Source organism: Salmo salar, chromosome ssa10 (genome assembly GCF_905237065.1).
Source record: "Salmo salar chromosome ssa10, Ssal_v3.1, whole genome shotgun sequence".
NCBI classification, from domain to species: Eukaryota; Metazoa; Chordata; class Actinopteri; order Salmoniformes; family Salmonidae; genus Salmo; species Salmo salar.
In genome coordinates, this window is record NC_059451.1 from 71,416,961 (window position 1) to 71,477,908 (window position 60,948).

The 60,948-nt window shown below is 42.5% G+C and overlaps 2 protein-coding genes across 4 annotated transcripts in view; both read right to left on the minus strand.

The window, feature by feature from the left end:
• Positions 1–471, minus strand: part of chrm4b (cholinergic receptor, muscarinic 4b) — a 2,010-nt gene extending 1,539 nt beyond the window's left edge. The window contains exon 1 of the mRNA XM_014123929.2: positions 1–471. This exon is cut by the window's left edge and continues 1,539 nt beyond it. Within this exon, the coding sequence (XP_013979404.2) occupies positions 1–462 (462 nt within the window). The 5' untranslated portion in view covers positions 463–471.
• Positions 472–4,764: 4,293 nt separating this feature from the next.
• ambra1b (autophagy/beclin-1 regulator 1b) lies at positions 4,765–55,726 on the minus strand. 3 transcript variants are annotated; one of them, XM_014123984.2, is made up of 18 exons: positions 55,438–55,726; positions 52,600–52,846; positions 52,153–52,211; positions 51,850–52,033; positions 51,315–51,487; positions 42,854–42,920; positions 41,029–42,701; positions 38,936–39,022; positions 37,226–37,411; positions 31,948–32,129; positions 31,488–31,598; positions 31,045–31,233; positions 30,482–30,636; positions 29,809–29,942; positions 23,656–23,763; positions 23,222–23,415; positions 19,639–19,770; positions 4,765–9,279 (listed from the first exon to the last, which is right to left on the minus strand). In XM_014123984.2, the coding sequence occupies exons 2-18, from the start codon at positions 52,732–52,734 to the stop codon at positions 8,669–8,671; spliced, it is 4,380 nt and encodes a 1,459-aa protein (XP_013979459.1). In that variant the 5' UTR covers positions 52,735–52,846; positions 55,438–55,726; the 3' UTR covers positions 4,765–8,668. The 3 variants fall into 3 exon arrangements, with proteins under 3 accessions (XP_013979459.1, XP_013979458.1, XP_045544016.1); XM_014123983.2 differs by having other exon boundaries at positions 29,803–29,942; XM_045688060.1 differs by lacking the exon at positions 38,936–39,022 and having other exon boundaries at positions 29,803–29,942.
• Between the last annotated feature and the right edge of the window lie 5,222 nt (positions 55,727–60,948).

A 60,948-nucleotide genomic window follows, 5' to 3' on the forward strand; every position in this document is an offset into this window, starting at 1 on the left:
TGCTGCGATCATCAGCCCAGCCAGTCTGGTGGTCCGCCTGGCCGGGTAGGTCAATGGTCGGGTCACGCAGAAGTAGCGGTCGAAGCAGATGATCAGGATGTTCATAACCGAAGCGTTGCTGACCACGTAGTCCAAGGCCAACCACAGGTCACAGATGACCGCACCCAGGGGCCAGTAGCCCTTGACGATATAGAGGGTGTAGAGGTTCATGGAGAGCAGACCGATGATGAGGTCAGCACACGCCAGGCTGAACAGGAAGTAGTTGTTGACTGTCTGGAGGTGGCGGTTGACTTTGATTGACAGCATCACCAGGACGTTGCCCAGGACGGTGATGAAGCTGAGCGAGCCGGTCACTATGACGATGAGGATCAGTTCAGCAGTGGTGTAAAGGCAGCCCGGTCTCCCATAATCTCCATAGGAGTGGTTGCCGTAAGGATGGACCCAGCTGATGTTGTATTCCATATCAGATGAAGGCACTTGATGAAAACAAACAAATAAGCAAAAAATGGAATACCTAAGGTTGCATTTGAAGTTTTTTGATCAAATATCTTATCTGAAAAATAAATGGTTACAATGTCCTCTATTCAATTTTAATAGCCCATCCAGAATTTTCCCAAAGCAACACCTTTGTGCTTGTAATTCCTAGATTAATAATAATGAATAGATTATCCTTGAAAGGAAGGGAATTGCATTGTAATATACACTGCTCTATATTTTTATTCTATGGTGTATGGTGAGATATAAATATATAACTTATGCCTATCAAAAGCTAATGTGGAGAAATGTTTTATGCATTGCTAAAGGGGAATTCTAATGTAACTTTCCAAGTTGGATTAGGTGAAGTATGCTTGCCGAATGAAAAATAAACCTGTGCACTAGAAGTTGTCATACCGTTTGTATTCATGAGGGTTACATATTTTACAGGAATTAACTGATAAACTTACCCCTCAAATTAGAAGAAAGCCTCTCGAAATCTTCAGTGTTATTTCTGCCATCCATATTCCTTGATTAAAGCAAATGTCCAGTCGTAACAAAAATCACACAAACTTAAATTACAAATTGGGCTGCCTGTAGTCCCATCGTCACAGTCTGCAAGCATCTTCATAACCAATCCACAAGTGATTTACACACAGCAATAGCATCTTCACGAACCCTATGGCCCTATGGCTGATGTTCTCAATTAGGTCCACTCAAGTCTCCTTGCAGTAAAAAACTGGCAACACCTAGTAACGTCACAGATGTCTTTATGTTTTCATGCAATAAGGATGGGCCTCCCCTCGAAGCCGGATTCATCTCTAGGTGTCTTCCTTTCAGGGAGTGTTTCCTGGTCACTGTTCATCTCTGCTTCCGTTTGCTCTTTGCTCTAGGCCAGGTCACTGTACAAGCACTTTTTGTGACAACTGCTGATTTAAAGGGCTTTACATTTAATTGATTGAATAACACTACAGTATAGAGACTGTACAAATGTTTTCTGTTTCTTCAAGTGCAGCCTGTTTTATGAATTTCAGCACAACCTTCAATGGATAGCTACACAATATAGTCACTGAAAATGACCTCAATGGGTATGACATCATGGACGTATTTACTAATCAACACAATGGTCCAAACCAAGTACCAGATCCCTGAATAACCCACGCCTTAGCGAAGTTTCCCATTTTCATTTGCCTTTTTTCATTGTCAACATTACATAGGATCTTTGGTGTTCCCGTATGTGATATAGCACTTATTGGATTTGTACTGTAATCTCAATACATGTTACAAGAACAGAACATCTTCATCACATCAGAACTCTAAAACATTTGAGACAATTGATAAGAGGTTAGGGGGAGAAACCGCAGTCAAGAGTATATCCCAAGTCAAGTCATACAGGTACAGTAGAGACTGCACCTTACCTGGTATCATTTTATTCACCATTACTGACCTGAGGACTGTTAGAGAAACAGTATAGAGAAAACCTAGAGTCCTTTCACTGGTCAGTGGTCATGAAAGAAAGAAGATAAGGAATGTATGTTAAGTATTGTGACAGCAACTGTATGCCATCAACCCTCCACATTAGCCTCCTGAACAATTGAATACTGTAGTCAACATACTGTAGTCATGTGTGATGTTTCGACCAAGCTTAGTTTGTTTCTAGTTTTAATATACAGCATAGGTCTTCTGTGAAAGAAGTTGAACAAGTAGCTGATTGAAGAAGCACAAGTGGACATTTTTGACATCTAACAAAAATGTATATCAAATCTATATTAAATCAACCATCCAAACATAGGAAGATAAGCATAAGTAGGGTGTCCAATCAATGTCGCTATCATAATCTGTTCAAAATTTATAGTGTTTTTTCCTTGTATGATAGCCAAGATTAGGGTGACTAAAACAATGGATGCCGGAGAAAAAAAGTAGTTAAAAAAAATCTGGAAAACAGCATTGCTGTCAGTTAGGCTGAATGCCGTGCGACAATTACCGCAAACCGACAGGCTCATGGTTAATCTTATCATCTTTCTTCTCGAATCCGGAGGACATAAAACAATATAGAGGTAAGATTAATCGATTTTAAGACATGTAGTATTTTCATATTAACACGAAATTCCAGTTTTTTTTCTCAGATTTCTCAGAAAAACAACCGTATCTCTGTGAAATGTCAACGAAGCACTGTACCGCAAACTTTTCATTTTCAGTTTGTGTCATGTTAATTTTGCGACCCGCGGAAACAACTGCAGAAGACCACAACACTTCAAAAGTCGCTGCCAGAAGCGGCACCGCTGTTAGTGCTCGGTATTTATTATAGGAGGCATTCATTTACAATATTTGACTTATTTGATATGTTAATATATGAGAAAGACCCCACGGACCCCACTAAACATGCTTGGGACAATGCTGTTATCACTGTCAAGCAAAATATATTGTATCTGTGGGAAAAACTGGGTTTGTTTCTGTATGTTTCACACAAACTGCTTATCAGAGACGACTCCACACGTGCCTTAACACAGACTATGGAGAGTAAAAAATGATAATATTCATAATATACACTGAACCAATATATAAACACAATATGTAAATTGTTGGTCCCATGTTTCATGAGCTGAAATAAAAGATCCCAGAAATTTTCCATACTCAACAAAATGTTGTGCACAAATTTGTTTACATCCCCATTAGTGAGAATTTCTCCTTTGCCAAGATAATCCATCCACCTGACAGGTGCGCCATATCAAGAAGCTGATTAAAAAGCATGATCAGTACACAGGTGCACCTTGTGCTGGGGACACTAAAAGGCCACTCTAAAATGTGCAGTTGTGTCACACAACGCCACAGATGTCAAGTTTTGAGGGAGCGTGTAATTGGCATGCTGACTGCAGGAATGGCCACCAGAGCTGTTGTCAGATAATTGAATGTTAATTTCTCTACCATAAGCTGCCTCCAATGTCATTTTAGAGAATTTGGCAGTACATCCAACCAGACCACGTATATGGTGTTGTGTCGGTTTGCTGATGCTAATGTTGTGAACAGAGTGCCCCTTTGGTGGCGGTGGGGTTATGGTAAAGGCAGCAATATGCTACAGACAACAAACACAGTGGCATTTTATTTATGGCAATTTGAAAGCACAGAGATACCGTTACAAGATCCCAAGGCCCATTGTCATACCATTCATCCGCCACCATCACATCATGCTTCAGCATAATCAAAATCAAATGTATTTATATATCTTCTTACATCAGCTGATATATCACAGTGCTGTAAAGAAACCCAGCCTAAAATGCATAGTCCCATGTTGCAATGACCTGTACACAATTCCTGGAAGCTGAAAATGTCAGGTTTTCCATGCTCAGCATACTCACCAGACATGTCACCCATTGAGCATGTTTGGGATGCTCTGGATCAACGTGTACAACAGTGTGTTCCAGTTCCTGCCAATATCCAGCAACTTCGCACAGCTTCTGGGACAACATTCCACAGGCCACAATCAACAGCCTAATCAACTGTATGCGAAGGAGATGTCGCGCTGCATGAGGTAAATTGTGGTCACACCAGATACTGACAGGTTTTTCTGATCCACACCCCTACCTTTAAGGTACAGTATTGGTGACCAACAGACACATATCTGTATTCTCATTCATGTGAAATGGGCCTAATGAATTTTTCAATTGACTCATTTCCTTATGTGAACTGTAACTCAGTAAAATCTTTGAAATTGTTCAGTATAAATACAAACAAGTACAGAGGGACCATTGCAGACTGCGTTCTTCCTTTTAGTTGGAAGGAATGCAATCTGTCACTTTAAAAAGGCATAAACTCCCTCAAGAGCCAATGTGGTGTTCCACAGGGATCGATTATTTGACCTCCACTTCTAGTTTAAATGAATGCTCTGCCAAACACAAGTGGTACAGAAGGACTATTGCACTTGTTAAGCTTAATCAGCAGTATTTCCCCACTAATAAACATGCATCTCTGCAGTCTGGACTATGAAAACTTGATTTGTTTGAAGAAACACTAGCAGCTAAATGCAGTGCCATATATCAAACGAGTTTATACTAATGCTATGTTAGATGCACATTAATTGCACATAATTCAAACCTCATTGCCACATAAGCGATGTAGAATTATCGATTCACTTTAAGAATAGGATTTGTTCACTGTGGGTAAAGCATACAATGAACCTATAGATGACATTTGGTTACTTTAGGTATTCAATACCGCAGGTCATAGCTATAGAACTTACCTGTAGTTTTTCCATTAAAGAAATAATACGATTTCCATCTCTTCACAGAACTGTTACATTTGTCAACAAATCTCTTTAATTACATCACAGAAAAGTCAAAGCCAATGAAGTGAACAAACTTGATAGTTTGATATAGTTGTTTTGTAATAATAGGCGAGACAGTTTACCTTCGTATACCATTGATTTGCATTGTTAAATGTGTAGTTGTGGACCTACAGTATGTGTATCATTCAGGGTGAGGGACATATGGGAAAAGTGATGCGGTACAGCGCTCTTTCACACAAAACAGACACATGAACAGCCAACGTTTTTTTTTTTTTTTTTAAATCTGCCCTAATCAAGTAAAGCCAGGAGGAGCATTCAGATAGTTCAACAGTTATTTTTCACCTGCCAGGCAATTTGACTTTCTTCTAATCAGTAAGACAGTTTTCATACATGCAACAAACAGCTTGCTTAGAGCCGCACACAGGACTCGCTGCGCAGCAACAACAAAAAAACCAGGGCACCCTCTCCATTCATTAGGTCCTGTACTCTCAATATGGCATTTTCAGCTAATTTTCATTAACCCCTTCTCCCCTCCAAGAAACCCAAATCCCACCAACTTAAACTATCAATATAAGAACCCTACAAAGCGATACAAAATGTGAATAGCTAAGCATTATGGGTAATTTTAAAAATAAAAGTTAAATGGTGCAAGGGCAATTCTTTCTCTCACCTTTAAGCACCCGACGCGGTCAAGGGGCTTTAGTGAAATGATATGCTAAAGGACACTGCCTGTCACAATAGGCCAGATGTACCTCTGACGACATTACAGTACAAAACCATTAAAAATGAATGGTGATCAAGAATTCAAGTTCAAAATAAAAAATGACTGGTTCAGCAGGGGGACAGGTTGAGATTACAATCGAAAGCTCTCGACCCTGACGTACCAAACCACACCATTAGGGCAGAGTAACTAAGAGAGATTCTACATATACCAGCCTTCTGGCCCACACATACATACAGACAGACACACAGAACAGCTCTTCTTCAATGCTTCTTAAGCGCTGGGTGTGTTGGTGCTGGGTTTGACCTAGAAGACGCTCAGTGAAGACACTCCTCTATGACAGACAGCTATGGATAAGCCAATCCAGCTAGCCCCCTGGTCTCTCCTCTTCAGAGTCTTTGTGGGAAGGGGAGGGTCACTGTGCGTAATTCAAGTCAACAGTCAGGTTTGTTCTACTGAATCCTAAATGGTAACTACTCGTCTCTCACGGGGTCCCTGGAGCAACAGTGGCAAGTGCAGGCGACAGGGGGCTCTAGGCCTGGTCTGGTTCTGGGGGAAGGTCTCCATCACACTTTTAGGCCGGAGGGGTGGGGGTTTGTGGAGTGTGTGACCAGGGACCAGATAGTAAACAAGTCCTGACCCGAACCTCACCATACACACCTCGACACCAAACACAGTCACTCTAGTGCAACAGGAGAGAAATGACGGTGCTGCCTTTCAGCATGACAAGCCAGGCAAGATGGCTAGCTAATGCTTCCCCAAACAGATTTGAGTTTGTTTGTCCTTCAATGCCGATTTGTCTGTATTTTGCTAGACTTTTGTACTGATGGCGTTCCCTTTTTTTGGTCGGAAACAATGCAGCATTATTGAAAACATGCAGTAGAATAGTACAGTATCAATAGTCAGAAATGATCGATTAGACATTAACATTACATCCACCCTTTTGTATACGTCCACCATATCCTGCTTGAACTTGAAGCAATAGGGGACTCTTATCTTTGAATCAGATGCTCTGTACACTTGGGGCCTGATAGGTAATATGGACAACAATCCTTTTGAGGGGACCTCTCTGACATAGTCAATCTACACTGAACAAAAATATAAACGCAACATGTAAAGTGTTGGTCCCATGTTTCATGAGGTGAACTAAATCCCAGAAATGTTCCATATGCACAAATATCATATTGCTCTCAAATTTTGTACATCCCTGTAAGTGACCATTTCTCCTTTGTCAAGATAATCTATCCACCTGACAGATGTGGCATATCAAGAAGCTGATTAAACAGCATGATCATTACACAGGTGCACCTTGAGCTTGGGACAATAAAAGTCCACTAAAATGTGCAGTTGTCACACATGTCTCAAGTTGAGGGAGTTTGCAATTGGCACGCTGACTACAGGAATGTCAACCAAAGCTGTTACCAGAGAATTTAATGTTAATTTCTCTACCATAAGCTGCCGCCAATGTCGTTTTAGAGAATTTCGCAGAACGTCCAACCGGCCTTGCAACCACGCCAGCTCAGGACCTCCACATTCAGCTTTTTCCCCTGTGGGATCGTCTCAGGGGGTGGGGTACTGAGGAGTATCTCTCTCTGTAATAAAGCCCTTTTGTGGGGAAAAACTGCTAAGTGGGTGGGCCTATGCCCTCCCAGGCCCACCCATGGCTGCGCCCCTGCACAGTCATGTGAAATCCATAGATTTGGGCCCAATTTATTTCAATTGACTGATTTCCTTATATGAACTGTAACTCAGTAAAATATGACATTTTTGTATGTTTCATTTATATTTTTGTTCAGTATATAATAAAAAAAATAACTGAAGATTCTCTTGAAAGGCATGGCTTTAGTTATGCCACACGCATCTTATGATTCATACAACAATAGGATTATTTTCCCGCTATGCATTATCATCAAATTACAAATACACGCCCTACAACTTGGCAGCAAAAAGAAAAAAAGCTTCCAAATATAGCAAACGCACGCTATTTCACATCAAATCACATGGCACCAGAACGCTGCACACACTGGAGAAACTGTCTGTTTCTTGTTGTTGTTTACAATTACCCTTACATGGCACTTTGAATGGACTAACCTTGTCTATCGGTCACGCCTATGCAAAGAGAAAGAACTGAAAAAAATCTCAGCATCGGTACCCCGGTGCTGGCACAATTCAAGTAAAAGCCTTTCTGACATGGAATGATCATACAACTAAGGTCCATTTTAAGTGCAGTGTAATTGCACACCAATGCAGGGGGATCACAATGCCACTGGTGGGTGCAGCATGGGGAGGGGGGGGGAGCTTATGTCCCTTATGTTCAGGTCTGGGTCCCCTGCAGAGTCTGAGCACCCATTCTTTGTTAGATAAGGCTTTGAGGAGAAGCGCACCAGCAAGACAGGGCCATACTGTTCCTTTATGCCGGGCGTACACTACATGACTTTCAAAATCCAAAACGTCGCTGAGCCGCTCACATTAAACAACCGTCTTACCTGTTGTTTGTCTTGCCAACGTAGTGGTGCGCACACTAAACCATGTGGTACAAGACAAGATTCTTCACTTAGTCGTGAGGATTCGTGGTACCACGCTGTCTGGCGAAAACAATGTGATGTGATTAGATTGTTAACGTTGCTAGAACGAGCTGTGGCTCAAAGCATCCTCAAAGTTTATAGTCAGACATTCAAGCTTGCCATAGAGTTGAAATATCTAGCCAATACATTTTGCTTGTGAACTTCAGAGCGGTAACCAATTGACACTATGGCTTTTAAGGCAAGTACAAACGCATACCAGCTAGCTAGTAGTAGTCGTCGCTCCTGTTCGAGAGTCTACACATTATGGTTGATGTGATACATCATCTCACTGGCTTCTACTCTGGCGAGCTCACATTGCCTATTGCCGATCACCGTTCTCAAAACATCTCACACTACAAGAGCATTACACATTGTGCCAATAGAATCAAACATGTTTGAAAATATTGGGACGTCTTGGACGGTTCGAGTATGCAACAACATGGTGATTTTGTCTCCGATCTCAAAAACTTGTCTGCGACAGCTAAATCGAGGGCCAAAAATCGTGTAGTGTACACTCGGCTTTAGGGTTCGTGATACACCATCTGTCGACCCAAAGCAGTCACCCACTATCTCCTCTGAGGGATTCTCTCCCTCTCCTGGGCAATAAGGGCCAAGTCACACAGAACTCTACCTGCTGTAAGGGTCACCTGGGTAACTATCTCTGTTGTTACTGCCGTTGTTGTTGTTGTTATTGTTGCCATTTCTGCCGGTGCCAGAGGGGTAAGAGCCGCGAGAGGAAGAAGAGGAGGAGAAGAGCAAGGAGGAAGAGGGGCCTGGCTCAGAATCGTCCATTCGGCCGGCTCCTTCAAACATGTCGTCGATGTCCATGGTCACTGAGAGACTGGCCCCCTCACCCTCTGAGGCTAGGCCAGGGGGTTGTGGTTGAGAGATGGAGGGCATACCCCACACCTGGCCTGGGCGAGGCTCTGAGGGAGCAGAGGGGTGCTCCAGGCTGAGACACAGGGAGTTGAGGGGGCAGGTGGAAGGGGAGGCTGTAGAGGGGCCAGGGTCGGCCAGAATAGGGTCACTGCTGCTAGGCCGCTTGGCTGCAGCACCCGCCCCAGTCTGGGAGCCGCGGTGGATGCGGTGGCTGACGATAATGTTGTTGCCAAACCCACCCATGGAGGCCATGGTGGTGCTCTGCTCCCGCTGAACCACCGCCGTCATGCCGCCCTCTGCGATGAGCCGGCGGATCCGTGCCAGGGCGTCCTCTCCCGGGGCGTACTCTGGGGCCTCACCTGGGACAGAGGGAGGGAGGGAACGAGAGAAGATTGAGCGCTGATAATTCATGCTTTCAAGCTGCAGATTGTGTGGCATGTCACCAAAAAAACGATACAATGACAACTTAATTAGCCCCGGGAAGGAAGTTAATATGTCAGTCTGCTGTTATTCCTTGAAACCCCAGTGTTCAGTTCAGCTGGTTGGTAGAAGAGGGCGGTTATGAGGAAATGATGGAAACCATCGAGGGCCATAGGAAATGACTCCAAGAGGGGAGAAATTCAATTATGCCTGCCGAAATTACATTTTGTCCAAGTTCCTAAACCCCTTTGACTCATTGTTGGACTGTCTGTCAAAGTGCGTACCTCTCTCACTCAGGGAGAGCGAGATAGAGCTACGATTGTGAGATATGGCATATACATTTTGTATGATAAATTTGGGTCACCGGTTCACAATTTTACCTTTTCAGAGATCTCTGCCAAGCAAGGAGGAAAGGAGCCAACCAAATCCCGCCTCCCACTTTCAACGCAATTTGACTCATTCTACCTTGTGTGATCAGATCATTATGGAAAAATAGATCTACTAAAATGAGGGAAAGAGTGAGTCATAGGATGACACACATGGGCTAAAAGGCTCATTTATTTAACAAATGTTTCATCAGAATGTAACTTTCTTACAGTAGCCAGCGAACATATCCTACATTTCTGTTGCACATATTGCAGACACCTGTACCAAGGCTATCGATTTATTCGCACTTTCCAATTTTTTTATTGGGGTAGATCAAATATGATATTACATTTATTATTTGCCTACATTTGCCCAAAAATTTTTTATATATATAAATAGGTAGACTAATTGACAACAATTTCACAAAATGATGCAGGGGATTTCGTTTGGAAGCCAGGGCCAAATTGCCTTCTCTCGAGTGAGCAAGACAATGTCTAATTTTATCAAATTAAAATGTATTTTATATGTTTGCATCCAATATTCTTGCATCAAATACCCTACTCTGTGAAAGTTTGATCGATCACACACAACTGTTCAAAAGTTTGGGGTCACTTAGAAATGTCTTTGTTTTTGAAAGAAAAGCAAATTTTTTGTCCATTAAAATAACATCAAATTGATCAGAAATACAGTGTAGACATTGTTAATGTTGTAAATGACTATTGTAGCTGGAAACGGCAGATTGTTTATGGAATATCTACATAGGCGTACAGAGGCCCATTATCAGCAACCATCACTCCGGTGTTCCAATGGCACATTGTGTTAGATAATCCAAGTTTATAATTTTAAAAAGATAATGGCTCATTAGAAAACCCTTTTGCAATTATGTTAGCACAGCTGAAAACTGTTGTCCTGATAAAAGAAGCAATAAAACTGGCCTGTAGACTAGTTGAGTATCTGGAGCGTCAGCATTTGTGGGTTCGATTACAGGCTCAAAATGGCAAACAAGCACTTTCTTCTGAAACTCGTTAGCCTATTCTCGTTCTGTGAAATGAAGGCTATTCCATGCGAGAAATTGCCAAGAAACTGAAGATCTCGTACAACGCTGTGTACTACTCCCTTCACAGAACATAGCAAACTGGCTCTAACCAGAATAGAAAATGGAGTGGGAGGCCCCGGTGCACAACCTAGCAAGAAGACAAGTATATTAGTATGTCTAGTTTGAGAAACAGACGGGCTCACAAGTCCTCAACTGGCAGCTTCATTAAATAGTACCTGCAAAACACCAGTCTCAACGTCAACAGTGAAGAGCCGACTCCAGGATGCTGGCCTTCTAGGCAGAGTTGCAAAGAAAATGCCATATCTCAGACTGGCCAACTCTGCCTAAAAGGCCAGCATCCCAGAGTCCCCTCTTCACACACCATATATTTTTTTTTATACATTTCCTTTATTACCCTCCAACCCACCACTCCTCCCCCAGTTGGAGAAAACTAGTGAACACCACCACTTTAGGCCTGTAATTCCAGTTTATACATACTATGGACAAAGTCCATTTTAAAATAGTTATATTTTGTTTATTTTTACTCCTGTCCTTCCCCTACCCTCAACCTCGCCCATCTATTTCTGATGTCCATATCTTTCAAACTGTGCTCTTCCACAAAAGTTGTTAATCTATATACACTACCGGTCAAAACAACTGATTGGCTCAAACACATTGAGGAAAGAAATTCCACCAATTAACTTAACAAGGCACACCTGTTAATTGAAATGCATTCCAGGTGCCTATCTCATGAAGCTGGTTGAGAGAATGCCAAGTGTATACAAAGCTGTCATCAAGGCAAAGGGTGGCTATTTGAAGAATCTCAAATATAAAATATATTTAGATTTCTTTAACACTTTTTTGGTTACTACATGATTCCATATGTGTTATTTCATAGTTTTGATGTCTCACTATTATTCTACAATGTAGAAAATAGTAAAAAATAAAATAAAAACCCTTGAATGAGTAGGTGTTCGAAAACTTTTGACCGGTAGTGTACGTTTTACAATCATAGTATGTTTTACATTAGTTCTCTTGTTAATAGTGGTTATTAGTCCCAACCGTCAACTCCATTCAACCCCTCCCGTCTATTGTTAATAGTAGTTATTAGTCCCAACCGTCAGCTCCATTCAACCCCTCCCGTCTATTGTTAATAGTAGTTATTAGTCCCAACCTTTAGCTCCATTCAACCCCTCCCGTCTATTGTTAATAGTAGTTATTAGTCCCAACCGTCAGCTCCATTCAACCCCTCCCGTCTATTGTTAATAGTAGTTATTAGTCCCAACCTTCAGCTCCATTCAACCCCTCCCGTCTATTGTTAATAGTAGTTATTAGTCCCAACCTTCAGCTCCATTCAACCCCTCCCGTCTATTGTTAATAGTAGTTATTAGTCCCAACCTTCAGCTCCATTCAACCCCTCCCGTCTATTGTTAATAGTAGTTATTAGTCCCAACCTTCAGCTCCATTCAACCCCTCCCGTCTATCTCTTAACACCATCCATATTGGATTTCTATTTGCCATATATTTTTCAACTGTGCTGTGATGTTTCACAAAAAACGTTTCTATTTTCATTGTTTCTACAGATGGAAATTGAAAATATATTTTTTTGCTATAAGTATATTATTCATCGATTGACTACTGACTTTTCAGATCGCCCAAAAGTGCTATCTGCAGGGTTAGCTCCAGGTAAACAACTCAGCCATTCCTGGACCTGTGACCAAAAACAAGCGACATATTGGAAAGTACCAAAACAAAAGAACTAATGATTCTGCCTCTTCGCAGCAAAATCGGCAGAGCTGGGAAGGTTGTATTCACCATATAAATAACATTCTATTGGTTGCAAGAATTTTGTATAATAATTTAAAATGTAAAAATTCTAAGTTTTGAATCTGGTGTTGTTTTGCATATCAGTCCATAACCATGCACCATGGAATCAGTATGTCAAAAACCTCTTCCCAACTATTTTGCAATCTATATGGCACGGCTGTCATTTTTTTGGTCCTTAATGAACCCGGTATACTTTTTATTATTTATCACAATTTTCTTTAACCAATTATAGTCTTTAATGCAGGACCGACAAACATGTTCCATACTTTCCCCGTTCCACTTTTGTGGTAATGCTGCAGTTAGTTGGTTGTAATTTTGGGTAGAGCAGACATTTCCATGTTTTTGTTAGCTGCATGTGTGACATAACTCCACCAGTCCTATTTATGATATAATTTACAAAAATACCCTTTTTTTGTATTATTAATTTTTTTATTTTATTTTTTATTATCAATTAGTATATTTGAGTTAAACCACAATATTTTTTGTATTGTTTGTTCTGTCTTTTCTGGTGGACTAAATTAAAATTGTAACCTATGGCTGTTTTAAAAAGTGATATTTTGGAGATGATTTTCTTTTCAAATAACTTAAAGTGAGAGGTTGTAATCTGAATAAAGGGAAAAGGGCCTTTCTTGAACATGGGGTTAGACATTCTTACTAATTTTCTAGAGAACCAGTTCAGATTTAAGTATACATTTTGTATGACTGAAGCCTTTTGTGAAAGGTCTAATGCTTTCACAGTTAAACATTTCTTGGTAAACTACACAGTAATGTAAAAGTTGTATTTTTAGTGATCCAATACGTAATATAGTAAGTACACTTTCATAATTTGGTTGTAATCCAGAGAGTTTAGAACAATTATTTTGATCCTCTATGAGGCTGTGGAGGGATCCAAGTTGTGGATTTAAAAGAAAACATGAATCCACATACAATGACACCTTTGTTTTTAAGCCCCGTCTGTCTAATCCCTTGATATGGTTGGATCTGATTTTAATAGCTAACATTTCAATGACCATAATAAATAGATAGATATGCCGATAGTGGACAACCTTGTTTTACTCCGACAGTTTAATACTTTGAGAAGTAGCCATTAATTACACCTAGGGTTACTATACATGATTTTAACCCATTTCATAAGATATTCTCCAAAATTGAAATGTTACAGGTATTCATTCAATACACACATCTATCTGTATACACACATATACAGTTGAAGTCGGAAGTTTACATACACTTAGGTTGGAGTCATTAAAACTAGTTTTTCAACCACTCCACAAATGTCTTGTTAACAAATTATAGTTTTGGCAAGTCGGTAAGGAGAACTACCAAGTGCATGACACAATTTTTCCAACAATTGTTCACAGACAGATTATTTCACTTATAATTCACTGTATCAACTCCAGTGGGTCAGAAGTTTGCATACACTAAGTTGACTGTGCCTTTAAACATCTCAGAAAATATCAGAAAATTGTGTCATGGCTTTAGAAGCTTCTGATAGGCTAATTGGCATCATTTGAGTCAATTGGAGGTGAACCTGTGGATGTATTTCAAGGCCTACCTTGACATAAGAACGCTTTATTGAGCTTCCGCCATGTATATCTCACTAGGTCAGGATATTAAACCTCCTCCATGTATATCATCTCACTGGGTCAGGATATTAAACCTCCATGTATATCTCACTAGGTCAGGATATTAAACCTCCATGTATATCTCACTAGGTCAGGATATTAAACCTCCATGTATATCTCACTAGGTCAGGATATTAAACCTCCATGTATATCTCACTAGGTCAGGATATTTAAGCCTACATATATCCACTAGGTCCAATATATCCATGACATACATGATTTCCTTAACCTCTAGGGGGTGTGGGACGCTACCGTCCCACCTGGCCAACATCCGGTGAAATTGCAGAGCGCCAAATTCAAATTAAATTACTATAAATATTTAACTTTCATGAAATCACAAGTGTAATACATCAAAATAAAGCTTAAGTTGTTAATCCAGCCGCCGTGTCAGATTTCAAAAAGGCTTTACGGCGAAAGCAAACAATGCTATTATCTGAGGAGAGTGCTCAGCACACAAAACATTACATACCAGCCAAGCAGATTAGTCACGAAAGTCAGAAATAGCAATAAAATGAATCACTTAGTTGTCATTCTCCCTCATTTTTCAGAATAAAAGCCTGAAACAATGTCTAAAGACTGTTCACAACTAGTTGAAGCCATAGGGAATGGAATCTGGGTCCTATCCCTTTAAATGGTGGATAGGCTTTCATTGGAAAAACAGCCATTTCAAAATAATGGCACTTCCTGAATGGATTTTCCTCAGGTTTTCGCCTGCCATTTTAGTTCTGTTATACTCACAGACATTATTTTAACAGTTTTAGAAACTTTGGAGTGTTTTCTATCCAAATCTATTATATGCATATCCTAGCTTCTGGGCCTGAGTAGCAGGAAGTTTACTTTGGGCACGCTTTTCATCCGGAGATGAAAATAGTGCCCCCTACCCTAGTGAGGTTAAGAGCATGCGGGTGATAGTTTGTAGTGCGATTTCTTTTACGGTCCATTGAGGTATTTAAAAACAGTATTATAATAAAAGTCTTGTATTGCTTGCAGGGTTGATCATTTATTATATATATTTTCAAAGAAGCGTGGATCATCAGTATTTGGTCCGTAAAGGTTAATGAGCCATCTCTGTTTATGGTCCAATAAAATATTTAAAATCATCCATCTACAGTGGCTTGCAAAAGTATTCACCCACCTTTGCATTATTCCCATTTTGTTGCCTTACAACCTGCAATTAAAATTGATTTATTTTTTTTTGGGGGGGGGGGACGGGGGGGATTTGTATCATTTGAGTTACACAACATGCCTACCACTTTGAAGATGCAAAATATTTTTTATTGTGAAACAAACAAGAAATACGATGAAAAAAACTGAAAACTTGAGCGTGCATAACTATTCACCCCCCCCAAACACCAAAGTCAATACTTTGTAGAGCCACCTTTTACAGCAATTACAGCTGCAAGTCTCTTGGGATATGTCTCTATAAGCTTGGCACATCTAGCCACTGGGATTTTTGCCCACTTTTCAAGTCAAACCTGCTCCAGCTCCTTCAAGTTGGATGGGTTCCGCTGGTGTACAGAAATCTTTAAGTCATAGTACAGATTCTCAATTGGATTGAGGTCTGGGCTTTGACTAGGCCATTCCAAGACATTTAAATGTTTCCCCTTAAACCACTCAAGTGTTGCTTTAGCAGTATGCTTAGGGTCATTGTTCTGCTGGAAGGTGAACCTCTGTCCAAGTCTCAAATCTCTGGAAGACTGACATTGGTTTCCTTCAAGAATTTCCCTGTATTTAGCACCATCCATCATTCCTTCAATTCTGACCAGTTTCCCAGTCCCTGCTGATGAAAAACATCCCCACAACATGATGCTGCCACCACCATGATTCACTGTGGGGATGGTGTTTTTCGGTTAATGAGAGGTGTTGTGTTTGCGCCAGATATATAGTGTTTTCCTTGATAGCCAAAAAGCTCCATTTTGACCAGAGTACCCTTTTCCATATGTTTGGGGAGTCTCCCACATGCCTTTCGGCAAACACCAAACGCGTTTGCTTATTTTTTTCTTTAAGCAATGGCTTTTTTTTCTGGCCACTCTTCTGTAAAGCCCAGCTCTTTGGAGTGTACAGCTTATAGTGGTCCTATGGACAGATACTCCAATCTCCGCTGTGGAGCTTCGCAGCTCCTTCAGGGTCATCGTTCGTCTCTTTGTTGCCTCTCTGATTAATGCCCTCCTTGCCTGGTCCGTGAGTTTTGGTGGGCGGCCCTCTCTTTTTAATAATGGATTTAATGGTGCTCCAAGGGATGTTCAAAGTTTCTGATATTTTTTTATAACCCAACCCTGATCTGTACTACTCCACAACTTTGTCCCTGACCTGTTTGAAGATCTCCTTGGTCTTCATGGTGCCGCTTGTTTGGTGGTGCCCCTTGCTTAGTGGTGTTGCAGACTCTGGGACCTTTCAGAACAGGTGTATATATACAGAGATCATGTGACAGATCATGTGACACTTAAATAAAGTCCACCTGTGTGCAATCTAACTAATTATGTGACTTCTGAAGGTAATTGGGTGCACCAGATCTTATTTAGGGTCTTCGTAGCAAACGGGGTGAATACATATGCACGCACCACTTTTCCGTTTTTTATTTTTTTTAATTTTTTTGAAACAAGTAATCTTTTTCATTTCACTTCACCAATTTGGACTATTTTGTGTATGTCCTTACATGAAAACCACATAAAAATTCATTTCAATTACAGGTTGTAATGCAACAAAATAGGAAAAACGGCAAGCGGGATGAATACTTTTGCAAAGCACTCTACCTTGCGGATCAGTTTGGACAATTTGCACATTCAGATCAGAATTACTGTTCATTAATTTTGAGTTCATTTCACCCCCCAGTCCATATTCCAGACAACTTCATCTAAAATTGTTGAATGAGTTTCCTGTAAACAATAGATATTTTCCTTCTCTTTGAGCCAGGTAAATATTGTTCTTCTTTTCTTATTATCTGTTAAGCCGTAACAATTATTTATTATTATAAAAAATGGTTTTACCCCTTTTTCTCCCCAATTTCATGGTATCCAATTGGTTGTTACAGTCTTGTCCCATCGCTGCAACTCCCGTACGGACTCGGGAGAGGCGAAGGTCGAGAGCCGTGCGCCTCTGAAACACGACCCAGCCAAGCCGCACTGCTTCTTGACACAATGCCCGCTCAACCCGGAAGCCAGCACCAATGTGTCGGAGGAAATACCTGGCGACCGTGTCAGCGTGCATGCGCCCGGCCCACCACAGGAGACGCTAGAGCACGATGGGACAAAAATGGAATAATCTCCCGTCCCTCGCACAAGTGTTACTGTCAAGTTCAACACAACAAAAGCAGTATATTTGGGCTACACTGCACATTATTACATTGTACACTTTCTGCCTGTGGACATCTGTTCTACAATGTGCCAGCAGAGCATGATACCCTTCGTTGGCATAATTGATCTCTTTCAGGCAGAGAGTACACCTGGCATACCCCTTTTTATCCATTGTTTGTTTCTTTCTCCATTATCGCAGCTCTTTTGTCACTCATTTCAAGGCTCTCCTTCAACTCCTTTATATCCTTACTGACTAATTCAAGTATGCCCAGTTTGTCATCTATCAACTTTAACAGATCGCTTTACACACTTACCGGACCCAGTGGTGAAAAGCTTAAATGGTTTGTATCTGTGGAGGAGTGGCCACGTTTGAGTGTTGCTTGTTTTCGTAATTTGTCGATACATTTCTCTAGCCTTCTGATTAGTTTTGTGATATTATCCAAATTAAATGTTATTACCCATGAGTATATCAAGTGCTAATATTTAGTCTAACTTACTAATATTAAATATTAAGTTTTTATCTTAAGGCGATTTGCACCGCTGTGTTCAGTACGCCATCTGATACTATTGTGTTTGTTTCACGAGCAGTAACTCCATGGTCTGATGTTTCCTCCTTGCTTGGCAGAGATCTCAGAAAATATCAAAATTGAGAACCCATGACCCAAATGTATATGCCATCTCTGAATCGATTGGGCTTCCCGAATTTGTCTATTATTTTCAGAGTTGCACTATTCCACAAAGTTCTGACTAGCGCTCAATGAGTGGGGGGGCTGCATAACATGTTTAGGTAGCTCGCGCTGTACCGCACACACCGAGTGAGAGAGGTGCGCACTTTGACAGACCCCCCAACAATGAGTCGGAGGGGTTTAGGAACTTTGACACTCAAAATTTGCCGTTATTCTCCATTAACATCAAATTAACACTCCATGCTTAGGGTCATGTATAAAAATCCCAGTTGCACATTATTTTTGGCTACCTTGGCTAGAACAGATCTCAGTGACCTTTTGAAAGAGGGGTCTCGAAGAAGCATAGGGGGTTTAAAGGGTGTGTGTCTCAGTCACCAGATCTCAACCATTTGAACACTAATGGGAGATTCTGGAGCGGCACCGGAGTGTTTTCCACCACCATCAACAAAACACCAAATTATGGAATTTGTGGAAGAACTGCGTTGCATCCCTCCAATAGAGTTCCAGACACTTGCAAACTCTATGCTAAGGCGCACTGAAGCTGTTCTGGGGGCTCGTGGTGGCCCAAAGCCCTTTAAAGACACTATGTTGGCGTGTCATTTATTTTGGCAGTTACCTGTGATGGATTCTGGGTACTAACTCCTAAACTTGGGATAGGGTTAATTATCAGGTATCCTATTGAATAATTGGGTGCTTAGGTTTAGAGGGTCTACATCAGAAGTTAATGGTTATCTGTAGGAGGAAGGTATATGGTGGGTGCAATTAAGCTTGGAATGTACTGAGTGTAGGGAAAGAGATCACACGTGGCAGGCATTGATAAGAGATCAGGTCACGTTAAGGGAGAAATAAAAGTTAATGGCCCTTATCACTTAGTGTCCTGCCTAGCAGTAAAGACACAATGTTTGTTCAGATGTGTAGGAGGAGACTCAGACTAGGAGGAAGGGTTAAATATCAGTGCTTGTCTGAAAAGGTTGTACTGATCCTCTGGGAAGAATAAACTAGGTTGACTTTTCAAAGTGTCCGTTGAGTTTTTACTCTGGAAATTAGAACCTAACACCTGCATCTTTCACGGATTCTGTCCTCTCCAAAACAGACAGTTGAAACAGCCCTTCCTGACCATGTGCCGTCATTACAGCCATATAAAAAAAAAATGTTTCCCCTACACCTATTTGTTTGAATTGAATGAGACTAGAGGGCCTGGATGTTGCTTTGGGGGCCTTTGCACCCCGCCTGGAGATCATAGTAGAGGAAAACATGCTGTAAAACCATATAGAAGGTACAATAAGAGGCACTGTGACAGGGTTGGAGTCAATTCCATTTCAATTCAGGAAGTACACTAAAATTCCAATTCTCTATGCTTTTCAATGAGTAACATTTCGAATTGGGTTTACTTTCTGAATTGACCCCAACCCTGCTTTATGGCATTATAAAAAGGGAGGGTAGTAGGTGGGACTGGTAGGATTACCAGTGTTAGCGGTAGAGGTGCCGGCTTCTGTCGAGGCGTCCCCCAGGGCTCTGTCCTCGATCTGGCTGGTTTGTGGCTGCTCTAGGCTCCCTTTGGCCTCGCGGCTCGTGGACGGGAGCTCTTGACGGACTTCTGAGATAGTGAGAGAAAATATTGATACATTTACATTTCCTCAAAAAAACTAAAACTGCAACACTAAACTGCACAATACGTTAGATGAGACATTAGGTTAATATCTGTGTTAAATACAAAATAATACTTTTACTGCTGACACTTAATTGAATGTCAATGTGTCTTTGAGGACGTTCTGATTGGATCTCAGTGTTTCTTTTTCACACAGGGAGCCAATGAGAAGTCGGTGGCAGGTAGCCGAGCGGTTAGAGCATTGGGCCAGTAACCAAAAGGTTACTTGTTCGAATCCGTAAGCCGACAAGGTGAAAAATCTGCCGATATGCCCTGGAGCAAGGCACTTTACCCTTATTGCTCCAGGGTTGCCGTTGGGTATATCCGAGGGAGATGGGATATGCAAAACAAATATTCCATACATGAGTATAATACACACTTGAAACAGAACAAATATAGGCACCCACCAAATTATTATTATTAGAGCCTGACCGATGTGATATTTTTGGGTCCAATACCGACTAGGGAGAAAGTCAGATTATCGATATAACTGCCGATATGTTTAGGGGGGGGAATGAAAATACTTTTTTTTTTTACACAAATTGTGCTCTAAAGGATTAACAGATACTCTAAATTATGATTTCTTAACTAAATATTGCTCGGCTATGAAAAGCCAAGTTACATTTACTGAGGTACTGACCTGTTGCACCCTCTACAACCACTGTGATTATTATTTGACCCTGCTGGTTATCTATGAACGTTTGAACATGTTGAAGAATAATCTGGCCATGTACTGTTATAGTCGCCACCCGGCACAGCCAGAAGAGGACTGGCCACCCCTCAGAGCCTGGTTCCTCTCTAGGTTTCTTCCTAGGTTCCTGCCTTTCTAGGGAGTTTTTCCTAGCCACCGTGCTTCTACATCTGCCTTGCTTGCTGTTTGGGGTTTCTATATAGCACTGTGACATCAGCCGATGTAAAAAGGACGACTTTATAAATACATTTGATTGATATTCAAATTAACATGTAAAAACATTTTGTGGTTTACATGATAACCACCAAAAAGCAACTCTCCTCTATAAATACAAAGGTAAATACAAAACACTTGTTTAGTTTACCTTTAGGTACAAGTTAAAGATTGGTCTACGGCAGTGGATAAGAAGTGTTTGTGTTAAATGAAGCACTACAATCACACTAATAAACAAGGGGAAGTTCACTGGCTGAATTAAACTGCGTCAAAGTAAATCTGAAACTGCCATATTCCCAAGTCCACAACCTACGCATTGAAATTCAGTAACATGTAGTTCGTAATTGCACCAGTAGATGTCAACATTTGTATTGAGAAGATTCATTAAGTGCTTTACAACAGTCATAGGTCATGTAACCAAAAGACTTCACTGGCACCCTTGCAATGACATGTTATGACAAGCTCATGCTTGCTGTTTACGACAATGTTTTCTTACTGAAACCACAAGTACTTTACACTGTTATTCAATACAAAATGTATTGGCTATATATATGTCAACTGCAAATGGCATGCAGTGATGACTGAAAATGTTTATGCAGGGAAATGCTTGCAGCAGTGGTAATTGTCACAAGTTCTAATTTAGCTAGTTAGCTACTCATCTCATAATGAATGGAAGCACATGGCCTGAATGATAGACTGTCTCGCTTTTTGCAGATTGCATATTTCAGAAAATAAACAAAATAAGCCCACTGGCTAACATAATAGGCCCAGACAGTAACATTTATATTTTTGTATCAAGGATGAGTGTTCACTTTAGCGCCAGTCCAGTGTTAACACACAAGTAGAACAGAATGCTAGCTAGCTAAGCTTGCTGGCTAGATAACTAAGCTCACTACCCTGCTGCTGGCTTGCTCGTCATCTAACGTTAACTCAGTGAGAATGTGATGAGGACAAGGCTGCTTGCTTGGTGAAGTGTACTTCTGATTATTTACTTATTCAAATGCACTGCCTGTGGTAAGCTACTCACCGTCAAACCACCATGCATACTCTCGCTCACGTTGTGACCTAGGGTTGAATGATGTTCAGGCAACGATAAAAAAATATTACTGCAAATAGGCAGATATATTTTATTTAACCCTTATTTTACCAGGTAAGTTGCCTGAGAACACATTCTCATTTACAGCAACGACCTGGGGAATAGTTACAGGGGAGAGGGGGATGAATGAGCCAATTGTACGCTGGTAACTACATGCCTAGAATGATCAGAGATCAAATGACAGTGCATTCGGGAAAGTATTTAATTATTATTATTTTCCGGATTGACTGACCATGTCTTAAAGTAATGATGGACTGTCATTTCTATTTGCTTATTTGAGCTGTTCTTGCCATAATATGGACTTGGTCTTTTATCAAATAGGGCCATCTTCTGTATACCCCCCCTACCTTGTCACAACAGATTGGTTCAAATGCATTGAGGAAAGAAATTCCAGAAATGAACTTTTAACAAGGCACACCTGTTAATTGGCTTAATTTAATAGGACCCGCAAAACAACGTCAACAGTGAAGAGGCGACTCCGGGATGCTGGCCTTCTAGGCAGAGTTGCAAAGAAAATGCCGTACCTCAGTCTGGCCAATAAAAATAAAAGATTAAGATGGACAAAAGAACACAGACACTGGACAGAGGAACTCGCCTCTTCACTGTTGACGTTGAGACTGGTGTTTTGCAAGTACTATTTAATGAAGCTACCAGTTGAGGACTTGTGAGGCGTCTGTTTCTCAAACTAGACACACTAATGTACTTGCCCTCTTGCTCAGTTGTGTACCAGGGCCTCCCAATCCTCTTTCTATTCTGGTTAGAGCCAGTTTGCGCTGTTCTGTGAAGGCAGTAGTACACAGCGTTGTACGAGATCTTCAGTTTCTTGGCAATTTCTCGCATGGAATAGACTTCATTTCTCAGAACAAGAATAGACTGACGAGTTTCAGAAGAAAGTCCTTGTTTCTGGCTATTTTGAGCCTGTAATCGAACCCACAAATACTGATGCTCCAGATACTCAACTAGTCTACAGGCCAGTTTTATTGCTTCTTTAATAAGGACAACAGTTTTCAGCTGTACTAACAATTGCAAAAGGGTTTTCTAATGATCAATTAGCCTTTTAAAATTATAAACTTGAATTAGCTAACACAACGTGCCATTGGAACACAGGAGTGATGGTTGCTGATAATGGGCCTCTGTACGCCTATGTAGATATTCCATAAAAAAAAATGTTAACAAAATATGCCGTTTCTAGCTACAATAGTCATTTACAACATCTACAGTGTATTTCTGATTAATTTGATGATGTTATTTTAAAATGGACAAATGTTTTTTTTTGCTTTTCTTTCAAAAACAAGGACATTTCTAAGTGACCCCAAACCTTTGAGCGGTAGTGCATTTCTGGGAAAGGCTAATATCAACCGATTTATCGGTCGGGCTCTAATTATTATTATGTCTCCTACCATAAGCAGCAGCGTGGGAGGTGCTGGGCCTGGGGAGGTCCCTCTCTGTCTGCGTCTCGGCATTCTGCAGCTGGACGATGGGTGTCTGAGTGCCCTGTGAGGTCACAGAGGGGGCGGGGTGTCGGGGCTGGAGGCCAATGGCGTTCATGAGACCCATGTCTCTGTCAAGTCTCCAGCTGGAGCGACTGGGGGCCCTTGGAGCAGACAAACACCACAGAGAAGATTAGTAAGACATGATTGGATGGACACTCATAACAGTTTGGGGTTGTAAATTCTGGAACCTTCCCCCAAATTCCCCGGTTTTAAAGTTTGAGGATTTGGGATAAGTTCCTGAATTTTGCCACAGTTCAGTGCACACAGCGAGCAGGCCAGGGAGAGGGGTAAGAGAAAGAGGTGTCAACAACGCCTTCAGTGATGGGTCCTAGATTCCTCACCCTGGTCGATCTGTACTGCGGGTCCTGCTGGTTCCACTACCGCTGTTGACTGTGAATATGGGCTCTGTGCTTGCTTCGGCCGGGCTCTCTCCATCACTACGGTAGAACCTAGAGAACAGAGAACATTTATCATCGGCGACGATGTCGTCATAATTGGATCTCTCCATAATGCTTCCGCCATCATTTCCTATGACCTAAACGAGCTTATGGACATGAATAATGAATCGCCTCTACCATCTGTTATATTGGTGAATGCACAATTGCTGGAAAATAAACTGGATGAGCTCCGTTCGAGACTATCCTATCAATGGGACAATAAGAACTGTAATATACTATGCTTCTCCGAGACATGACTGAACAAGGACATGGATAACACAAATCTAGCTGTTTTTTTCAATGCATCGCCAGGACAGAATGTCAGAGTCCACTAAGATCAGGGTTGGTGGGGTGTCTATCAACAGCTGGTGCGCAATCTCTAATATTAATTAGCTTAAAGTTTAAGGAAGTCTCGAAGTTCTGCTCGCCCAAGTTAGACTACCTCATGATAATCTGTAGACCATACTATTTACTAGGGCTGTCCCTGACCAAAAATTTTATCTTAGTCAACCGAAAGTAGTGGACCAATCGATTGTTTAAAAAAAAAAAAAAAGTGTAGCCTATTTTTCCATTTATAGACACACCCTATGTGTTTCAATAAAATCAACTATATATGCATTGAGCTAGTCTGATGCATTCAGCTCACTGTTGGATGAAATAAGACACAAATGACTCGAGAGCCAGAGATCAAGATAGCCAGAAGAAGAAGAAAAAAAGAAACCAAGGACAGATAATTTTTACGTGCTAAACGCTTCAGCACTCGGCAGTCTCTTTCTGTGAGCTTGTGTGGCCTACCACTTCACAGCTGAGCCGTTGTTGCTCCTAGGCGTTTTAACTTCACAATAACAGCACTTACGGTTGACTGGGGAAGTTCTAGCAGGACGAACTGACTTGTTGGAAAAGGTGGCATCCCATGACGATGCCATGTAAAAAAGTCACTGAGCTCTTCAGTTAGGCCATTCTACTGCCAAAAACTATAGATCACCTTTACTTCACACACAAACAAAGCTCACCTCCGCCCTCTATTTGGCAAATCAAACCATAACTTGATCCTCCCGATTCCTGCTTACAAGCAAAAACTCAAATATGAAGTACCAGTGACGCGCTCAACACAGAATTGGTCCGATGAAGCGGATGCTAGGCTATAGGACTGTTTCACTAGCACAGACTGGAATATGTTCACGGGATTCATCCGATGGCATTGGACTTTACCACAGTCACCGGCTTTGTGCATAGACAACTATGTCCCAACAGAGACCATACGTACATATCCCAACCAGAAGCCATGGATTACAGGAAACATCTGCATTGAGCTAAAGGCTGAAGCTGCCGCTTTCAAGGAGCAGGACGCTTATACGAAATCCCGCTACGCCCTCCAATTAACCATCAAACAGGCAAAGTGTCAATACAGTACTAAGATGAATCCTACAGTACCGGCTCTGACGCTCGTTGGATGTGGCAGGGCTTGCAAACTATCACGGATTGCGAAAGGGAAACCCAGCCGAGAGCTGCCCAGCGACACGAGCCTACCAGACGAGCTAAATGCCTTCTATGTTCACTTTGAGGCAAGCAATACTGAGCCATACGTGAGAGCAGAAGCTGTTCTGGATGACTATGACCACGCTCACCGTAACCGATGCGAGTAAGACCTTTAAAACATTCCCAAGGCCGCAGGGCCAAACTGATTACCAAGACGCGTACTCAGAGCATGCGCTGACCAACAGGCAAGTGTCTTCCCTGGAATGTTCAACCTCTCTCTGACCCAGTCTGTAATACCTACATGTTTAAAGCAAACGACCATAGTTATTGTGCCTAAAACACCAAGGTATCCCGTCTAAATGACTACTGCCCTGTAGCACTCACATTTGTAGCCATGAAATGTTTTGCAAGGCTGGTCATGGCTCACAACTCCATCATCCCAGAAACCCTGGACCCACTCCAATTCGCATACTGCCCCAACAGATCCGAACACGACCCCATTCACATCGACGGGTCAATAGTAGAGCGGGTCGTGAGCTTGAAGTTCCTCAGCGTCCACATCACTAAGGATCTATCATGGTCCAAACACACCAACATAGTCATGAAGAGGGCACGAAAACACCTCTTCCTTCTCGGTAAGCTGAAAAGATTTGGCAAGGGCCCTTAGATCCTCAAAAGATTGACCAGATGCATTACCGCTTGGTATGGCAACTGCGTGGCATGCAACCGCAAGGCACTAGAGGGTAGTGCGTATGGCCCAGTAGATCACTGGGGTAGAACTCCCTGCCATCCAGGACCTCTATACCAGGCGGTGTCAGAGGAAGGCACAAAAAATTGTCAGACTCCAGCCACCCAAGTCATAGTGTGCTCTCTCTTGTACCGCATGGTAAGCAGCACCGGAGCGCCAAGTCTGTGATCAAAAAACACCTGAACAGCTTCTACTCTGAAGCTATAAGACTGCTGAACAGTTAAATGGCTGCCAGGACAATTTAAATTGACACTATTATTTGTTTATTCATCCACCCTAATCGTTTTGCACTGATTGCCTTGCACTGGCTCTATGCCAGCGTTTCCCAAACTCGGTCCTTGGGACCCCAAGGGGTGCACGTTTTGTTTTTTGCCCTAGCACGACACAGCTGATTCAAATAATCATCAAGCTTTGATTATTTTAAATCAGCTGTGTACTACTACAGCAAAAACCAAAATGTGCACCCCTTGGGGTCCAAATGACAGAGCTTGGGAAACACTGCTCTACGCACACTCACTAGACTCTAGCCACGCACACACTTTACATAGTGCCTTCTGAAAGTATTCAGACCCCTCGCTATGAGGTCGAAGGAATTGTCCACAGAGCTCCGAGACAGGATTGTGTCGAGGCACAGATCTGGGGAAGGGTACCAAAAAAATATGTCTGCAGCATTGAAGGTCCCCAAGAACAGTTACCTCCATTATTCTTCAATAGAAGAAGTTTGGAACCATCAAGACTATTCCTAGAACTGGCCGCCCGGCCAAACAGCGCAATTGGGGGAGAAGGGCCTTGGTCAGGGAGGTGACCAAGAACCCGATGGTCACTCTGACAAAGCTCTAGAGTACATCTGTGGAAATGGTTGTCCTTCTGGAAGGTTCTCCCATCTCTACAGCACTCCACCAATCAGGCCTATATGGTAGAGTGGCCAGACGGAAGCCACTCTCAGTAAAAGGCACATGACAGCCCGCTTGGAGTTTGCCAAAAGGCACCTGAAGACTCTCAGACCATGAGAAACAAGATTCTCTGGTCTGATGAAACCACTCTGTCCTGAATGCCAAGCGTCATGTCTGGAGAGAGCGTGGCATCATCCCTACGGTGAAGCATGGTGGTGGCAGCATCATGCTGTGGGGATGTTTATCAGTGGCAGGGACTGGGAGACTAGTCAGGATCGAGGGAACGATGAACGGAGCAAAGCACAGAGCGATCCTTGATGAAAACCTGCTCCAGAGCGCTCAGGACATTAGACTGGGGTGACGGTTCACCTTCCAACAGGACAACGACCCTAAGCACACAGTCAAGACAACACAGGAGTGGCTTTGGGACAAGTCTCTGAATGTCCTTGAGTGCCCAGCCAGAGGCCGGACTTGAACCCGATTGAGCATCTCTGGAGAGACCTGAAAATAGCTGTGCAGCAAAGCTCCGCATCCAACCTGACAGACGTTGAGAGGATCTGCAGAGAAGAATAGGAGAATTTCCCCAAATACAGGTGTGCCAAGCTTGTTGCGTCATACCCAAGAAGACGTGAGGCTGTAAACACTGCCAAAGGTGCTTCAACAAAGTACTAAGGGTCTGAAAACCTGTAAATGTGATTTTTTAAATGTTTTACTTTTTTTCAATAAATGAGCAATGTCTAAAAAACTGTTTTTGCTTTGTCATTTTCAGGTATAGTGTGTAGACTGATGAGGAATAAAAGCAATTTAAATCAACTTTAGAATAAGACTATCGTAACAGTGGAAAAAGTCAAGGGGTATGAATACTTTCCAAAGGCACTGTACACTGCTGCTACTGTGTTAATTATAAATCCTGAAAGCCTAGTCACGTTTACCCCTACCCACATGTATGGTACCAGTCAAAAGTTTGGACACCTACTCATTCAAGGGTTTTTCCAAATATTTACTATATTGTAGAATAATAGTGAAAACATCACATCTATGAAATAACACATAGGGAATCATGTAGTAACCAAAAGTGTTAAACAAATCAAAATATATTTCATATTTGACATTCTTCAAAGTAGCCACCCTTTGCCTTGATGACAGCTTTGCACACTCTTGGCATTGGCTCAACCAGCTTCACCTCGAATGCTTTTCCAACAGTCTTGGAGTTCCCACATATGCTGAGCGCTTGTTGGCTGCTAAGCCCTTCACTTTGCGGTCCAACTCATCCAAAAACCATCTCAATTGGGTTACGGTCAGGGGATTGTGAAGGCCAGGTCATCTGATGCAGCACTCCATCACTCTCCTTCGTGGTCAAATAGCCCTTACACAGCCTGAAGGGTGGGATGGGTCATTGTCCTGTTGAAAAACAAATGATAGGTGGGGCTAAGCGTCAATCAGATGGCATGGCATATCGCTGCAGAATGATGTGGTAGCCATGCTGGTTAAGTGTGCCTTGAATTTTTTTTTTAAACCCCCCCAAAAAAATCACAGACAGTGTCACCAGCAAAGCACACCCACACCTCCATTCTTCACGGTGGGAACCACACATGCGGAGATCATCCGTTCACCTACTCTGCGTCTCACGAAGACACGGCGGTTGGAACCAAAAATCTCAAATTTGGACTCATCAGACCAAAGGACAGATTCCACAGGTCTAATGTCCATTGCTCGTGTTTCTTGGTGTCTTTTAGTAGTGGTGTCTTACCAGCAATTCGACCATGAAGGCCTGATTCACAGTCTCCTCTGAACAGTTGATGTTGAGATGTGTCTGTTACATGAACTCTGTGGAGCATTTATTTGGGCTGCAATTTCTGAGGCTGGTAACTAATGAACTTGTCGTCTGCAGCAGAGGTAACTCTGCGTCTTCCTTTCCTGTGGCGGTCCTCATGAGAGCCAGTTTCATCATAGCGTTCGATGGTTTTTGCGACTGTACTTGAAGATGCTTTCAAAGTTCTTGAAATGTTCCGGGTTGACTGACCTTCATGTCTTAAAAGTATTTGAGCTGTTCTTGCCATAATATGGACTTGGTATTTTATCAAATAGGGCTATCTTCTGTATACCAACCCTACCTTGTCATAACACAACCGACTGGCTCAAATGCATTAAGAAGGAAATAAATTCCACAAATTCACTTTTAAACAAAGCCCAACTGTTAATTGAAATCAATTCCAGGTAACTACCTCATGAAGCTGGTTGAGAGAATGCTAAGAGTGTGCAAAGCAGTCAAGGCAAAGGGTGGCTACTTTGAAGTATCTGAAATATAAAATTTATTTTGATTTGTTTAACACTTTTTTGGTTACTAATAAAGAAAACCCCTGAAATGAGTAGGTGTCCAAACTTTTGACTGGTAGTGTACATACAGTATTATCTCGTACCCCTACACATTGACTCGGTACTGGAACTCCTTGTGTATAGCCTCGTTTTATTGTTTCCCAGTTTATAAACAAATATTTGTCTTACTTTTTAACTCTGCACTGTTGGAAATGGGCTCTTAAGTAAGCATTTCACTGTAAAGTCTACACCTGTTGTACTCGACGCATGTGACCAATAACATTTTATTTTTATCCCCACTGAGGGATTCCTTCATGTGATCACAGACAATGACCTCATTACAGACCAATAATTGACCCGCTCCAATCCAGAGGCTTCCTGTTTACACTGGCTATTAGAATAATCGAATCAGAGACCAATCAAATCCAATTCACCGCCAGTGTTGGAGGTGGTGGTATGGAATACACTGAACTCAAGATACCAGGAACACACCTTTGAACACAAAGTGTATATTGATGACTACAAAACAAACAAGTCACCAATACACCATCCCGATAGGGCCCAGTCTTATCAGGTATAAGATTTACAAAATGGTCAGACAGGAGCACTGCTCACACGGGCCTGCAGATGACCAGGTCTCCTTTGTTGGTCCCGTAGGCCAGGCCCATCCCCGGGTCTGGAAGCCATCTGGCTGAATTGATGCTGACATGCCGCCGCTGGTCCGGAGCCATGGGGTAGACCACGTTGAACACCATCTAGGGAACAATTGGAGAACCCAGACAAATAATCATAAACGTCAACATCACTCCAGTGTCCCTGCACATTGTAAATATGGTATTGGAAAGGACACTGTATATAGTATCCTTACTTAGTGTTCATATTTCTTATGTTTTTTTTAAATACCAGAATTACATTGTTATTGCATTGTTGGGTTTTGAGTTGGCAAGAAAGACATTTCACTGTACTTGTGACATTAAAACTTGAAACTAAACAAATGCACAATAAAGTGAACCCTTTGGGTATGGGTAAAAGCCATGTGGGCTAGTCGTGCTCCAAGTCCCTCTACAAACCTGGGTTGTATTCATTAGACACCAAATAGACAAATGGGGAGGGTTTACCTGGACTCATTTAATAATTTTCCAAAGCTTGCCATAACGAACACCACCCCGGTAGTATCAATCTGTGGTACTACCCTTCTCCCTCACTGTTGACCTTCACGAACATACATTAACATGTAACCAGCGAGCTGTTTTTTTCCCCTGCATTGGGCGGGGTGTCTTTCTGTCTGTCTCACCCTGATGGAGGTCTCTCCACCGTGGGGCTGCTGCAGCCGGAACACTTGCGCCACCATGTGGTCAGTGGAGGGATGCAGCAGGATCCTGCGGGAGGCCAAGCCCACCATCACGTAACAGCCCATGGGAGACAGGCTCACCGAGATGGCATTGGGACCTGTGGGAAGATGGAAGACAAATGTTAAAGACTGACAAGGTTAGGCAAGACTCTCCTAGGATATTATTGTACTGTAGTTAAGGTTCACCATCTATAATATTCTTTTTAGTGCACCAGTTTTACTAGATTCAATGTTTAAGATTCTCTAGTTCAGCATTTCCCAAACCTCTCCTCGAATACCTCCTACAGTTATACTCATTTGATGTATTCCAGAACTAGCACACCTTATTCAACGAATGAGATGATTAGGTTGACCAACTGAATCAAGTCTGCCATCACTGGAATACCTGAAATAAGTGGATTGGCCTGGGGCACTAAAAGGAGAGGTTTGGGAAACACTGCTATAGCTGTATCCTGGAGGTCAAGTCCCTGACGGCAAGACGTCCTCTACTACGTGACAAGACTTACCAAATCTTTTGGTGTAGAGCACCTCCCCCAGGTTGTGAGGGGCCAGGGAGTACACAGCCAGGATGCCCTCGTCAGGGAAGCCTCGCTGGCTGCTGGGTATAAACACTGCCAGGAGCTGCCCGTCTGCCGAGATGTCACAGCTGGCATCGTTGTAGATCTTACAGTTTGGAACCAGCACATTCACAGAGGCTGGAGGGGTGGCAATAGACATACACAAACAGGCAAACACACACAATGTCAATAATACAGTAGACCTCTAAAGTAAACGCAATCAGAGAGGCAAACATGGCTGTTCAAACAATAGCCGAGCTGGGACCGGTTTAGGAGGATCTAACGTGACAGAACTTTCAGACAGAAATGTATTGTGTAGAAATGATAAGATTGTCTGTCACATAGAATAGGGAATTGTGTCGGCTTTGCAATGTTCGGAAGGTTTTACATACCGTTGCTGATCTCCGGTAGATCGAACTTGGTGAAGTCCCACCACTGCAGCCGGTAGGTGGTGTTGGCTATGTTGCTGGCCACCGCCGACTGGCCGTCCCCGATTGAGGCACCTGAGAGAAAGGCATTTGGTCAGTGGATAGGCTATTGAATGTGAAAGAGGAGTAGTGTCTACCACTATTGCAGGTAACACAATAAAATGGATAACATTGAGATGTATGAGAGCAATCAAATAGTTAGTTGTTGCCCACTTGAACTGTACTGGCATGGATATTCCATTTTACACCTTGGTTCCACCAACAAAAATGGATGGGTAATCAGGCCAGCGAAATACAGCTCAGCTTGGAGCAGTAGCGTGAAAAGGGCATTGCAGCGCACTCCTTTTACAGTGATCACATTCATACAGGACAATTTAACCACACTAAGCGGAGTATACTCTAGTGAGACAAACTTGGTTAGTACCTGCTAGGACCCTGTTGACAGAGGAGTGGGTGGCCAGGCCAGGCTGTCCCCTCTCATGGAAGATCCCAGCGTAGGGCAGGTACTCAGGCAAAAGAAACCGCCGAGGAACAAATCGCCCCAGTGAAGGCGCAGACATCCTAGCGTTGCGTGGTGTTCGATGCCTCGTCCTGTCTCCGTTGTCACTGTTAAACACACACACAGCAGTTATTGGGAGAAAAAAGACTGTTGGGTGAAATGTGTGGTGAAGCTGAATGTTCAAAGTAGGATGACTGTACTCCAGGCCTGGGCAATTATTTTCCATGGAGGGCCACAGAATATAGTTTTGCCATCGTGGGCCAGAATCACATTACAGGATTATACATAATGTATATGACTGTTGACAGATACATCTACTGTAAATCATTATTAAACATTCAGCACCACGGAAAGAACTCTTGTTAACGGGTATGCACAAAAACACGAGGGTGAGAGCTCAATATTACATTTAAACTTCTCAATCAGTGTGAGGAGCGAAGTCTCTGATGGGCATTGACTAGAACAGTGAAGTCAGGTATAGTTTCTGAAGTCGCTATGCGCAGGATTGCTGAGAGGTGAGATTCAGTAAGAGATTCTGTGCCTAGACTTGTTATATTTCATCAGTGAAAATGTTTGTTACATACATAGGTTGACCCAAACAGTACAAACATCTGAGCACGACTCCTAATCTTTGGCGAGTTTTGATCATAGAGATGCATAGAACCTTGTCAGTGACATCGGAGAATTATTCAAAACAGTTCTCCAATCACTGCATCAGACTGAAGATCGATAAGCTCAAGTTGCATGTCAGTGGGAGTGTTATCCACATTGAAGGTGAAAGGAGAGGAAACCAACAGCATGTCATTTTCCAACACTTTGAAATCCTCAAAACGACGAGAAAACTCACTGTTCACAGCACACAGCAGCGATGTATAATTCTCCCCCTGGACATCTGATAGGGAACAGACTAGTAGTGTCGGGAGGTGGGTGAGATTGTTGGCTTCTACTTGGCGGGTCAGGAGGAGTAATTTGAAGGCTTTGCCAATGATCTACATCTGACGCAAAAAGGCCCTTCCCTTCTAGTTTGGAATTCAGTTCATTCATGGGGGCCAATGATGTCCACGGTGAAGGCAAAAATCAGCCAACCATCTTTATCTTGCAGTTGAGGGAAATCCACATTTTCCTTTCATTTACAAAAACTCAGCAATCTCCGACTTCAGGTCCCACACCCTTTTAAGCACATTCCCCAAACTCAGCCATCTCACGTTTGTGTGGAAGGGGAAACCTGCATGACCGACGGTCTCGTCAGACAGTGAGACAAACTGCCTGTGGTTTAAAGATTTTGCTCTTATGAAGTTTACCACTTTTGTGACTGTATCCACAACAAGGCTCATTTTCAGAACACATTTAGAATACCTCCTGATGAATAATCCAAAGCAGAAAAATAATTATCTGATCTGGTTTCAGCTCAGCTACTTGATCTTTTATCCTTTTCAAAAGGCCAACATTTTTTCCTGTCAAGTTTGGGCACCCATCAGTGGTGACACTGGATAACTTTTCAAAACTCAGTCCCAGCTTTACCACACACTTATTAACCTCCTCCAATAAATATTCCCCTGTGGTTGTGCTCTTCATTAACTGCACTGAAGCAAGCTCCTCTGTAATTTCAAAGTCTGGGGTTATGCCTCGTAAGAATATCAACTGTCCCGTGTCACTCGCATCACTGCTCTCATTCAGGGCCAAGGAGAAATCCTTTACCTTGTCTTTCAACTGTTGTTCCATATTCTCTGTGATGTTCTCAACACACCGCACCACTGTTCATCTTGACAGGGAAACATTTTCAAAGAGCTCTTTCTTGTCGGGCAAAGTATTGCTGCTGAGTCAATTAAAAATTATTTAATGAAGCGGTGGGAGTTAAATCACGACACAAAGGCGAGTATTCATTGGGCTTTTATTTTGAATAACAAATACAGAGTTCCTCTGTCCAGTGTGTGTGTTCTTTTTCCCCATCTGAATCTTTTATTTTTATTGGCCAGTCTGAGATATGGCTTTTTCTTTGCAACTCTGCCTAGAAGGCCAGCATCCCGGAGTCGCCTCTTCACTGTTGACGTTGAGACTGGTATTTTGTGGGTTCTACTTAATGAAGCTGCCAGTTGAGGACTTGTGAGGCGTCTGCTTCTCAAACTAGACACTAATGTATTTGTCCTCTTGCTCAGTTGTGCACCAGGGCCTCCCACTCTTTCTATTCTGCTTAGCGCCAGTATGCGCTGTTCTGTGAAGGGAGTAGTACACAGCGTTGTACGAGATCTTCAGTTTCTTGGCAATTTCTCACATGGAATAGCCTTCATTTCTCAGAACAAGAATAGACTGATGAGTTTCAGAAGACAGGTCTTTGTTTCTGGCTATTTTGAGCCTGTAATCGAACCCACAAATGCTGATGCTCCAGATACTCAACTAGTCTAAAGAAGGCCAGTTTTATTGCTTCTTTAATCAGGACAACAGTTTTCAGCTGTGCTAACATAATTGCAAAAGGGTTTTCTAATGATCAATTATCCTTTTAAAATTATAAACTTGGATTAGCTAACACAACGTGCCATTGGAACACAGGAGCGATGATTGCTGATAATGGGCCTCTGTACGCCTATGTAGATATTCCATTATATATATATATATATATATATTTTTTTTTTAAATCAGCCGTTTCCAGCTACAATAGTCATTTACAACATTAACAATGTCTACACTGTATTTCTGATTAATTTGATGTAATTTTAAAAACAACAATTTTTTTTAGCTTTTCTTTCAAAAACAAGGACATTTGTAGGTGACCACAAACTTTTGAACGGTAGTGTATATATAGTGTAAGTCCACATCACACACCATTGGTTGTGTAGATCCACCATTTTTTTTTTACGTGCTAAATGTTTTCTAAAAAGATGGCATGGGACATCTCCTTATCCCCTCCTCCACTTATCTCAACAGAAAACCTTGAGGTCTCAAAACAAAAATCAGACAAACTGATTTAACCTCTACAGGATGGGTGTCCCTATACCAGGACGGTTGTTGCTAACGTGCGCTAATGTGACTAGAATGACGTACACAACAGCCAACTTTCCGGGACATAGCCTTGTCTTATATGGGCAGAAAGCTAAAGTACTTGTTAATTTAACTGCAGTGTCCAAATAACAGTAGCTATTACAGTGAAAAAAAATACCATGCTATTGTTTGAGGAGAGCACAAATCTTTTTTTTTGCACGCAACTGGTTTGATACATTCACCTCTTAAGGTAAATAATGTACTTGCATTGAGTAATCTTGCTCTGATTTGTCATCCTGAGGGTCCCAGAGATAAAATGTAGCATAGTTTTGTTTGATAAAATACCAAGTCGGCACATTTCAGCAAACTCCTGGCAGACTTGATAAAAAATAATGTAACAGTCATATAATTCTTCACTGGATCAGTCTGAATCTTAGCACACACTGCTGCCATCTGGTGGCCAACATCAAAATTACACCTAGACTCCTATCTGAAAGTATGGCCTGTCTCTTGCATTTGTTTTGGTATTATCTTTTACCAGATCTAATTTGTTATACTCTCCTACATTAATTTCACATTTCCACAAACTTGAAAGTGTTTCTTTTCAAAATGTTATCAATAAGATGCATATCCTTGCTTCAGGTCCTGAACTACAGGCAGTTAGATTTGGGTTTGTCATTTTAGGCAAAAATTTAAAAAAAAGGGTACGATCCTTAAGAGGTTTTTAAGAGTAACTAATATCCCATTAACCTCTCTTGGGTAGGGGGCAGTATTTTCACGGCCGGACGAAAAACGTACCCAGATTAAAAACGGCCTACTACTGGGGCCCAGGAACTAGAATATGCATATTATTATGATTTGGATAGAAACCCCTCTGACGTTTCTAAAACTGTTTGAATTATGTCTGTGAGTATAACAGAACTCATATGGCAGGCAAAAACCTGAGAAAAATCTAACCAGGAAGTGGGAAATCTGGTGCTTGTAGTCCTTTCAAGTCATTGCCTATTGAACACACAGTGACTTAGGGTACATTTTGCACTTCCTAAGGCTTTCACTAGATGTCAACAGTCTTTAGAAAGTTGTTTTAGGCGTCTATGGTGAACAGAGAGCGAACAGAGGAAGTTGGAAGTTGTTGACTCAGGAAAGCACATGAGTTCATTGGCGCGCACTCACGTGGGGGTAGCTGTGTTCCAAAACGTTTTTCAAGACACTGGAATCGTCCAGTTGGAATATTATTGAAGTTCTAAGTTAAAAAGGCCCTAAAGATTGATGCTGTACAACGTTTGACATGTTTGAACGAACGTAAATATCACTTTTTTTGACTTTTCGTCGTGACATTTTGGCCGCGCCGCCTACACTAGTAGCTTACTGAACGCGCAAACAACAAGGAGCTATTTTGACATAAATTATGGACTTTATCGAACAAAACAACATTTATTGTGGACCTGCGATTCCTGGTAGTGCCTTCTGATGAAGATCAAAGGTAAGTGAATATTTCTAATGCTATTTATGATTTTAGATGACTCCAAAATGGCGGGTATCTGTATTGCTTAATGTCTTTTTCTGAGCGCAGTACTCAGATTATTGCAAAGTGTGCTTTCCCCGTGAAGCTTTTTTTAAATCTGTCACAGCGGTTGCATAAAGGAGATGTTCATCTACAATTCTTTGAATAACAGTTTAATATTTTATCAACGTTTATCATGAGTATTTTTGTAAATTGTTGTGCTGATTCACCGGCAGTATTGGAGGCAAAATATTTTCTGAATATCACGCGGCAATGTAAAATGCTGTTTTTGGATATAAATATGAACTTGATCAAACAAAATGCATGTATTGTGTAACATGATGTCCTAGGAGTGTCATCTGATGAAGATCGTCAAAGGTTAGTGCATAATTTTAGCTGGTTTTCTGGTTTTTGTGATGCCTGTCCTTGCTAGGAAAATGGCTGTGTTGTTTTTCTTGTTTAGGCTCTGTCCTAACATAATATAACTTTATGCTTTCGCCGTAAAGCCTTTTTGAAATCGGACAATGTGGTTACATTAAGGAGACGTGTATCTTTAAAATGGTGTAAAATAGTCGTATGTTTGAGAACTTTGAATTATGACATTTTGTGGTTTTGAATTTGGCGCTCTGATTTTTCACTGGCTGTTGAATAGTGTGAACCGTGGGTGTGGGTCCCACCTCCCCAAGAGAGGTTAAGAGGCCAGGATGGGTTGCACCAACTCACTCTAGCTCTTCAAAGTCCACGTCGCTGTTCTCCATTGCGGCCGAGGGGTTGCCGGCCGGGCTGTCCGACGAGGAGGAGAGGGTCCTCAGGCGGTTCTGCTGGTAGCGCAGCGAGCGCTGGCGGATACTGTCCCGCCTCGACAGGTACTGGATCATTCTCTGCGCATAGTAGGCAGCCGGGGACAACCTGCAGGAGAAACAACGGCAGAGAGAAGAGTTCAATGGTGGGGGGTTTACAGCTCTAGGGTTTATACTATACTGAACAAAATGCAACAATTTTAAAGATTTTACTGACTTACAATTCATATATGGAAATCAGTCAATTTAAATGTTAAAAAAAAAAAAAAAAAGTTTTAAGTAGGGACATGGATATGCAAACCAGTCAATATCTGGTGTGACCATCATTTGCCTCATGCAGCACGACATAGCCTTCGCATAGAGTTGATCAGGCTGTTGATTGTGGCCTGTGGAGTGTTGTCCCACTCAGAAGCTTACATTCACATTTTAGTAATTTAGCGGACGCTCTTATCCAGAGCGACTTACAGTAGTGAATGCATAAATTTTATTTCATGCATTTTTTTAAATGTATTTTAAATGTATTTTTTTGTACTGGCCCCCCGTGGGAATTGAACCCACAACCCTGGCATTGCACACACCATGTTGGCGTTGCAAACACCATGCTCTACCAAGCTGTGCGAAGTTGCTGGATATTGGTGGGGACTGGAACACGCTGTCGTACACGTCGATCCAGAGCATCCCAAATATGCTCAGAGTGTGACATGTCTGAGTATGCAGGCCATAGAAGAACTGGGACATTTTCATCTTCCAGGAATTGTGGTGATAGAGGCGAATGAATGGCACGGCAATGGGCCTCAGGAGCTTGTCAAGGTATCTCTGTGCATTCAAATTGACATCGATAAAAAGTAATTGTGTTAGTTGTCCATAGCTTATACCTGCCCATACCATATAACACTACCACGGAGCACTGTTTACAACGTTGACATCAGCAAACCGCTCACCCATACACGTGTGTATGCTGTTGTGAGGCCGGTTGGACATCCTGCTTATTCTTTAAAACAACATTGGAGGCAGCTTATGGTAGAGAAATGAACATTCAATTCTCTGGCAACAGCTCTGGTAGACATTCCTGCAGTTAGCTTGCCAATTACACGCTCCCTCAAAACTTGCGACATCTGTGGCATTGTGTGACAAAGCTGCACATTTCCAAGTGGCCTTTTATTGTCCCTAGCACAAGGTGCACCTGTGTAATGATCATGCGGTTTAAATCAGATTCTTGCTATGCCACACCTGTCATGTGGATGTATTATTTTAGCAAAGGAGAAATGCTCACTAACAGGGATATAAACAAGATTTAAGAGAAATAAGCTGTGTGTGTATGGAAGATTTCTGGGATCTTTTATTTCACCTCATGAAACCAACACTACTTGTTCCGTTTATATATTTTTCAGTGTAGGTTGGTAAAATTGCACTAACATTCTCAAAATTCATGAGTTTAAGAAATCCTCTAACTAGTATTTTTTTGTTAAACCTGTGAACTTTTGGGAAAATTGCTGGGATTTTCCCCACCTTACTTTAAACTGTCAACTTTGTTTCGACAGAACCTCTAACAAAACGGTGCACCTGGAGGGGTTTTATCCTGTCAAACACAGTACAAGTTCATTAGAGGTGAGATTGGTTTGGGGGCTGGTACCTGGCAGGGTCTGGGTAGATGGGGTGGTCTCTGGATCCTCCCATGTCGTAGCGGGAGAGAGAGAGGAGGGAGGACTCCAACAGCCTCCTGTGAACAAACACGCCAAACAATTGATCAGCGTTTAATCTCCTCTACAAAAGGGAGTCCATTTGTTATATATATATATATAACAAATGGACTCCCTTTTGTAGAGGAGATTAAACGCTGATCAATTGTTTGGCGTGTTTGTTCACAGGAGGCTGTTATACACACACACACAACTATTTGGACAACATACAGTACCAGTCAAAAGTTAGGACATTCAAGGGTTTCTTTATTTTTACTATTTTCTACATTGTAAAATAGTGAAGACATCAAAATAACACATACGGAATAATGAAGTAACCAAAAAAAGTGTTCAAAATATATTTTATGAGATTCTTCAAAGCAGCCACCCTTTGCCTTGATGACAGCTTTGCACACTATTGGTATTCTCTCAACCAGCTTCATGAGGAATGCTTTTCCAACAGTCTTGAAGGAGTTCCCACAAATGCTGAGCGCTTGTTGGCTGATTTTCCTTCACTCTGCGGTCCAACTCATCCCAAACCACCTCAATTGGGTTGAGGTCAGGTGACTGTGGAGGCCAGGTCATCTGATACAGCACTACATCACTATCCTTCTTGGTCAAATAGCTCTTATACAGCCTGGAGGTGTGTTTTGGGCCATTGTCCTGTTGAAATACAAATGATAGTCCCACTAAACGCAAACCAGATGGGATGGCGTATCACTGCAGAATGCTGTGGCAGCCTTGCTGGTTAAGTGTGCCTTGAACTCTAAATAAATCAAAGACAGTGTCACCAGCAAAGCACCCCCACACCATCTCACCCATGCCTCACAGTGGGAACCACACATGTAGAGATCATCTGTTTTCCTACTCTGCGTCTCACAAAGGCACAGCGGTTGGAACCCAAAATCTCAAATTTGGACACGACAGACCAAAGGACAGATTTCCACCGGTCCAATGTCCATTGCTCGTCTTTCTTGGCCTAAGCAAGTCTCTTCTTATTGGTGTCCTTTAGTAGTGGTTTCTTTGCAGCAATTCGAGCATGAAGGCCTGATTCACGCAGTCTCCTCAACAGTTGATGTTAAGCATTTATTTGGGCTGCAATTTCTGAGTTAACTCTAATGAACTTATCCTCTGCAGCAGAGGTAACTCTGGGTCTTCCTTTCCTGTGGCGATCCTCATGAGAGCCAGTTTCATCATAGCGCTTGATGGTTTTTGCGACTGCACTTGAAGATGCTTTCAAAGTTATTGAAATGTTCCGGAATGACTGACCATGTCTTAAATGTACTTGAGCCGTTCTTGCCATAATATGGACTTGGTATTTTATGCCACCCCTACCTTGTCATAACACAACTGACTGGCTCAAACGCATTAAGAAGGAAATAAAGCACCCCCACACAAATGTTCTGTATTGACTGATCTTCATGTCTTCAAGTAATGATAGACTGTCATTTTTCTTTGCTTATTTGAGCTTTTCTTGCCATAATATGGACTTGGTCTTTGACCAAATAGGGCCATCTTCTGTTTACCACCCTTACCATGTCACAAGACAACTAATTAGCTCAAATGCATTAATGAAAGAATTAACAAAGCACACCTGTTCATTGAAATGCATTCCAGGTGACTACCTCATGAAGCTGGCTGAGAGAAGTATTCAACGCTGTCAAGGCAAAGGGTGGCTACTTTGAAGAATCTCAAATACATTTTGATTTGTTTAACACTTTTTTGGTAACTACATGATTCCATATGTGTGTTATTTAATAGTTTTCACTTATTATTCTACAATGTAGAAAACAGTAAAAATAAAGAAAAACCTTGGAATGAGTAGGAAATACTGAGAAAAGCAGACCAGTAGTTACGTGCTGTAAAGTTCTTATGTCAGAGAGGATCACTAGCTAAAGTGAGCAGAGTTGTGTTCAGTAGATAAAACTGAAGAAAACAGCGAGGTACGATCCAAGCTCGTTCAATAAGAAACGTTCATTTCAAAACATATTGGTACGAGCAAAAAACACCACTGTAGAGACTACCAAGGACTTGCGATTAACTCTACCTCCTCAGAGAGTCCTCGTCTGGGTTATCCACAGGCATTTCCTGGCTTAAGGCCTCTGGCGGTGCGTCGGCAACGGTGGAGCGGCTGGAGGCGGCCTGGCGGTAGACACGCTCCCACTGGCCCGTCTCCTGGTTGTACACCAGGCCCACCGTCTGCTCACCAGGCTGGGCAGTGGACGACGCAATGGTGGGGAAGGGCATGGCCGCACCATGAGGGCCTGGGGAGGGCTGCCGCTCGCTGAGCTCCGGGGGCTGGGTTACCCTCCTCTCCCTCTCTGGTGGTTGGGGTTGGGGCTCCCGCCTCTGTGGTGACACATGGGTCTCTTCATAGGCAGGGCTGGTAGGCTGCTGCCAGGGAGAGCTGGAGCCCTCCTGGGTGGAGACAGCGGAGGTGGACGAGGCTGGGCTGGTGCGCTCCCAGCGTTGGGAGTCATGGTTGAATGTGAGCAGGTTGTGACAGGCCCGGCAGCGGTTCAGTTGGCCCCGAGAGGAGTGAGCCGCATTGGAGGGAGGGGGGTTGTTCTCGGCTGGGGTTGGTGGGGGCGGCTGGGGCTGATAGTGGGAGGAGGAAGGCCTGGGTCTCTCCGGGTCCATGTTGTTGTTGAGCAGCTCCTGCGTCTGTTCCTGGCCGCCCTCCCCTCCCCCGACGCCCCCCAGCGGCGACTCCAGGTCCTGCATGCGGTCAAACTCCATGAAGTAGCGGCTCAGGTTGCACTGGAGCACGTTGCGGAACGAGGTCGGGTTGCTGCGCGTGCCGTCCCAGAAAGGGTGGTGCCCGCTGCTGGTGCCCGCCCCTCCACCACCTCGCTGATTGGCCACGGGGCCAGAGCCCGGTTCAGAGCTCGACTGCGTGGGGAAACCCCGTCCCTCTGTGGCAGAAGTGTAGACGGGGGACTGGGAGGAGCCGTCCTGCTGCCGGAGCACTGACAGCAGGCTGACGGAGGACGAGCTGGTTCGGGGGGGCAGCATCCCACCCCCGACACCACCCATACCACCTCCCCCGCTCACCCCACCTTCACTCCCTCCAGTCCTGCTGTCTGAGCCTCTCATGTTCAGCAGGCTGCGTGTCCAATCGGGTCCGGGCAGTGGGCGGGAGGGGGGTTGGTGGCTGGTGGGTGACGGCGGAGGCTGCTGGCTCAGGGGCGGGCTGGCCACGTGGGCGGTAGGCACGGCACGGTGCAGGGAGCTGCCGGCGCTGTAGTAGACTGTAGTGAAGGCAGAGGGCCGCTGTTGGGCCCCACTGGGCTCTGAAGGCTGTCGGGGCTCCGTACGGGCTGAGGAAAAGGTGGAGGCGTGGGGGGCCGGCTGAGGGTGCTCAGGGAGGACCACAGGCCTGGAGGAGGGCCCCTCGCCCAGAGAGGGGCTGCGGTTGGCTGTGCAGCGGCTGCATAGGCACACCATGCCCAGGTGCTGGGTGCAGCCCGGGAAGGGCAGTCCACGGTCCTGCGAGGCTGGGTACTGGCCCAAAGGCATGCTGGGGGGCTCGCCGCTGCTCTCCCCGCCAGGGCGGGACGAATCCCCCCCGGCCTGCGCCCCCGAGGAGCGCGACGAAAGGATGTGCAGGAAGTTGTGGAGGATGGGCGTGCGGCGTACAGGCTGGGAGGGCAGGAAGGAGCGCTGGCGGAAGTGGGGCATCTCCACGCTGTCCATGGGGACCTCCGAGTCATCATCATTCTACAGGACATAATACGTTAGATATGAGGGTAGACGTGTTCAATGTTTTAACGTACAGTCATGTTTAAAAGGCTTTGAGAAGATTTAATTTCTACACAGAAAACTGTATAAGGTGGAGTGCAATTTTGTTGTGATAGGAGAAAATAATTCACCTGCTGGTTGGAGGGGTTCACAGTAGCAGTCAGAAGATTGTGCCCCAAAGGATCAAATCTCACCAGCCTAAAAGAGAAAACAGCAGAGGTTTCCTTCAACTCAAAATATATTCTAATCAAAGCAAAATCATAATGATACAACATTTGCGCTACTGTGGAATTGTTCCATGTGAAAATGAAACAAATTGTTTAAAAAATTGGTTTCCTGAAATCAAAATTATAGGAGGAAGGGAGGACATCCTACTCAGTGAAAGTATATATAAATAAATAAAAGTTAGCGTTTAGGTAAACTAAATATATTCACGTCACCAAATACCCGATTTAAAAAAAAATAATGTTGCAATGAAGTAGTCTCAACAGCACTACAAAATCTAGGAGGCTTGTGCTCCTCACCCCCTTCCATAGACCTACATGGTAATTATGACGACTTCCGGAGGACCTCAAACCAATCAAAGTTTAGCAGTATGACCTAACATATCCATCCAGTCAAAGGATCAGTGAATTAACCTAGTACTAGGCATGTGTGATTTAGAAGCTTAGTGAGTTGAGACAGTTTATAGTTGAGCATTTTGGATTATTCCATTCAACTTTTGTGCATCTAGACCCGTCTTTTCAATGCGATCTTCATATTCTGATAGCAGACGTTGCATTTAAGTCAAGTGTAGACTTAGCCTTAATTGAGCAGCAAATTTCAAGCACAGATTCAACCAAAAACCAGGTAGGTTTTTCCAATGCCTCTCAAAGAAGGGCACTTATTGGTAAATGGGTAAAAATACATTGAATATCCCTTTGAGCATGGTGAAGTTATTAACTACACTTTGGATGGTGTATTAATACACCCAGTCACTACAAAGATACAGGTGTCCTTCCTAACTCAGTTGCCGGAGACAAAGGAAACCTCTCAGGGATTTCACCATGAGGCCAATGGTTACGTTAAAACAGTAACAGAGTTTAATGGCTGTGATAGGATACATCTGAGGATGATCAACAATAATGTAGTTACTCCACAAGAATAACCTAAATGACAGCGTAAAAAGGAGGAAGCTTGTACAGCAGGGCTGCCCAACCCGCTTCCTGGAGATCTACCGTCCTGTGGGTTTTCAGCCCAACCCTAATTTAACCCACCTGGTCTACTTATTAGCTGCTCAACAAGACCTACACTAGCTGAATCAGATATGCTAAATTGGAGTTGGACTGAAAACCTACAGGACAGTAGATCTCCAGGAAGAGGGTTGGGCAGCCCTGTTGTACAGAATGCATCCTGTTTGCAATAAGCTACAAAAGTAAAACTGCAAAAAACCAAAAAATGTTATGTTCTGAATACAAAGCGTTCATATTTTCAAGCACATTCGTGGCTGCATCAGGTTATGGTAATGCTTGTTATGGTAATGCTTGTCATCAGCAAGGACTAGGGATCATTTTTATTATTATTATTTATACAAAAAGAAACGGAATAGTGCTAAGCACGGGCAAAATCCTAGAGGAAAACCTGGTTCAGTCAGACTGCCAACAGCCTACTATCAGTAGGACAATAACCTAAAACACAAGACTAAATATACACGAGTTGCTTACCAAGACGACATTGAAGTTCCTGAGTGGCCTAGTTACAGTTTTGACTTCAATTGGGTTGAAAATCTATGGCAAGACTTGCAATGACCAACAACCAACTTAACAGACAAATGTGCAAATATTGTATAATCCAGGTGTGCAAAGCTCTTATACACTTACCCAGAAAAACCTCACAGCTGAAATCTCTGCCAAAGGTGATTCTAAAAATGTATTGACTAAGGGGTGAGAATACGTATGTAAAATTTGATCTGCATTTCATTTTTCAATAAATGTGCACACATTTCTAAAAACCATGTTTTCACTGTCATTATGGGGTATTGTGTGCACATGGGTACAAAAAAAAGATACATTTTGAAATCAGGCTGTAACAAAATGTGGAATAAGTCAAGGGGTATGAATACTATCTGAAGGCACTTTATATACATTTCATTCAGAAAGTATTCTGACTCCTTGACTTTTTGTACATTATGTTACAGCCGTACTATAAATGTTTAAAAAAAAAATGTTTCTGTCAATCTACACACAATAACAAAAGCAACAAAAAAACATATTTACGTAAGTATTCAGACCTTTCACTCAGTACATCGTTGAAGCACCTTTGACAGCGATTACAGTCTGGATTTTTTTTTTTGGTATGACGCTACAAGCTTGGCACACCAGTATTTGGGGAGTTTCTCCCATTCTTCTCTGCAGATCCTCTCAAGCTCAATGAGATTGGATGGGAAGCGTTGCTGCACAGCTATTTTCAGGTCTCCAGAGATGTTAGATCGGGATCAAGTCCAGGCTCTGGCTGGGCCAATCAAGGACATTGAGACTTGTCCCGAAGCCACTCCTGCATTGTCTTGGCTGCGTGCTTAGAGTCGTTGTCCTGTTGGAAGGTCACAGTCTGAGATCCTGAGCGCTCTGGAGAAGGTTTTCATCAAGTATCTCTGTACTTTGCTCCGTTCATCTTTCCCTCGATCTTGACTAGTCTGCAGGCCCTGCCGCTGAAAAATCCCCACATCATGATGCAGCCACCACCATGCTTCACCATAGGGATGGTGCAAGGTTTCCTCCAGACGTGACACTTGGCATTCAGGCCAAAGAGTTCAATCTTGGTTTCATCAGACCAGAGAATCTTGTTTCTCATGGTCTGAGAGTCCTTTAGGTGCCTTTTGGCAAACTCAAGGCAGGCTGTCATGTGCCTTTTACTGAGGACTGGCTTCTGTCTGGCCATTCTACCATAAAGGCCTGATTGGTGGAGTGCTGTAGAGATGGTTGTCCTTCTGGAAGGTTCTCCACAGAGGAACTCTGAAGCTCTGTCAGAGTGACCATCAGGTTCTTGCCCAGTTTGGAAAGGCGGCCAGCTCTAGGAAGAGTCTTGGTGGTTCCAAACTTGTTCCATTGAAGAATGATGGAGGGCACTATGTTCTTGGGGACCTTCAATGTTCCTCAACACAATCCTGCCTCGGTGCTCTACGGACAATTCCTTCGACCTAATGGCTTGGTTTTTGAGCTGACATGCACTGTCAACCATGGGACCTTATATAAACAGATGTATACCTTTCCAAATCATGTCCAATCAATTGAATTTACCATAGGTGTACTCCAATCAAGTTGTAGAAACATCAAGGATGATCAATGGAAACAGGATACACCTGAATATAATTGAGTCTCGTAGCAAAGGGTCTGAATGCTTATGTAATTAAAGGCATGCTGTTGTTTTTTTTAAATATACATTTGCAAACATGTCTAAAAAAACACTTTGACTTTGTCATTATAGGGTATCGTGTGTAGATTGATGAGGAAAAACATTTTTTTCAATCAATTTTAGAATAAGGCTGTAATGTAACAAAATATGGGTTTGAATTAGAGGTCGACCGATTATGATTTTTCAACGCCGATACCGATAATTGGAGGACCAAAAAAAGCCGATACTAAAATCGGCCGATTATTATTATTATTATTATGATTTTTTTACTAATATACACACACACACAGCTCTGAAGTGACAACGATACTGAAGAGTCTGCTTAGGAGACAAATACTCTCAACTGTTTGAATAATAAAAATAGAGTTTGAGTTACCTGTGATGAATGCTGAAAACAAAAACTTTAATTTTTATATGCAGGAAATCCTATTTTAATAATGGGCATGGTAAGAATTGACTACCAAAGTGCGAGTCATAATTCCCATGACACCTAGAAAAATCTGAAACGCGGTTCCTTCATTTATTCTATAGGATATTTTTAGATTAACTTAAAATAAGGTCTGTTTGGTTTAGGCTTACACCACCTTGCCAATTTTATAACTGTGTTGATATCCATAGGATATAACTTGTAGAGTGGATTTATGAAAATATGTTCACAAACGTTACCTAGTGAGATTTACAAGGGTATCAAAACGCCGAGGCGGTTTAAGCACAAAACACAGACCTTATTTGAAGTAGATCAAGACATTCTCTATGGAAGACATGAACGGTAAAATAACGAAGGAACCCCTTTCAAGTTCAGCCGCAAGTTATTACAGGAATTATGACGCGTCAACTATTTCTCTCTGAACCATATACCTTTGACTATTACGAGCCTGCTGCTGCCTACCACCGCTCAGTCAGACTGCTCTATCAAATCATAGACTTAACTATAATATAATAAACCTTAGGTCATTAATATGGTCAAATCCAGAAACTATCATCTCGAAAACATTATTCTTTCAGTGACATACGGAACCGTTCCGTATTTTATCTAACGGGTGGCATCCATAAGTCTAAATATACCTGTTACATCGCACAACCTACAATGTTATTTCATAGTTCCGTAAAATTCTGGCAAATTAGTTCGCAACGAGCCAGATTCTGTATACCCTGATTCTGCGTGCAACGAACGCAAGACAACTGACACAATTTCACCTGGTTAATATTGCCTGCTAACCTGGATTTCTTTTAGCTAAATATGCAGCTTTAAAAATATATACTTCTGTGTATTGATTTTAAGAAAGGCATTGATGTTTATGGTTAGGTACAGTCGTGCAACGATCGTGCTTTTTTTCGCAAATGCGCTTTTGTTAAATCATCCTCCATTTGGCGAAGTCGGCTGTCTTTGTTAGGAAGAAATAGTCTTCACAGTTCGCAACAAGCCAGGCGGCCCAAACTGCTGCATATACCCTGACTCTGTTTGCAAGAGAAGTGACACATTTTCCCTAGTTAAAAGAAATTCATGTTAGCAGGCAATATAACTAAATATGCAGGTTTAAAAATATAGACTTGTGTATTGATTTTAAGAAAGACATTGATGTTTATGGTTAGGTACACGTCGGAGCAAAGACAGTCCTTTTTCGCGAATGCGCACCACATCGATTATATGCAAAGCAGGACAGGCTAGATAAACTAGTAATATCATCAACCATGTGTAGTTAACTAGTGTTTATGATTGATTGATTGTTTTTTTATAAGATAAGTTTAATGCTAGCTAGCAACTTACCTTGGCAACGTAAAGCAGGTGGTTAGAGCGTTGGGCTAGTTAACGTAAGGTTGCATCCCCTAGCTGACAAGGTAAAAATCTGTCGTTCTGCCCCTGAACAAGGCAGTTAACCCACCGTTCCTAGGCGGTCATTGAAAATAAGAATGTGTTCTTTAACTGACTTGCCTAGTTAAATAAAGGTTTAAAAAAAATTGTAAAAAATTTGGCAAATCGGTGGCCAAAAATACCGATTGTTATGAAAACTTGAAATCGGCCCTAATTAAAATAGGCTATTCCGATTAATCGGTCGACCTCTAGTTTGAATACTTTCCAAAAGCACTATGTATATACAGTTGAAGACGGAAGTTTACATAAACTTAGGTTGGAGTCATTGAAACTCGTTTTTCAACCACTCCACAACATTCTTGTTAACAAACTATAGTTTGGGTAAGTCGGTTAGGACATCTACTTTGCGCATGACACAAGTAATTGTTCCAACAATTGTTTACAGACAGATTATTTCACTGTATCACAATTCCAGTGGGTCAGAAGTGTACATACACTAAGTTGACTGGGCCTTTAAACAGCTTGGAAAAGTCCCGAAAATGATGTCATGGCTTTAGAAGCTTCCGATAGGCTAATTGACATAATTTGAGTCAATTGGAAGTGTACCTGTGGATGTATTTCAAGGCCTACCTTCAAACTCAGTGGCTCTTTGCTTGACATCATGGGAAAATCAAAAGAAATCAGCCAAGACTGCACAAAAAAAAATTGTAGACCTCCACAAATCTGGTTCATCCTTGGGAGCAATTCCCAAATGCCTGAAGGTACCACGTTCATCTGTACAAAAAGTAGTACGCAAGTATAATCACCATGGGACCACGCAGCTGTCATAGCGCTCAGGAAGGAGACACGTTCTGTCTCCTAGAGATGAACGTACTTTGGTGTGAAAAGTGCAAATCAATCTCAGAACAACAGCAAAGGACCTTGTGAAGATGCTGGAGGAAACAGGTACAACAGTATCTATATCTACAGTAAAACGAGTCCTATATCGACATAACCTGAAAGGCCGCTCAGGAAGGAAGAAGCCACTGCTCCAAAACCGCCATTAAAAAAGCCAGACTACGGTTTGCAACTGCACATGGGGACAAAGATTGTACTTTTTGGAGAAATGTCCTCTGATCTGCTGCAACAAAAATATAACCGTTTGGCCATAATGACCATCGTTATGTTTGGAGGAAAAAGGGGGTGGCTTGCAAGCCAAATAACACCATCCCAACTGTAAAGCACAGGGGTGGCAGCATCATGTTATGGGGGTGCTTTGCTGCAGGAGGGACTGGTGCACTTCACAAAATAGATGGCATCTTGAGGAAGGAAAATGATGTGAATATATTGAAGCAACATCTCAAGAGATCAGTCAGGAAGTTAAAGCTTAGTCGCAAATGGGTCTTCCAAATGGACAATGACCCCAAGCATACTTCCAAAGTTGTGGCAAAATGGCTTAAGGACAACAAAGTCAAGGTATTGGAGTGGCCATCACAAAGCCCTGGCCTCAATTCTATAGAAAATGTGTGGGCAGAACTGAAAAAGCGTGTGCGACCAAGGAGAGCTACAAACCTGACTCAGTTACACCAGCTCTGTCAGGAGGAATGGGCCAAAATTCACCCAACTTATTGTGGGAAGCTTGTGGAAGGCTACCCAAAACGTTTGACTCAAGATAAACAATTTAAAAGGCAATGCTACCAAATACTAATTGAGTCTATGTAAACTTCTGACCCACTGGGAATGTGATGAAAGAAATAAAAGCTGAAAGAAATTATTCTGACATTTCACATTCCCAAAACAGGGAATATTTACTAGGATTAAAATGTCAGGAATTGTGAAATACTGAGTTTAAATGTATTTGGCTAAGGTGTATGTAAACTTCCGACATCAACTGTATCAGTGTTTTCGTTAGGAAAATGTGGCGCCAGACATTTGACTTGCAGCATGTTAATTTACTGGACCCATATGCATTGGGTGAGTAACCCGATTAGGGCGTCCACCCACGGTACTCAGAATGACAGCAAACATATAGATGATGGTAATTCATTTTAACAGCACATGCATCATCTTACCGAATTCTGATGCGCAGTTTGAAGATGTTACAATAACTTTCCACGTTTACTTTCTCAGCCAACAAGAGATTAATAAACTGCAAAACCACTACCCTATGTCAATCTAGTATCCCCAATAGTAGAAACGTTTACCTATTCTATTAGTCAGCTTGTGGGATGATAGAACCCAAATTCATACAACCAGTATATGAAAAAAAAAAAGAAGCAATGAGGCTGACGCAGCAGATCAGAAGGTTTAGCTTAAAAATGTTGATAAACTATTTTCTTCACATTATAAGCGCAGCAATGCGCATACGGCAGTTGGCTATGCACGAATGTTTGTTCCATTGTGGAATTTGCTGGAAAACGCTGTTGTCAAAAACGCACTGCACATGCAAGAGGTTTCACGTGACCTTTAAAAATGTCAATATTTTCATCTATGGAAGATCTAAAGATGCAACAACTAGCATGGGTTACTAACGTGACTAGGATTGTGCCTTTGGCAACTTGACGATGAAAGAAAGTTGAAATCCAATAGAACATGGAAGGAACATGAGAGAAATAGGCTACTTATTTCAATGACATATGGAAGTCTTTATAAAATAATTGCCTCAACGTTTATAGAAATGGATTTTGGCTATAGGCTACTTTGAAGCAAGGTAAGACATGCCTCACAAAATGAAGTAAAACATTCAGGTTTCACACAATTAAGTATATATTTTCAAAATGCGTACTGCCTCCAGTTCACATTGCAAAGTGTGACGCGCTGAAGCCGTTGCCTAATGCCTATGCACTTGAATGGCAAACACAATTCAATTACCAGTTGAGAAATAAAAATAGTAGCTCTTTAAATTGCGGCCATCAAAACGTTTTTTAACATGTGATTGCATTTAGAATTGTGCGCAATGATTGGGCTTATAAAAGCATGTTTCACTCCAGCAGCAACAGGAGCAGTATCAGCAGCTCTCTCGCTGTCTGACAGATTTTCACTCAAACTAGGCTCTTTATCTGTATTCTGTACGCCTGTGATAAATAAGAATCATAAACGACCAAACGAAAACACACAAGCACCAATTTAATTATGCAAATAAACCTATAGAACCGAAAAGCATGACCGATCAAATGCATTTACATCAACTAACTGGTATTTCTATCAATTAATAGGCTAAAAAGCATTATATTGCAATGGGCTTTTGTTATTCTCCAGGACAATTGGCCGGCGCCAATTTTATTTATTGGCTTTTTATTCCTTTTAAAAATCACGCAAAAGCCAGCTATTACGGGCTAACGTAAAACCAGAGAGAGAGCGAAAGTATGTCGTATATATCCAACTAGCCATCAATCTCTATGGTCTCTCACCTGACTCTTTCAGTCTCGCTGCCAGTTTTGACCACGGCGAAGGGCTCGGGCCGGCTCCAGTCCCAGAAGTGGAGCTCGTTATTGGTGGCGATGAGGAGGAGCTGGGCAGTGGGGTGGAAGGCTAGCGAGGCAATGGCCACGTTGCTCTCCGTGAACCAGCTCTCACTGCCACCCTGCAGAAACAAACAAGGGGATTTAATACAGAAAGAAACAAGTAGGATACAGCAACAGTGGATACAAGCGCTTGCATGATCTTTATGGGATGCGGATTCCTGTCAAAGGGGTTTATCAACTAGACTACCAATAGCAACACATTGAAGATAGACAAATTTCCTTATGATGCCTGGAGATGGACAGTGCCCTGGGGGACACCTCAACATTTACTTCTGGCGAAGACTGTGCTGTGTATGCAAGTCTTACAATCTAACATAGTAAAAGAATATACCTACGCAACTTGGCAAGCGGAGACCTGAAACTTGTGTCCTATTTTATTTTAATAGGGGTCAGTCTGTGTTTAAGAGAAGGCACTACTTACATGCAGATCCCAGATGCGGACCTCTCCGTCAAGGCACCCGGAGGCCACCAGACCTGGGATGGTAGGGTGAAAGGTCACGCACCAGGGCGTGCGGCGGTGGCCTACCAGCGAATGCAAGCACTTTCCAGTCTTCACCTCTGTGATGTAGATGTTGTGATTGACATGAGTGGAAGCCATGAGGGTCCTATCAAATTGGAGATAAGGGGGTAGAGTAAATGTTACAGCTGCTATGCCGCTTAAGGAAGCCCTGCCTCAATGCTCTCATGAATCCATTCGTGCGGCCGGGTCAGTTGAGTTCCTTACCGGTCTGGGCTGAAGGCCAACAGGAACGTCGATCGAGGGCTGTCTGGCAGCTCCACTTTCTGTGTAAGGGCAACAAACATTGCTTAATGCCTTACATGGAGGTAGCACACACATTATTAAATGCACAAATCATAGTATAATTACATATATTCAAACAGACAGTTTTTTTTACTTATGAAATTGTGATCCATCAACTGCATATTATTAGGGATTTTGAAGAACAACTCCCAAAATAGACTATAGATGATAAAGATAAGCACAGGGCATTGTTTCCATGGTGATGAGTTAAAGGCAATGGTATATTGTCCCAGATCAAAATGCCTACTGCAGCAGGTGGGTAGTGAAAGTAGTGAGAGATTGATAGCCTACTACTATTCCATATCTGTTGAAACCAAAGCAGTTTTGACTAATCCTTTGACTGGGATAGTGTGCTTCTTTCGTTTTTACCTGACTCTGCCATTTCATCCAGCGGACCTTCTCCTCCACCAGCTGTTGCAGGAGGCGCTTGGAGCCAAAGGCCTGTGAGCCGCGCTCCCGGCTGGACAGGATCCGCACAGAGTTCCTCTGATGACGAGAGGCCATGGTGGTTCTCCTCCCGTACGGGGCCACACCACCACTCTACCACTGGCCTCTCTGGCTGCTCTAGGGACAGTCACTTCTGCTGCCACCACTCGCTCGCCATGCAGAGTCTAGGCTGGGGAGGAGAAAGAGAAAATGGGAAGAGAGGGCCAAGAACAGAAGATCGTAGTTTAGTTGTGGTTGGCATAGGTTTTGCACATGGAAGTAGTTGAAGATTGTACAATTTGTTTGACAGACTACATTGAGATCATGAGGGTGTGCTGTGTTGGCCTAGACATTACATAAACTGACAGCTAGAAGCAGCACTACCAGTGAGTGCTATAGAACTACACTGAACAAAAATATAAAATGCAGGACCTGCACAGCCAGCTTCTTCACCTGCGGGATCGTCTGAAACCAGCCACCCGGACCACTGACAACTGATTTTTGTTTGCAATAAAGCCCTTTTATGGGGAAAACTGATTCTGATTGGCTGGGCCTAGCTCCCCAGTGGGTGGGCCTGGCCTGCTCTCCCAGGCCCACCCATGGCTGCACCCTTGCCTAGTCGTGAAATACATAGATTAGGGCCTAATGAACATATTTAAATTGACCGATTTCCTTATACGAACTAAAACTCAATATAATCTTTGAAGTTGTTGCATGTTGTGTTTATATTTTTGTTAAGTATATTCAGGGGATCGGTACTAAAATATCCCGTGTCCTTAAATAAGAACATCCAAGCTTGCAGCTCTCTGGCTGGCCTACATGTGCAGCCAAAGTCAAGATCTCACATCTGGAAGGCTGCCAAAATGTTGCACTCTTAAAATGTTGTCATATTTTGGTCACAAATTGACAAAACGCCACAGGCAATGCAAAACAGCACTGCTTTGCACCCTCTTAACAAGCCTTGTTTAACTTGGGCTTGGATACCCAAAGGCATTTTAAACGTGGGGAAAATTTCTACAACACTGGAGCGGGAGATTTTCCAGTAAACAAAGATGACCAACAAGAGTCATATTAGGAGCACACAATCCTTGGCAGGCAGTGCCACATTATTTTAAACCATGACGGGTGGGCCTAATTGCAATTCTAAGTAAGACAGACGTCCAAACCGGATCCAAACACGGATCATCACTGCGGTATGCAATTTTCATCAAGTCGCTTTCCAGAACGCCAATGAGTGGTGTTTCATAAGCTATCCCTGTGGCTTGTCTTAGCTCTACATTACAATCTAAGAAGAAACTGAATGTAAGTCTGTGGTGCAGAGTCACAAATAGACTCTGAAAAGCCTGTATGTGGTCAAAAAGTACCCAAATACACAACATCACAAGCATATTATTATGCAACTATGTTATTGCAACTCCAATGCTGTTATTCTAAGAATGCCAAGTGATAACAACTATGTCATATGCAGAGAACTATTTATTGAATTAGCTGTGTAGTGCTAGGGCAAAAAACAAACGTGCACCCCTTGGGGTCCCCAAGAACATGTTTGGGATATGTTGATTAGGTTAACACTGAGTGCACAAAGCATTAGGAACACCTGCTCTTTCCATGACAGACTGACCAGGTGAACGCCATGATCCCTTATTGATGTCACCTGTTAAATCCACTTTAATCAGTGTAGATGAAGGAGAGGAGACAGGTTAAAGGATTGTGTATGTGTACCATTCAGAGGGTAAATAGACAAGACAAAATATTTAAATGCCTTTGAACAGGGTATGGTAGTATCTGCCAGGCACATCGATTTGTGTGTCAAGAACTGCAACGCTGCTGGATTTTTCATGCTCAACAGTTTCCCGTGTGTATCAAGAATGGTCCACCACCCAAAGGACATCCAGCCAACTTGACACAACCGTGGGAAGCATTGGAGTCAACATCCCTGTGGAACGCTTTCGACACATTGGGGCATGGACTCTACAACGAATTGCGGCTGTTCTGAGGGCAAAGGTGTTGCTCATGTTTTGTACACTCAGTGCATGCCTATATTCATAGACTGCTGAATTTCAGAAATGTCATACTAGGTGGCTGACAAACAGTTTGAGAGTACCATGTACTGTTACCTAGCTACGATAACTTCAAAAAAGAAATAGGATTTTGGCAAACTGATTAATATAGCTAGTTAGCTAGAACCACTGCCGTAACAAGTAAATAACGTTGATAGCTAACAAGAAAATGCGTCTGAAACAGCTACGTCTAACAAACTAGCGAGTTAACGTTAGCAAATTGGCAAACTAGTTAACCAGCTAACGTTAGCCAAAAACATTTAGCCAACATTAGCTACTAACGTTACTAGCAAATGTGAGCTATCTAGAAAGCTAAGTAGTTAACGTTAACATTCGGTAAGCAAACAACCAAGAACCAACCAGAAACCCAGCTAATGGTACCGGCAAATGTTTTTTCATAACTATAGTAACGTTAGCTAATTTGTCAGTGTAGCCACCCAACGAAACCCGATAGCTAGCTAGATTATCCCGCTAAACTTGGTAACTAGCCAATTGAAAAAAACTTGCTATTAAGTTGGCTAATGTTAGTTATTTGGAAAATAGCTAAAGTTAGCAATCCTTGCTGCCAGTCCCGGATACTGTATTAGCATACCTAGCGAGCTAACTAGCTACTGTATAGAACAAAGCCGGCGATAGAACGTTAGATATGAGGCATAACAGAAACAAACTTCTTATATTCTGCAGAATCAGCTAACGACTGAGTCAAGAAGCCATTGCCTACCTTTCTTTCTTGTATTCTTGTTGAAATGTGTCATCATAGGCGTAGCTAACTGTTAGCGTAGCAAGCAAAAATGTACGGCAAGTACTAGCTTGCTACACTTGTCTTAGCCTCGACACATTAATGAATTGACCAATATCAATCTATGATAATTGCGATTGATCACATTCATATCCTCTGATAAATCTATTTCATCATATTTTCCTGGCATAGAGCAAATTCATTGTGCTAGCTATCCGTCTACTGCGTAGCTAGCTTCCCAGAGATGTGTGTCGTGAACATTTTTAGCGTGAGCAACAATAGTGGAATCGGCGATTCGCCTTCAATATAAAAGTCCCCCATTGAAACTGATAAAAAGAATAGAGGAATCATGCCACAGTTGGACTAGATTAATCAGAGCTTTCCAGCCCTGTTCATGGGGAGCTACCATCCAGTAGGTTTTCACTCCATCCCTAACTAACCTGATTCAGCTCATCAACCAGCTAACTATTACAATCGGGTGCTCTAGATTAGGGTTGGAGCAAAAACCTACAGGACAATAGCTCTCCAGCAACAGGGTTATAGAGCCCTGGACTAAATAATGATCTGTTGAATATAAACTATACTTGTCAAAAATATAAACGCAACATGCAACAATTTCAATGATTTTACTGAGTTACAGTTCATATAAGGAAATCAGTCAATTGAAATACATTTAGTAGGCCTTAATCTATGGATTTCACATGACTGGGCATAGGCCCATCCAATTGGGAGCTAGGCCCACCCACTGGACAGCCAGGCCCAGTCAATCAGAATGAGTTTTTTAAAAGGGCTTTATTACAGTCAGAAATACTCCTCAGTTTCATCAGTTGTCCCGGTGGCTGGTTTCAGACGATCCCGCAGGTGAAGAAGCTGGATGTGGAGATCCTGGGTTGGTGTGGTTACACGTGGTCTGCGGTTGTGAGGCTGGTTGGGCATACTGCCAAATTCTCAAAAATGACATTGGAGGCGGCTTATGGTAGAGAAATGAGCATTCAATTCTCTGGCAACAGCTCTGGTGGACGTTCCTGTAGTCAGCATGCCAATTGCACACTCCCTCAAAACATGAGACATCTGTGGCATTGTGTTGTGTGACACAACTGCACATTTGAGTGGTGGTTTGTTGTCCCCAGCACAAGTTGTACCTGTGTAATGATTATGCTGTTTAATCAGCTTCTTAATATGCCACACGTGTCAGGTGGATGGATGATCTTGGCAAAGGAGAAATGCTCACTAAAAGGGATGTAAACACATTTGGGGACACAATTTCAGAGAAATAAGCTTTTTGTGCATATAGGACATTTCTGGGATCTTTTATTTCATCTCATGAAACATGGGACCAACACTTTACATGTTGCATTTATATATTTTTTCAGTATAGAAATTGCACAATGGATGTATTAGACTTCAGAATTGCTTTGGTGGCATAGGCTACTTAGGCCTGGTGCTCTGGTCAGCTGATTGTTCACCCGCACCCGCCCACAATTACTAATAACCCACCCGTAACTGCCAGACTAGGCCTGTATGTGATAAAGTGACAATCTGAGGCCCACACCTGAACCTAACCCCGCAAATATAGAAATGCGGTGTAGGCCACAGTCAGAGACAGTGGAACAATTTGTTGACAGGAGGTGCAGGATTTTTTTCCTGCTGCCTGATTTAGATATGTTTCTGCTTTATAATTTCCAACATTTTGGTAGGCTATTTGTTAGTCAACTTGTCCTTAATTAGATACATGCAGCTTCTCTTCCGTCATTAGGTCTATATGTTGCCCTAGAACAGTGGTTCCCAAACTTTTTATAGTCCCGTACCCCTTCAAACACTCAACCTCCAGCTGCGTACTAGCACCAGGGTGAGCGCAGTCTCAAATGTTTTTTTGTTGTTGCCATCATTGTAAGCCTGCCACACACACACTATTCAATACATTTATTAAACATAAGAATGAGTGTGAGTTTTTGTCACTACCTGGCTCGTGGGAAGTGACAAAGAGCACTTATAGGACCAGGGCACAAATAATAATATAATAATAATCAATAATTTTGTTCTTTATTTAACCATCTTACATATAAAACCTTATATATTCATCAAAAATAGCAAATAACTCACCATAGGTTAATGAGAATGGTGTGCTTGAAAGGATGCACATAACTCTGCAATGCTGAGGTATGTAGTTGCAAAGGGCATTCGTGTCTTAGCGTGATTTGCCAAGGCAGGATACTCTGAACGCAGTCCAATCCAGAAATCTGGTAGTGGCTTCTGATTAAGTACAATTTTCACAGAACCACTTGTTGCAATTTTGTTGAGGCTCTGTTGTTCAGATATCGGTAAGTGGACTGGAGGCAGGGCATGAAAGGGATAACGAATCCAGTTGTTTGTGTCATCCGTTTCGGGAAAGTACCTGTGTAATTGCGCACCCAACTCACTCATGTGCTTCGCTATATCACATTTGACATTGTCCGTAAGCTTGAGGTCATTTGCAAAGAAAACATCATACAATGATGGAAAGACCTGTGTGCTGTCCTTGTTAATGCAGACAGAAAAGAGCTCCAACTTCTTAATCATAGCCTCAATATAGTTGCGGAGAGTACCTGTAATCCTAGATTCAGGCGAGAAAAAACATCACCCAGATAGGGCTGTCGTGTGAGAAACTCGTCATTACATTTACATTTACATTACATTTAAGTCATTTAGCAGACGCTCTTATCCAGAGCGACTTACAAAATGGTGCATTCACCTTATGATATCCAGTGGAACAACCACTTTACAATAGTGCATCTAAATCTTTTGGGGGGGTTAGAAGGATTACTTTATCCTATCCTAGGTATTCCTTAAAGAGGTGGGGTTTCAGGTGTCTCCGGAAGGTGGTGATTGACTCCGCTGTCCTGGCGTCGTGAGGGAGCTTGTTCCACCATTGGGGTGCCAGAGCAGCGAACAGTTTTGACTGGGCTGAGCGGGAACTGTGCTTCCTCAGAGGTAGGGGGGCCAGCAGGCCAGTGGTGGATGAACGCAGTGCCCTTGTTTGGGTGTAGGGCCTGATCAGAGCCTGAAGGTATGGAGGTGCCGTTCCCTTCACAGCTCCGTAGGCAATCACCATGGTCTTGTAGCGGATGCGAGCTTCAACTGGAAGCCAGTGGAGAGAGCGGAGGAGCGGGGTGACGTGAGAGAACTTGGGAAGGTTGAACACCAGACGGGCTGCGGCGTTCTGGATGAGTTGTAGGGGTTTAATGGCACAGGCAGGGAGCCCAGCCAACAGTCATCATGCAAGCGGTCAGATAAGTGAAAATGATGGTCAGTAAAGAAAACTTTAAGCTCGCCTCTCAATTTAAAAAACGTGTCAATACTTTGCCCCTTGATGACCAGTGAACTTCTGTATGTTGTAAAAGCGTTACATGGTCGCTGCCCATATCACTGCATAGTGCTGAAAATACACAAAAGTTCAGGGGCCGTGCTTTAAAAAAAGTTTACAATTTTCATTCCCTTGGCAGCAAGAGCCTCTCAGTGGATGCTGCAGTGTGCGTACCCAAGCGGAGTCGGGAGAAACTACTTGCATGCACCTTACCACTCCACTATGTCTCCCTCTCATGGCTTTTGCGCCATCAGTACAGATACCAACATGAGCAGCAGCTACATTTGGCTACATACGGACCATTAGTGGAATTCCTGCGAGAGAGTAACGGTTAATGTGACTGGATGTTAATTATTTGACTAGGGTACCTATATTTGACATTGTGTTGTTATTTCGCTGAACACTAGATGGTTTAATTTTATTTTTGGTAGTGAAACGAGGCTACTCAGGAGAGAAAAAAACCTCACCCAAATGTATAGCCCCGTCAAATTAACTAAGTATTGGATTCTGTTGAATTTATATAACATTCCAATCTTTTTTAGCATGTTCTAGTCCAATTGTGCCACGATTGCACTATTTTTATCCGTTTGCATCACGGACTTGTAATTTGAAGCTGAACCGCCGATTTCACTAATGTTGCTCACTATGATGTTGTTCAAGACACACTGGTGCGTTCCAGAAAAGGAAAATGTATGAGGAAAATGATGTAGAAAAAGGCAGTTACAGTAAAGCCCTAACCCCCAAACAGTAACCTAACGTAGTAGGTGCCGTAAAAGAAACGCCTGAAACTAGATCCCCTACATACTTGACAAGAAGGAAAAAAGCTGTCGGGGGAGGTTCTCTTCTGCACTGTTCAAACAACCCAGTAAATGTGGAGGAGTTAAATCGCCTTGTTAATTAAAGTCCAAAAGCAGAAGTCGTGTCACAGGCTCTCTTAACATTTCTCCTGAAAACCTTTACACCCGGTTGTTGGGGACTCGCCGCGTCTCCGTACTCGGCAGCAAAAAAAAGGGGGTCATGGCTAGAAGGGATCCAGCTTTTGTAAAATTAACATCAAATTTGACTTTTCTTAGCAGGTTAGGAGAATATACGCAGCAGGTTAGGGTAATTAAGCTAAGGTTAGGAAAATAGTTATGACTAGGGTTAGCTAAAATCTTTTTAAAAATAACGTTAATTTGACAAAAGCTGGATCCCTTTCAGCCATGACCCAACAAGGGTCAGCCGAAGATATTAACATTTATATATATATCCAATGTCTGCCATGTTTTTGGATAACGTGATGACGTCGTCGCTGCTAGCGCTGCACCCTGTGCGCACATTTACATTTACATTTAAGTCATTTAGCAGACGCTCTTATCCAGAGCGACTTACAAAATGGTGCATTCACCTTATGATATCCAGTGGAACAACCACTTTACAATAGTGCATCTAAATCTTTTAAGGGGGGGGGTTAGAAGGATTACTTTATCCTATCCTAGGTATTCCTTAAAGAGGTGGGGTTTCAGGTGTCTCCGGAAGGTGGTGATTGACTCCGCTGTCCTGGCGTCGTGAGGGAGTTTGTTCCACCATTGGGGTGCCAGAGCAGCGAACAGTTTTGACTGGGCTGAGCGGGAACTGTGCTTCCTCAGAGGTAGGGGGGCCAGCAGGCCAGTGGTGGATGAACGCAGTGCCCTTGTTTGGGTGTAGGGCCTGATCAGAGCCTGAAGGTATGGAGGTGCCGTTCCCTTCACAGCTCCGTAGGCAATCACAATTTACATAATAGTCGGAACTCGGAAACTCAGACATTTCAGACTTGCTGATTCGTTAAACACGGCACGTGTATAACTACAACCAGTTAGCAAGTCGGAAATTTCAGAGTTTCCTAGTTCGACTAGCATAAAACCAGTAGATGGTGATAGCGCTGACGTCATGCACGAATTCCTATGGAAAACTCCAATATAGAGCATGAAACGTGTCAAGACCTGACCCTCAGAGCCTACCTTATTGACCCTGTTGACTCATCAGTAGGAAAGATTTGTTTCTCTTTTGGTCCATTCAACAACAGAGCGATACGAACCTTGTTTCAGCAGGATGTTGTATCTATACCTTATGTCATGTCTTATTGGAATGGATTTATTGATAATATCTGTTGGAAAAAAGTTTGGATGTTG

Coding starts and splice junctions, on each gene's coding strand:
- ambra1b (XM_014123983.2), bottom strand. CDS start 52,734: ATGGCCTCTCGTCATCAGAGGAACTCTGTGCGGATCCTGTCCAGCCGG. Junction 52,212..52,599: donor GGATGAAATGGCAGAGTCAG/GTAAAAACGAAA, acceptor GCCCTTACACAG/AAAGTGGAGCTGCCAGACAG. Junction 9,280..19,638: donor CACCTCTACCGCTAACACTG/GTAATCCTACCA, acceptor CCTCTGTCCCAG/GTGAGGCCCCAGAGTACGCC.